The sequence below is a fragment of the Coregonus lavaretus genome, assembly GCF_964263955.1.
Source record: "Coregonus lavaretus genome assembly, chromosome: 5".
Classification (NCBI taxonomy): domain Eukaryota; kingdom Metazoa; phylum Chordata; class Actinopteri; order Salmoniformes; family Salmonidae; genus Coregonus; species Coregonus lavaretus.
The window spans coordinates 41,954,631-42,022,703 of NC_139992.1; the positions used below are offsets into that span (position 1 = coordinate 41,954,631).

The following is a 68,073-nucleotide window of genomic DNA, read 5'->3' on the forward strand; positions in this document are numbered from 1 at the left end:
GACTTCAAGTTCTTTAACTGGGAAACGGGCTATGGTGACCAGAACAATCATTACATTTACATTTTAGTCATTTAGCAGACGCTCTTATCCAGAGCGACTTACAGTTAGTGAATACATATTTTTTTTATACTGGCCCCCCGTGGGAATCGAACCCACAACCCTGGCGTTGCAAACGCCATGCTCGATCAACTGAGCTACATCCCTGCCGGCCATTCCCTCCCCTACCCTGGACGACGCTGGGCCAATTGTGCGCCGCCCATGAGTCTCCCGGTCGCGGCCGGCGGCGACAGAGCCTGAATCATGCCTGCACCATTTCTGATGCATCTCAATGGACAACAGTGGAGTGTAAAGCGCAATATAAATATATGTGTCAGAACCGCGACAGTGAAATGCGGTAGGCGAAGTCACAAGCAGGACACAGAGCTACTGGAAACCGTACTTTAATGAAAGTAGCCAGTGAAAAGAAACTGTCTCCAACATCGGAGAAAACAAACAACCCGCACACTGCCGATGACGCAAACAATAACACACAACACACAATGCACGACAGAGGGTTAAATAGGGAATACAATACAACATAATGGGGAACAGGTGTACACAATCAGGACACAACAAGTCAAACACCGAAACATAGATCGGTGGCAGCTAGTACTCCGGGGACGACGAACGCCGAAGCCTGCCCGAGCAGGGAGGAGGAGCAGCCTCGGCTGATTCCGTGACAGTACCCCCCCCTTGACGCGTGGCTCCAGCCGTGCGCCGACCCCGGCCTCGGGGACGGCCAGGAGGACGCGGAGCAGGGCGAGTCGGATGACTCCAGTGGAAGTCCCTCAACATGGAGGGATCTAGAATGTCCCTCCTGGGGACCCAGCACCGTTCCTCCGGACCGTACCCCTCCCACTCCACGAGATACTGCAGGCCCCCCGTCCGAAGCCTCGAATCCAAGATGGACCGGACTGAGTACGCCGGAGCCCCCTCGATGTCCAACGGGGGCGGAGGAGCCTCTCGTACCTCATTCTCCTGGAGTGGACCAGCCACCACCGGCCTGAGGAGAGACACATGAAACGAGGGGTTAATGCGATAATACCTGGGCAGTTGTAACCTATAACATACCTCGTTCAATCTCCTCAGGACTTTAAAGGGCCCCACAAACCGCCGACCCAGCTTCCGGCAGGGCAGGCGAAGGGACAGGTTTCGGGTCGAGAGCCAGACCTGGTCTCCTGGTGCATACACCGGAGCCTCACTGCGGTGGCGATCGGCGCTCGCCTTTTGCCGCCTGATGGCACGCTGCAGATGGACATGCACAGCATTCCAAGTTTCCTCCGAGCGCGTAAACCACTCGTCCACCGCAGGGGCTTCGATCTGGCTCTGATGCCAAGGTGCCAGAACCGGCTGGTAACCTAACACACACTGGAAAGGCGTCAGGTTAGTAGACGAATGGCGGAGGGAGTTTTGGGCTATCTCTGCCCAGGGAATATATCCCGACCACTCCCCCTGCCGGTCCTGGCAATATGACCTCAGAAACCTACCCACATCCTGGTTAACTCTCTCCACCTGCCCATTACTTTCGGGGTGAAAACCTGAGGTAAGGCTAATCGAGACCCCCAGACGTTCCATAAATGCCCTCCAGACCCTAGAGGTGAACTGGGGACCCCGATCAGACACTATATCCTCAGGCACCCCTTAGTGCCGGAAGACGTGCGTAAACAGGGCCTCAGCAGTTTGTAGGGCAGTAGGGAGACCTGGCAGGGGAATGAGATGGCAGGCTTTAGAAAACCGATCCACAACGACCAATATCGTAGTGTTCCCCTGGGAGGGGGGAAGGTCCGTAACAAAATCCACCGATAGGTGAGACCACGGCCGTTGTGGAACGGGTAGAGGTTGTAACCACCCCCCTGGGCAGGTGTCTAGGTGCCTTACACTGGGCGCACACCGAGCAGGAGGAAACATAAACCCTCACGTCCTTGGCTAAGGTTGGCCACCAGTACTTCTCACTAAGGCAGTGCACTGTCCGACCAATACCCGGATGACCAGAGGAGGGTGACGTGTGAGCCCAGTATATCAACCGGTCGCGAACCTCGAGTGGCACGTACCTCCGACCCTCTGGACACTGTGGAGGAGTAGGGTCGGAACGTAACGCCCGCTCGATTTCCGCATCCACCTCCCACACTACCGGTGCCACTAAACAAGACTCCGGGAGTATGGGAGTGGGCTCAATGGACCTCTCCTCTGTGTCATATAGTCGGGACAGGGCGTCTGCCTTAGCGTTCTGGGACCCTGGTATATATGTGAGCTTAAATACAAAGCGGGAAAGAAACATTGACCACCTTGCCTGGCGAGGATTCAACCTCCTCGCTGCCCGGATGTACTCCAGGTTACCATGGTCAGTCAGAATGAGAAAAGGTTGTTTAGCCCCCTCAAGCCAATGTCTCCACACCTTCAGGGCTTGAACCACCGCCAGCAGCTCCCTATCCCCCACGTCATAATTGCGCTCCGCCGGACTGAGCTTCTTCGAATAGAAAGCACAGGGGCGGAGTTTAGGTGGCGTACCCGAGCGCTGAGACAGCACAGCGCCGATCCCAGCCTCGGAAGCGTCCACCTCCACCTGGAATGCCAAAGAGGGATCCGGATGCGCCAGCACCGGAGCCGAGGTAAACAGGTCCTTCAAGCGTTTAAACGCCATGTCAGCCTCAGCTGACCACTGCAGGCGCACCGGACCCCCCTTTAGCAGAGAGGTAATGGGAGCTGCTACCTGTCCAAAGCCCCGGATAAACCTCCGGTAGTAATTGGCAAAACCCAAGAAGCGCTGCACCTCCTTTACCGTGGTCGGAGTCTGCCAATTACGCACGGCCGAAACGCGGTCAATCTCCATCTCTACCCCTGACGCGGACAACCAATGTCCCAGGAAGGAGATGTACTCCTGGAAGAACAGACATTTCTCCGCCTTCGCATACAAGTCATGCTCCAACAGTCTACCAAGCACTCGACGCACCAGGGACACATGCTCGGCTCGTGTAGCGGAATATATTAGGATGTCATCAATATACAGTGGGGAAAAAAAGTATTTAGTCAGCCACCAATTGTGCAAGTTATCCCACTTAAAAAGATGAGAGAGGCCTGTAATTTTCATCATAGGTACACGTCAACTATGACAGACAAATTGAGAAAAAAAAATCCAGAAAATCACATTGTAGGATTTTTAATGAATTTATTGGCAAATTATGGTGGAAAATAAGTATTTGGTCACCTACAAACAAGCAAGATTTCTGGCTCTCACAGACCTGTAACTTCTTCTTTAAGAGGCTCCTCTGTCCTTCACTCGTTACCTGTATGAATGGCACCTGTTTGAACTTGTTATCAGTATAAAAGACACCTGTCCACAACCTCAAACAGTCACACTCCAAACTCCACTATGGCCAAGACCAAAGAGCTGTCAAAGGACACCAGAAACAAAATTGTAGACCTGCACCAGGCTGGGAAGACTGAATCTGCAATAGGTAAGCAGCTTGGTTTGAAGAAATCAACTGTGGGAGCAATTATTAGGAAATGGAAGACATACAAGACCACTGATAATCTCCCTCGATCTGGGGCTCCACGCAAGATCTCACCCCGTGGGGTCAAAATGATCACAAGAACGGTGAGCAAAAATCCCAGAACCACACGGGGGGACCTAGTGAATGACCTGCAGAGAGCTGGGACCAAAGTAACAAAGCCTACCATCAGTAACACACTACGCCGCCAGGGACTCAAATCCTGCAGTGCCAGACGTGTCCCCCTGCTTAAGCCAGTACATGTCCAGGCCCGTCTGAAGTTTGCTAGAGTGCATTTGGATGATCCAGAAGAGGATTGGGAGAATGTCATATGGTCAGATGAAACCAAAATATAACTTTTTGGTAAAAACTCAACTCGTCGTGTTTGGAGGACAAAGAATGCTGAGTTGCATCCAAAGAACACCATACCTACTGTGAAGCATGGGGGTGGAAACATAATGCTTTGGGGCTGTTTTTCTGCAAAGGGACCAGGACGACTGATCCGTGTAAAGGAAAGAATGAATGGGGCCATGTATCGTGAGATTTTGAGTGAAAACCTCCTTCCATCAGCAAGGGCATTGAAGATGAAACGTGGCTGGGTCTTTCAGCATGACAATGATCCCAAACACACCGCCCGGGCAACGAAGGAGTGGCTTCGTAAGAAGCATTTCAAGGTCCTGGAGTGGCCTAGCCAGTCTCCAGATCTCAACCCCATAGAAAATCTTTGGTGGGAGTTGAAAGTCTGTGTTGCCCAGCGACAGCCCCAAAACATCACTGCTCTAGAGGAGATCTGCATGGAGGAATGGGCCAAAATACCAGCAACAGTGTGTGATAACCTTGTGAAGACTTACAGAAAACGTTTGACCTGTGTCATTGCCAACAAAGGGTATATAACAAAGTATTGAGAAACTTTTGTTATTGACCAAATACTTATTTTCCACCATAATTTGCAAATAAATTCATTAAAAATCCTACAATGTGATTTTCTGGATTTTTTTTCCTCAATTTGTCTGTCATAGTTGACGTGTACCTATGATGAAAATTACAGGCCTCTCTCATCTTTTTAAGTGGGAGAACATGCACAATTGGTGGCTGACTAAATACTTTTTTCCCCCACTGTATACCACAACACCCTGTCCATGCAAGTCCCGAAAAATCTCGTCCACAAATGATTGGAAGACTGAAGGAGCATTCATTAACCCGTATGGCATGACGAGGTATTCATAGTGACCCGAGGTGGTACTGAATGCTGTCTTCCACTCATCTCCCTCCCTAATGCACACCAGGTTGTACGCGCTCCTGAGATCTAATTTTGTGAAGAATCGCGCCCCGTGTAATGACTCCGTCATACTAGCAATCAGAGGGAGAGGATAGCTGTATTTGATGGTGATCTGATTTAGACCACGGTAATCAATACACGGGCGTAAACCCCCATCCTTCTTCTTCACAAAAAAGAAACTTGAGGAAGCAGGGGAAGTAGACGGCCGTATGTAACCCTGTCTCAAAGATTCGGTGACGTAGGTTTCCATAGCGGCCGTCTCCTCCTGAGATAGAGGATACACGTGACTACGTGGAAGCGCAGCGCCTACCTGGAGGTCTATCGCACAATCCCCCTGTCGATGAGGTGGTAATTGAGTCGCCTTCCTCTTACTGAAGGCGAGAGCCAAATCGGCATACTCAGGTGGAATATGCAAGGCGGGAACTTGGTTCGGGCTTTCCACCGTCGTTGCCCCTACGGAAACGCCTAAACACCGCCCAGTACACTGATCAGACCATCCCTGGAGAGCTCTCTGCTGCCATGAAATGTTGGGGTCATGAGCTGTTAACCAGGGAAGCCCCAACACCACGGGAAACGCAGGAGAATCAATCAAATACAACCGTACTATATCCTCATGACCCTCCTGCGTTTTCATTCGGAGAGGCGCCGTGACCTCCCTAATCAACCCAGACCCCAACGGGCGGCTATCTAGGGCATGAATGGGGAAGGGCACATCAACAGGCACGATAGGAATCCCTAACTGATAAGTGAACTGGCGATCAATGAAATTCCCAGCTGCGCCTGAATCTACTAGCGCCTTATGCTGGGAGTGAGGAGAAACCTCGGGAAACACCACTTCAATACACATATGATCAGCAGAGAGCTCTGGGTGAGTTGGGTGCCTACTCACCTGGAATGACTCATCAGTGCGGTCGCCCACTGCCTCGATTCCTAGGAGACCTACCCCAGCACCGACCAGCAGTGTGCCCTCTGCGGCCACAGTTGGTGCAGGGGACGGCCTCCCTCCTGGTCTCCCTTCTGGTCTCCCTAGCACCAGCACCCCCGAGCTCCATAGGGGTCGGCTCAGAAGTGCTGGGGGATGGAATGGACGGCCCCGAATCCGGACATCCGCGGGTAGCCAACAGGGTATCCAGGCGAATCGACATGTCCACCAGTTGGTCAAAGCTGAGGTTGGTGTCCCTGCAGGCTAATTCCCGACGCACGTCCTCCCTCAGGCTGCATCTGTAGTGGTCGATGAGGGCCCTCTCATTCCATCCCGTATTGGCGGCTAGCGTCCGGAAGTCCAGCGCGAACTCCTGCGCGCTCCTCCTCCCCTGTCTAAGGTGGAATAGACGCTCACCCGCCGCTTTACCCTCTGGAGGATGATCGAATACTGCCCGGAAGCGGCGGGTGAACTCCGCATAGCTGACCGTAGCGGCGTCTATCCCACCCCATTCGGCGTTGGCCCACTCCAGCGCCTTGCCGGACAGACAGGAGATGAGGGCGGACACGCTCTCGTATCCCGAGGGCGCCGGGTGAATGGTTGCTAGGTAGAGTTCAACCTGGAGTAGGAAACCCTGACACCCGGCCGCGGTGCCATCATAAGCCCTCGGGAGCGATAGCCGAATCCCACTGGACTCCGGAGATGGACCGATGGGTATGGCTGATGGTGGTGGCATCGTAGGAGGAGGTGTGGGCAAACCTCCCCTCTCCCATCGCATCAAAGTGTCCATCACTTCTTGCATGGTGGTGCCCAGGTGCTGGATCCTGGCCTCTTGGAGGATTACGCGCTCCTCCAGTGATCCCCTAGGCACAACCGATCCTGCTGACTCCATGGTGGTGTGTTATTCTGTCAGAACGGCGACAGTGAAATGCGGTAGGCGAAGTCACAAGCAGGACACAGAGCTACTGGAAACCGTACTTTAATGAAAGTAGCCAGTGAAAAGAAACTGTCTCCAACATCGGAGAAAACAAACAACCCGCACACTGCCGATGACGCAAACAATAACACACAACACACAATGCACGACAGAGGGTTAAATAGGGAATACAATACAACATAATGGGGAACAGGTGTACACAATCAGGACACAACAAGTCAAACACCGAAACATAGATCGGTGGCAGCTAGTACTCCGGGGACGACGAACGCCGAAGCCTGCCCGAGCAGGGAGGAGGAGCAGCCTCGGCTGATTCCGTGACAATATGTGTCAACAAGGTAAGGACTGACTCACTGACTAACCCATTGTCTTTCTTTAACTCACTCACTCCCTCTTTCATCAATGGAAAATCTAAATTGTCATTGAACAAATGGGATTGATTGATTGATTGATTGATTGCACAACACCTACTCAAATGCTGTTTTCATCATCTAATCAGATATCAAAGCACTTTATTATTTAGGTTATCACCTGTAACTTCCAAGTTTATTTCTTATTGTGCGAAGTCATTAACTGTCTCATGAAATCTGATGTGTCAGTTTTCATCTTCCTTCCTATAAATTCATCATGGTAATGGAACAACAGAGAAGGTCTATGAGCTGATGCCTGGGCCAAAGAACCAGAATAATGCTGTGACAGACTGCAGGACAATACAAGGCAGAGAACTAGCGAGTATCTGTAACCAGAAAGAACAGGAAGCCTTTGATGAGGTGGCTAAGCAGGAACACACCTGGATTGGACTAAAGCATGAGAACAACATATGGAATTGGTCCAGTGGTGAACCATTTCAGGAATGGGACAATCCCATGGGAGGTGGAAACTGTGTAAAGCTGAACTCAGAAAATGGCAGAAAATGGAAACTAGAAAATTGTTCTACTCAAAGAGCTTTCCTGTGCTGAACCCGGTGATAATGTTATCAAACTAGTGTTGACAGTCAGTCATCATCTATGACAAAGTTGTGTGGAATCTACACAAAGAAACTCCAAGTTTTAATATGAGGAAATATTTTATATAAGTACTTTGTTTTTGTTTCATTGATCAACATGATAGGAAACAGGCACTTATATGTGTGTATTCTACTTCATTCTGACACAGATGAACATCCTTTTAACACCACTGGGGATTTGTCCACACCTGCTACCACCAGCCCTACTTCAACTGGACCTCCCTCTAGCAAGACGTCCACCACACCACTACTAATGGACAGTCCACCACTTCACCACCTACCACTACTAATGGACAGTCCACCACCTACCACTACTAATGGACAGTCCACCACCTCACCACTACTAATGGACAGTCCACCACCTCACCACCTACCACTACTAATGGACAGTCCACCACATCCCACTACTAATGGACAGTCCACCACACCAACACTACTAATGGACAGTCCACCACCTCACCACCTACCACTACTAATGGACAGTCCACCACCTCACCACCTACCACTACTAATGGACAGTCCACCACCTCACCACCTACCACTACTAATGGACAGTCCACCACACCACCACCTACCACTACTAATGGACAGTCCACCACCTCACCACCTACCACTACTAATGGACAGTCCACCACTTCACCACCTACCACTACTAATGGACAGTCCACCACCTCACCACTACTAATGGACAGTCCACCACACCACCACCTACCACTACTAATGGACAGTCCACCACCTCACCACCTACCACTACTAATGAACAGTCCACCACCTCACACTACTAATGGACAGTCCACCACACCACCAACCTCAACTTCCAGTGGACAACTGACCTCATCAGGTCCCACCTCCCCAGACAGGAAGCCCACATCCTCCCCCAGTAGTACAACTTCTCCACTCCATCCTGGTGAGTGTCATTTTTACACTTTAGTCATTTAGCAGACGCTCTTATCCAGAGGGACTTACAGTTAGTGAGTGCATACATTTTCATTCTGGCCCCCCGTGGGAAACGAACCCACAACCCTGGCGTTGCAAACGCCATGATCTACCAACTGAGCTACTGGGGACTACAGACATGGAGCTACATTCTGTACCAATCTGCACAAAGGTGTACAAGTGGCAATTGTTGGGCTTTTAATGGCAGATAAGACCGTAAGTGTATGTGTACTTGTGGTTTTGTGTTTATGAACTTGCATTTACATGTGTGCAATTTCATGTTTGTGTTTTGTCCATGCAGATTACCTGCACTACTTCAACGAGTCCAAGAGCTGGATCAATGCCCTGCAGTTCTGTAAAAGTCGTGGCTCCATGTCCAACCTGGTGCACATCACCAACCAGACCGTACAGGCTGACGTGACCCAGCTCCTGGCCAACGTGGAGCTGCCATGTAGGGGAGTGTGGATTGGTCTGGAGCGGTCCATCTTTGAGTGGAGTGCCCCCTGGCTGTGGACCAGTAGTGATGTTGATAAGGTGGTGAAGTACAGAGAATGGCACAGCTGCTTCCCCCTCAACCCCATCAATTACCACTGTGGTAAGATGGTCCGGGTTGGTAACGGAGAACTGACGTGGCTGGATGCTTCCTGTCATCAGTAATTACCATTCATCTGTGAAGGTGCGTTGCTCAACTTTTGAGCTCCTATTTTAGGGCTTGTTAATAAGTGGGATGGAACATTCAGAACATTGCAGATAGACAAATATTACATAGAACTGTCATGGTTTACTGCAGAATAGAGATTGACTGTCTTGACGTACCATCATGTCAGCTCTATGCAATGTATTACTTTATGCAATGTTCTGATTATACCTCCCTATTGAATAAGGCTCAACCCACATCCCAGACATCCACCCCTCTACAGTTGGCTACTATCTGCACTGCTCTTTTCTCCCTTTAACTGCCTCCCTTTTACAGAGTCTAGACTCACTCTACTAGTAATAGTCTTTTGAATCAGCCCAAACATAATGGCAAGCCCTGGTCATATAAGATAAATCCATGTTCTCTTATCCTGTATATGATGTTTCAACAGATCTCCACTAGAGGGCTCTCCATGGCAGCCTGGAAAGTCTGCAGATAGACACAACACTGATCTACCAGAGAGACTATCACTAATGTTCTGGAAGGAATTTGCATTTCAATTCATTATATTATTACACCACTATTACTATTATTAATATTATTACTACTTTAACTTATTATTATCATCTCTATTACATGATATTACTTAATGACAACCCCGTCCAAGATGGCGTAGTAGTGCAGTTCTGTTTTTGTCGTGTGTCTGTAAATAGCCTGTAAATACCCTGTTTTTTTTGTATTTTTCGTACATATTTCCCTATCAGACTTTTCATCCTTCTACAAAATATACTTTCCTGCAACCCGCCTCACTCAATGTGGAACGGATTCTATTATTGACTTACCTTTTATCTAGAATCTCCAGTTGAAACTAGCTAGCCAGCTAACTAGCTACTTGCTATTAGCCACAGTTAGCGGTATTTCACCCAGAACATTGGATTTTTTTTCTGCGGGATTAATTTAATCACTGGATATTAATCACCGGATATTCGGCCAGTCTGCACAGCGCGTTATCGACCCTGAACATATCAGTTTTTCTGCCGGAATCACTGAATCACTGGACCTTTAACTCCGGATTCATCGCTACCAGCTAGCTGCAACAAAATGGACGCTGTGGTCTGTGGCCACCTAGTGTTGACACGGAGCCCCGCCGATCCTACACGACTGGTCTGCTGACGAAATCATCTGATGTGGTTACGACGTCGACCACGAAGATTCCATCTGCTAGCCCCGGCCCGCTAGCACACGCTAGCCATGGCCTCTTACTCGCTAGTGCTTTAGCAGCCTCCGAACTATCCTATTGCTGTTCACCGGACCTTATGATAACTCAGCTATACAGCTGATGTCTGCTGGACTGTTCCTTTTTACGGTACTACATCCTGTTTATGTTTAGCCTCAGCCCAAACATGGTTAGCTTATTGTTGTTTCGGTTATTTCTAATTGTACTATTTCACTGTAGATCCCCCAGCCCAGCTAAACCTGCCTTAGATAGCTCCTTTGTCCCACCCCCCATACACGCCGAGACCGACTCAATTGGTGCCTCCAGAGATGCTATCTCTTTCATTGTTACCCAACGCTTAGGTTTACCTCCACTTTACTCATATCCTTCCATATCCTTGTCTGTACATAATGCCCTGAATCTTTTCTACAACACCCGGAAATCTGACCCCTTTATTCTATGTACCCAACGCACTAGAAGACCAGTTCTTAAAGCCTTTAGCCGTATCCTTATTCTAGTCCTCCTCTGTTCCTCTGGTGATGTAGAGGCTAACCCAGGCCCTGCAGCCCTCAGTATCACTCCTACTCCCCAGGCACTATCATTTGCTGACTTCTGTAATCGCAAAAGTCTTGGTTTCTTGCACGTAAATATCAGAAGTCTACTTCCTAAGTTTGAGTTATTCACTGCGTTAGCACACTCCGCCAACCCTGATGTTCTAGCAGTGTCTGAATCCTGGCTCAGGAAGGCCACCAAAAATTCTGAAATTTCCATCCCCAACTATAACATTTTCCGTCTAGATAGAACTGCCAAAGGGGGTGGAGTTGCAATCTACTGTAGAGATAGCCTGCAGAGCTCTATCATACTATCCAGGTCTGTGCCCAAACAGTTTGAGCTTCTACTTCTAAAAATCCACCTTTCCAGAAATAAGTCTCTCACTGTTGCCGCTTGCTACAGACCCCCCTCAGCCCCCAGCTGTGCCCTGGACACCATATGTGAATTGATTGCCCCCCATTTATCCTCAGAGTTCGTACTGCTTGGTGACCTAAATTGGGATATGCTTAATACCCCGGCCATCCTACAATCCAAACTAGATGCCCTCAACCTCACGCAAATTATCAACGAACCTACCAGGTACAACCCTAAATCCGTAAACATGGGTACCCTCATAGATATCATCCTGACTAACATACCCTCTAAATACACCTCAGCTGTCTTCAACCAGGATCTCAGCGATCACTGCCTTATTGCCTGCGTCCGTAACGGGTCCGCGGTCAAACGACCACCCCTCATCACTGTCAAACGCTCCCTAAAACACTTTAGCGAGCAGGCCTTCCTAATTGACCTGGCCCAGGTATCCTGGATGGATATAGATCTCATTCCGTCAGTAGAGGATGCCTGGTTGTTCCTTAAAAGTAATTTCTTCTCAATCTTAAATAAACATGCCCCATTCAAAAAATACAGAACTAAGAACCGAAATAGCCCCTGGTTCTCCTCAGACTTGACTGCCCTTGACCAGCACAAAAACATCCTGTGGCGTACTGCATTAGCATCAAATAGCCCCCGCGATATGCAACTTTTCAGGGAAGTTAGGAACCAATATACACAAGCAGTCAGGAAAGCAAAGGCTAACTTTTTCAAACAGAAATTTGCATCCTGTAGCACTAACTCCAAAAAGTTTTGGGACACTGTAAAGTCCATGGAGAATAAGAGCACTTCCTCCCAGTTGCCCACTGCACTGAGGCTAGGAAACACTATCACCACCGATAAATCTACAATAATCGAGAATTTCAACAAGCATTTTGCTACAGCTGGCCATGCTTTCCATCTGGCTACCACTACCCCGGCCACCAACTCTGCACCCTCCGCTGCAACTTGCCCATGCCCCCCCCCGCTTCTCCTTCACACAAATTCAGACAGCTGACGTTTTGAAAGAGCTGCAAAATCTGGACCCCTACAAATCAGCTGGGCTAGACAATCTCGACCCTTTCTTTCTAAAACTAGCCGCCGAAATTGTCGCAACCCCTATTACTAGTCTGTTCAACCTCTCTTTCATAACGTCTGAGATCCCCAGAGATTGGAAAGTTGCCGAGGTCATCCCCCTCTTCAAAGGGGGTGACACTCTAGATCCAAACTGCTACAGACCTATATCCATCCTGCCCTGCCTTTCGAAAGTATTTGAAAGCCAAGTTAACAAACAGATCACCGACCATTTCGAATACCACCGTACCTTCTCCGCTATGCAATCCGGTTTCCGAGCTGGTCATGGGTGCACTTCAGCCACGCTCAAGGTCCTAAATGATATTATAACCGCGATTGATAATAGACAGTACTGTGCAGCCGTCTTCATCGACCTGGCCAAGGCTTTCGACTCTGTCAACCACCGCATTCTTATTGGCAGACTAAATAGCCTTGGTTTCTCAAATGACTGCCTCGCCTGGTTCACCAACTACTTCTCAGATAGAGTTCAATGTGTCAAATCGGAGGGCCTGTTGTCTGGACCTATGGCAGTCTCTATGGGGGTGCCACAGGGTTCAATTCTTGGGCCGACACTTTTCTCCGTGTATATCGATGATGTCGCTCTTGCTGCTGGTGACTCTCAGATCCACCTCTACGCAGACGACACCATTTTGTATACATCTGGCCCTTCATTGGACACTGTGTTAACAAACCTCCAAACGAGCTTCAATGCCATACAACACTCCTTCAGTAGCCTCCAACTGCTCTTAAACACTAGTAAAACTAAATGCATGCTTTTCAATCGAACGCTGCTGGCACCCGCCCACCCGACTAGAATCACCACTCTCGACGGGTCTGACCTAGAGTATGTGGACAACTACAAATACCTAGGTGTCTGGTTAGACTGTAAACTCTCCTTCCAGACTCACATAAAGAATCTCCAATCCAAAGTTAAATCTAGAATCGGCTTCCTATTTCGCAACAAAGCCTCCTTCACTCATGCTGCCAAACATGCCCTCGTAAAACTGACTATCCTACCGATCCTTGACTTCGGCGATGTCATTTACAAAATAGCCTCCAACACTCTACTCAGCAAATTGGATGTAGTCTATCACAGTGCCATCCGTTTTGTCTCCAAAGCCCCATACACTACCCACCACTGTGACCTGTACGCTCTTGTTGGCTGGTCCTCACTATATGTTCGTCGTCAAACCCACTGGCTCCAGGCCATCAATAAATCACTGCTAGGCAAATCCCCGCCTTATCTTAGCTCATTGGTCACCATAGCAGCACCCACCCGTAGTCTGCGCTCCAGCAGGTATATCTCACTGGTCATTCCCAAAGCCAACACCTCCTTTGGCCGCCATTCCTTCCAGTTCTCTGCTGCCAATGACTGGAACGAATTGCAAAAATCTCTGAAGCTGGAGACTCTTATCTCCCTCACTAACTTTAAGCATCAGTTGTCAGAGCACCTTACCGATCACTGCACCTGTACACAGCCCATCTGAAATTAGCCCACCCAACTACCTCATCCCTATATTGTTATTTATTTTGCTCTTTTGCACCCCAGTATCTCTATTTGCACATAATCTCTTGCACATCTAGCATTCCAGTGTTAATACTATTGTAATTATTTTGCACTATAGCCTATTTATTGCCTTACCTCCATAACTTGCTACATTTGCACACACTGTATATATATTTTCTGTTGTATTTTTGACTTGATGTTTTTTTACCCCATATGTAACTCTGTGTTGTTTTTATCGCACTGCTTTGCTTTATCTTGGCCAGGTCACAGTTGTAAATGAGAACTTGTTCTCAACTGGCTTACCTGGTTAAATAAAGGTGAAATAAAATAAAAAATAAAAATGATACTGTACTTACATATACTGACTCATAAACATTGTAATTTGACCTATAATTTACTGTAATACTTTGATTATTTAAAAATAGAGTAAAGAAAGGTCAAGTAAAATGTATTAACTGAAAATGTAGTATTTAACTCCTGTGTGATCTGTACTGTTTGAGAACGCTATTTAGTTAGAATGCAATTATTGTTCTGAATAAACATCCATTTAGTGTTTGATTAGTGTGGAATTTCATTATTCATAGAAAGTGCATTGAGTGATGAATCAAAAGCAATTAAAATGGTCATAATCTAACCCTAAGATTTGAGAGGTATTTAGTGATGTCTAGCCTAAAGCGACTTTATGAATATTTTCAGCAGGAAAAGGAGTCCATCTCAACTGTCAGCAACAATGAACCTGGTATCTCAGACAACACTTTTTGGCCTAATACAGCCATTAGATTTTCAGGGGGGGCGAGATGTCTGTGACATCTGTAATGTTGACACATAATGGGCTATATTTATGTAAAACTGCTCTCCAAACCATACACTCAAACTTTCCCAGGTGCAGCCCCTGACCTCTTCTTTAGCCAGCAGTCCTTGGATGAGACCTTCACCAACACCTGAGCAGTAGACCCATGTGAGTATTTATGCTTATATACAAGTGGCGGTCGGTGCCGTTTATGATGAGGGAGGACAATTCTTTTTTTTCATGAGCATGGTTTATTCATATTCCATTAACCCAGTTCAATGTAACATCGATTGGTTTAGGCTACTACATGATACTCAAATTTTCCCTATACCCATCATGAGGTTGCTACAACCTAGCCTATGAATGAGAGTTTACGACGTAGGTGCACACAGGTCGAGAGAAAATGTTGAGATGACAGACAGTGACTCATGGACAGACAGTGACACTTTCAATACCGCCTTGCACACTCTTGCCTGCATCTAGCTTATCTAGGGTGTAATCATTAGTCCAACAGTTGCAAACGAGAGTTTCTGTTGGACAAATTCAGGTATTTTTATCCCTGTTTCATTTGCTTCCGTTTAAGAAACATTTTTCAATGGAATCGGCGGAATGAATACACCCCTGATAACGCATAAACACAGTTCACTTTCATAGAAGGCACGTTGTATTCATTCTAGCCTCTATGCACTCTCCTCCTCTAACCTTTTCCCTTCGTTTGTGGACTTCAATGAACAACACATCAGCTGTAAGTGACCAGGCAAAAATAACGTTCTAAGCCAAACCATGTCATAACCGCTACACACAGCCTATGTCATTGTCCCCATATTAGCTAAAGTAACGTCCTAGTCAACATAGCTAATAGAACTAATGTGTTAGTAAATCTGCTACAATCATGCAGTAACATTACAGTGTACAGTCACAGTTACGCCGGATGGCCCCGGTGGCAATAAATAAAACCAAAAGCTTACCTTGACTTGGAAGAGTTCCAGTGTTGTGTTGGATAGTCATAGCCAACTAGCTAACATAGCATCCCTCTTTTTGAGCCGGGTGTTTGAGTAACTAAACTAGCCAGCTGCATTTGCTAGCTAAGTAAGTGAAACTGAAACTGAAAAAGAATGACGAAATCTCTCTCTCTCTCTCTCTCTCTCTCTCTCTCTCTCTCTCTCTCTCTCTCTCTCTCTCTCTCTCTCTCTCTCTCTCTCTCTCTCTCTCTCTCTCTCTCTCTCTCTCTTGCTTCTCCTTCATTTTTGAAGAAATTAATTTGTTGAAAACTGTTCAACTATTGTCTTTCTCTCTCTTTGAGTCAACTACTCACCACTACAGTGCTAGCTAGCTGTAGCGTATGCTTTCAGTACCAGATTCATTCTCTGATCCTTTGATTGTGTGGACAACATGTCAGCTCATACTGCAAGAGCTCTGCTAGGTTGGAGGACGTCCTCCGGAAGTTGACATAATTATTGTGTGAGTCTATGGAAGGGGGTGAGAACCAACAGCCTCCTAGGTTTTGTATTGAAGTCAATGTACCAAGAGGAGGACGGAAGCTAGCTGTCCTCCGGCTACACCATTGTGCTACCCTACAGAGTGCTGTTGAGGCTAGATGTATATCTTCATTGCAAAACAGTGTGTTTTAATTAATTATTTGGTGACATGTGAATATATTTAGTATAGTTTTATCTTAAAAGGAAAACTTTTTCAATGTTTTACCATAAAAAAATATATAATGAAATTCACTGAGGAGGATGGTCCTCCCCTTCCTCCTCTGAGGAGCCCACTGTTATATAGTATATCCTTAATGCTTTAGTGTAAATCAATCTAATATTGTAATATTGAGCACACACAATCAGCCTCATCTTGGTGGTAGTAACTGTTGCTCTCTGACCCTTAAGGGCCATTGACAGACTGAACTCGCCTCTCTGGACAATGGAGACTGCTCTCTGAAGAGATCGTTCCTTTGCACTGGAAGTAAGACTATCATCTTTTTTTATTTCACGTATATATTTTTATAAACAGATAGAAAGAGAGGATGACAGTAGGGAAAGTTAGACAGAGGTTGCATCAAAGGGCACGAGGCCAGATTCAAACCCACGCTGACACCATAGACATGTGTTCCAGAGGCTGTGGCATTACCGCTAGACCAGCCAGGCCACAAGACTGCCATCTTATTGGGGTTTCTATCTGTAAGACAGGTGCAGGTGTGGCATTTAAGCCCCAATAGGGTCCCACTTTAACAAGCAGTGTCAGATGCCGGACACAGCAATGCTTCATGTTGTCTACACTACTGTCAGATGCCATCTCTCTCTCCCCACTCTTACCAGGGATTAATGCAAAGATATGTGCTCATGTGGTTTCTAATATCAGATAATATTTCCATAATGTTGAACATAGAATACAGAGGCTAGCTACTGCACACTTCCAAAGTAATTTATAGCCTTTAAATGGAAGTGGAAGAAAAGTTATATTTATTGTAAATAAGCTGAATCTCATTTGAGTGGCTGCTACCATTCTAGAAGCAAGCAGACCATTGTCAGGATGTCTCTGAAATCTAACTCAGGAGCTGACCTCAATGACCCAGTGGTTAAGGAACAGATGTTGGAGCAGGTAGAGTAGGCCACATCCAAAGTCAATGTCATGCTCACTCATTTCTCAATTTTCACATGATCTCCATTTTATATTCCTATTGATCATATTAATAAACTCAAATGCTCGATTAAAATAGGAGGGCTGATGGTTTTATCTGGTTTGATCATGTCTCATAGATCAGAAAGGAGTTTGCGAAGAACGGGAACTTCATCCTAGGCATATGCTGGAGAGAACTGCCGAATGGAGACGTTTTTCGCAAAACAGTTGAACTTGGAAGCCCTGAAGAATGTATACACATTGTTGTGTCACAGTTACGAAAAAGACCCTCCTCATGTTTAGAAATGAAGAAAGGTGTTCATGAACTAATTCCAGTGAGAGTCTTTGTACTGTTGTGTTTGTTTTCTAAAGTCAGTGTGGGTCTGGATGAAGACGACCAGCCATGATGATGCAGCTGGAGAGGGATGGGAGGTCCAAGAAAACTAAAATAGTCCATTATAAATAATATATTAAATAAGATTATTAAATAATTTTTTGTTTACGTTATTCAAGTTATGAAAGTTAGATTTCGAATATGAAAGAAAAATATGAAGTATATTTATATTAATCTAGATTTAGACTTTACAATGTTTTACTAATATAACATCAAATTATAATATTTTGTATTGTATTGTGATAATAAAGCTTGTTGTACGTAAGGGCAATTTGATTAGTGAAGAGAAGAGGATTTTCAAGTTTGTAGTTATAACGTATGGTGACAACTTTCAGTGAGAGATTGTCCGAGGGTAAAAATGTTCATAATGACAAAAAAATTTTTACACACTCACTTATGTAACTGTCCACATTCTTAAATAAAATATGTTTGATTAGTGACAACAGTATTACCATTTTCACCCTCCACCAAGAATGTAGAATTATGTACACATGTCATGGTGCTATGGTTCAGAGTACTGTAAAGATGGAGACAGACAGACAGACATTTGTGGGTGTGACAGAATGACAGACTCCATGTTATGAAGCTAAGCAACATTTGGATATCATTTTAATTTCCCCTGATGTCATGGTTTGTTGACTTTGGCAGCTATTACAGTCATATACACAGGCTCATGGATAGCAGGGGAGCCGTGTGGGGTTCTGTCGTGTACTGCCTTATTAAGCTTGCTGACAACACGGGGGCCCCTCAGGAGTGTGTGCTCAGTCCCCTCCTGTACTCCCTGTTCACCCATGACTGCACGGCCAGGCACGACTCCAACACCATCATTAAGTTTGCCGACGACACAACAGTGGTAGGCCTGATCACGACAACGATGAGACAGCCTATAGGGAGGAGGTCAGAGACCTGGCCGTGTGGTGCCAGGATAACAACCTCTCCCTCAATGTGTTCAAGACAAAGGAGATGATTGTGGACTACACGAAAAAGAGGACCGAGCACGCCCCATTTTCAACGACGGGACTGTAGTGGAGCAGGTTGAGAGCTTCAAGTTCCTTGGTGTCCACATCACCAAAAAACGATCATGGTCCAAACACACCAAGACAGTCGTGAAGAGGGCACGACAAAGCTTATTCCCCCTTTAGGAGTCTGAAAAGATTTGGCATGGGTCCTCAGATCCTCAAAAAGTTATACAGCTGCACCATCGAGAGCATCCTGACTGGTTGCATCACTGCCTGGTATGGCAACTAGTCTGCCTCTGACCGCAAGGCACTACAGAGGGTAGTGCGTATGGCCCAGTACATCACTGGGGCCAAGCTTCCTGCCATCCAGGACCTCTACACCAGGCGGTGTCAGAGGAAGGCCCTCAAAATTGTCAAAGACTCCAGCCACCCTAGTCATAGACTGTTCTCTCTGCTACCGCACAGCAAGCTGCAGGAGTTCATTAGAGTTACCAGCCTCAGAAATTCAAGTAACAGAAACATCTCAACATCAACTGTTCAGAGGAGACTGTGTGAATCAGGCCATGGTCGAATTGCTGCAAAGAAACCACTACTAAAGGACACCAATAAGAGGAAGAGACTTGCTTGGGCCAAGAAACACGAGCAATGGACATTAGACCGGTGGAGATCTGTCCTTTGGTCTGATGAGTCCAAATGAGAGATTTTTGGTTCCAACCGCCGTGTCTTTGTGAGACTCAGAGTAGGTGAACGGATGATCTCCGCATGTGTGGTTCCCACCGTGAAGCATGGAGGAGGAGGTGTTATGGTGTGGGGGTGCTTGGCTGGTGACACTGTCTGTGATTTATTTAGAATTCAAGGCACAATTAACCAGCATGGTTACCACAGCATTCTGCAGCGATATGCCATCCCTACTGGTTTGCGCTATAGTGGGACAATCATTTATTTCCCAACAGGATAATGACCCAGCACACCTCCAGGCTGTGTAAGGGCTATTTGACCAAGGAGAGTGATGGAGTGCTGCTTCAGATTACCTGGCATCCACAATCACCCGACCTCAACCCAATTGAGATGGTTTGGGATGAGTTGGACCGCAGAGTGAAGGAAAAGCAGCAAACAAGTCCTCAGCATATGTGGGAACTCCTTCAAAACAGTTAGAAAAGCATTCCTCATGAAGCTGGTTCAGAGAATGCCAAGAGTGTGCAAAGCTGTCATCAAGGCAAAGGGTGGCAACTTTGAAGAATCTAAAATCTAAAATATATTTTGATTTGTTTAACACTTTTTTGGTTACTACATGATTCCATATGTGTTATTTCATAGATTTGATGTCTTCACTATTATTCTACAATGTAGAACATTTTACAAATAAAGAGAAGCCCTTGAATGAGTAGGTGTGTCCAAACTTTTGACTGGTACCGTACATATTACCTCGACTAACCTGTGCCTCCGCACATTGACTCTGTACCTGTACCTCCTGTATATAGCCTCGCTACTGTTATTTTACTTTTTACTCATCTATTTTTTACTTAACACTTATCTTTCTTAAAACTGCATTGTTGGTTGAGTAAGCATTTCACTGTAAGGTCTACACTTGTTGTATTCGGCGCATGTGACAAATACAATTTGATTTGATACATTAGACTGCCAGTCTTAGGGATATGCAAGAAAAACATGCATGTTGGGAAACACATTTCCATTACATACTCGTACAAGTGTGTAACAGGACAAATATAAGCACCCCCAAATTATTATTATACAGCCATGCGGTACCACATACAAGCAGCCTCTAAAAATGTAGTTGTTTTTTACTTTGCATTGGGTTGTTGGAAGGCGGCCTGCTTTGCATGGCGCTGGGAGAACTCACTGACACAGGTTACAATGATATCTTTGGTGGTTTTCTTATTTTAATTACAACATATCTCATTAATCAGAGCTCAGTGGATATGGTACTGTAGAATTTTGTTTTTGTGAAGCCTATGTCCAGTGCATGTTATGTGGGCAGCTTGTCTCTCCCTTTTCTGTTTCCCTTCCTCCTTGTTTTGTCCCCTCTTTGTCTGTTGTATCTGTATGTGTGTTTGTCCCCTTTATGTGGGTGTGTCTGGAGTGGATCAGGGGGCGTGCTCAGGATCTGCCTCTCCTGTGCAGCTGCGGGTTGTTTCCAGTGATTCCTGCCTACGCAGCTGCATCCTATTCTCTCATCAACCTGCACTACTAATTCCTGGGCATGGCTCTCCACCGGCGCCAGATCGTTGTTCTTACTAGAGCGGTAACTTGGCTCACCAGTAAAGTTATATTATCTTAGTCTTCAGCCTGGCTTTTTACTCTCCTTAACCTGTCGTTTGTTTTGTCTTCAGTTCAGACATACCTCCCTGCCTGCCTGCCTTCGTGCCTGCCTGCCTGCCTGCCTGCCTGCCTCAGCCTCTCCTTCCTCCGGAGCCGACTAGCCCACTCTGTTCCTTTTCTTCAGTTGTTTTTTGGACTAAGACAAATTGAACTTTTATTAAAAGAATTTTTGTTTCCTGTTTCCTTAGTCGTGTTTGTTTCTCTGAGTGCTGGGTTGAACCATAGCGTAACAGTGCAAATACAATGAATTGATTGGGGGTTACCAAATGTACTGCACATTATGATGACAAATGTAAACTTGATACACTAACAGAAATGTACATTAGATCAGGCAATTTAGATGTACTGTATTTAAAAAAGAAAAACATGTACAAAGTTATGCCTATTAGTCAGTGTTTTTTTACATGGAGGGAGGGGCTAGGGCAGAACATTCAGCATCCCCTGGGGTCATTCAGAATTATAGAACGGTATGCAACGTTCAATTCAACGGAAACGGTACTGTACTGAACGACCAGTTGAAAAACGGTGAGATTACTGTGGCCCAGAGGGCGAGTGAATGAGCTTTGGGATTTCAAATGGTCACACCCATATTGATCAGGCCACATCTTACCACACCCACCAAACGTGAGAAAACATACCTCAAAGGCTGTTGAAGAACGGTGCACACCGTTTTGGGAAAACATGTCGATCAGTACAAACCGTCACGCAATGTAGCAAACGTTGAATAAAACTGAACACAACCCTGGTTCCCTGGTCAGCAGAGAGGGAGGAGAGAAAGACACCTCTATAAACTCATCTCTCTTTCCCCTGTCTCCACATGCATCTCACAACCAAACTCTGGGGAGGGAAGAGGACAGCTAACTGGGTAGGTGTGCCATCATTCCAAGCCACATTATACATTTTTGATGAATTGAAAACATCAAATGATTTTGCATCAAAGTTTGTGAGTTTTATATATATATATATATATATATATATATATATATATATATATATATATATATATATATATATATATGTCTATTATCTATAACATAGACAATATGGGAATCAATAGATTTATAGATGAAGACATGTTGAAATTAAATTTCCATCACATCTTTTACCTCGACTTAGATTATACATTTATTTGCTACTTTCAAAGTGCATGTTTAGTTAATCAAAGTGTATGCCATGTAGCGTTTCCATAGAGTAACTGCAATGCTACTTTGGTAGTCAAATCACCTCATCATCCCTTCCCTGTTGTTTTATTGTCCCTTGAAAGGTACAGAACTGCCTGTGTATTCTCAGAAGCAAATTGTGCACATTATTTCAGACTCATTGAAATTAACCCATCTACCAAAAGGTGCCTTTCTTTGCGAGGCATTAGAAAACCTCCCAGGTCTTTGTGGTTGAATCTGTGTTTGAAATTCACTGCTCGAATGAGGGACCTTACAGATAATTGTATGTGTGGGGTACAGAGATGAGGTAGTCATTCAAAAATCATGTTAAACACTATTATTGCACACAGTCCATGCAACGTATTATGTGACTTGTTAAGCACATTTCTACTCCTGAACTTATTTAGGCTTGCCATAACAATGGGGTTGAATACTTATTGACTAAAGACATTTCAGCTTTTCATGTTTTATTAATTTGTAAAAGTTACGAAAAACATAATTCCACTTTGACATTATGGGGTATTGTGTGTAGGACAGTGACAGAAAAAATCTACATTTAATCAATTTTAAATTCAGGCTGTAACACAACAAAATGTGGGAAAAGTCAAGGGGTGTGAATACTTTCTGAAGGCAGTGTATACCCACTGATTCTTGAAGAATATAACTTATTAATACTTCATGAGTTTAGTACAACTGTTGTACCCTATTAGAACCCATAATATAAGCATGTTTTACTTAAATGTTCGTAAACAATGTGAACGTAAACAAACACTGTATAGCCTTAAAACATGGTTTAAAATATAATTTTGATATCATGGATGGTCAGTTGGTGCATCCATAGCTCTGTCTATGAATTTGAGATTGGTTGCATTTCTTCAGGCCCATCCCTCAGCTGTTAACCACAACAGAGGCGGGGTCGATACTTTGTTGTTGTTTCAATTAAGGATTCTATCTTTAAACCATGTAATCTCTTCACAGTGGCCATGATACAGCCAGTACTTCTACTCCTGCTATTGGGTAAGAGATTAGATGGGATGAATATTCCTCTCTTGGTATTATCAACCAACCTGCTATGACTGTTATCTAGTTGACCATGTAGTTGGGTAGTGGTTCAGAACCTGTCAACATCCAGTTACACACAATGAGTCTCAGTTTAACCAACATTTGACATACAATCTACAGAAATCTATCCTATAGTGGACACAGTTATAATTTAGTACAGTGATTATGAAGTTGAAATACAAGTCCTAAGGTTGGTGTTGGTGTCACAATCTGAACAGAAAAAGAGATTGACCATCCCAAAAATAAAATAAAATAATGTATCCCCACAGCAGCCATGTCTTCACCAGTGTTTGGGACTGAGATATCAGTACTGGAGGGAACCTCTGTGACCCTTGTCTGCAGTTACAATCGGAATCAGATACGTCATACAACCTGGAGTGAAACCTGTTGTATCAAAGGGTGGTTTTATTGTAATCACATAGCTGACACAACAGAAACATCTACCATCAAAGATCAAAACAAATACAGAGTTAAAGCTGGAGTTGGGATGGTGAACTTCACCATTATAAACATTCAGCCTGCAGACAGTGGGAGCTACTGCTGCAGAGTCGAGATCCCTGGATGGTTCAATGATCTTAAACAATTCTACCGCCTGAGGGTAGTCAAAGGTAAGTGTTGCTCACTTCATACTACAGGATATCAATGGGTTTTGCTCAGTGCAGATGTCACCTTACAGTAGGAAGGAACATGAAGGTTTAAAGTCTTCTTCTCCATGTATGAATGTTGTATTTCTGCATTACTAGTGTGTTTCAGTGTGTTCTCTCACTAAGTCTGTACTGCTGGTAATGTCCTCTTGCTGCCTAGTTGTGCTTTATCCTGTCCCTTTCTGATGGTCTGTATGGTGAAATACAGTATGTCTTGGTTACAGGTTGTGAGAGGGACCTACTGGATGGAGTGGATTTTCTGGGGAACAATATTACGGATCAGCCATCTACAACCAAAAATGCAAGTCAGTGCAGACAGGAATGCACCAACAATGACAAGTGCCAGTACTTCACATTTGTTGGGGAAAAGGCAGACATAAAAGAACACAGGTACATGCTCAAAAAAATATAAATATTTTGTGCTTGGGCAAATAAAGGCAGCAATATAAGTTTTAGATCAGCACCATTCTGATAACTACTACCACATTCTTTGTGATATTTATTCCACAGAAACAAGTGTTTCCTGAAGGCCTCAACTGGTGATACACCCGAAATTACAATACAGGACCTCCAACATGCAACCTCAGGCTACTCTCTGAGAAACTGCAGTGGTAAAGGTGAGTACATACAGTTAATGTATATTTGAGTCATCATTTGTTTTGGCCATTGAATATCTAGTCAATATCTAATGATCAGAGAGGTAGACTTTATTAATAGGCCCTATTAAACAGGATAGCACAGACATGGATATCAAACTCTGTCATGTTGTGTTTCTGTTTATTCCATCATCTCTGTTGAAGGTGTAACTTATTGAATATCATCAAGCATCAGAGCTCTTTAAACAGAGCCTTTACAGACCAATGATGTGTGAAGTTCATATTCTGTAGTCTATAGAATACTATACAGTACTACCACTACTATGTATCAATTTGCCTCTGTCACATGCTCTATATTACTCTGCTATCAAATAGTATGTGTTGCCTATATTTTAGAATAGATAGTGGAAGCTAAAGATGGTCATGTTTGTCACTCAACACAACAAGCAGTCTGATAAGCATTTTCCTCTGTATTTCAAACAGTCACCTACTCAGCCAAAAAGTACAGCCTTGTCCCTAAGAAGAAAAACTGGACCGAAGCACAAGAGTACTGCAGACAGCGCTTCACAAACCTTTCCATCATACATACAGAAGAGGATTGGAAGGCAATTCAATCCTCTTTGGGTAATTTCAGTGGTGATGTGTGGATTGGGCTCCATAGGCCTGGTCCAACTGAAAAGTGGAGGTGGTCTGATGGAGAGGACTTCATGTTCTTTACTGGAAAACGAGCTATGGTGACCAGAACAATCATGCCTGCACCATTTCTGATGCATCTCAATGGACAACAGTGGAGTGTAAAGCTCAATATAAATATATGTGTCAACGAGGTAAGGACTGACTCACTGACTAACCCATTGTCTTTCTTTAACTCACTCACTCCTTCTTTCATCAATGGAAAATCCAACTTGTCATTGAACAAATGGGATTGATTGATTGATTGATTGATTGATTGATTGATTGCACAACACCTACTCTAATGCTGTTTTCATCATCTAATCAGATCTCAAAGCATTTATTATTTAGGTTATCACCTGTAACTTCCAAGTTGATTTCTTATTGTGCGAAGTCATTAACTGTCTCATGAAATCTGATGTGTCAGTTTTCATCTTCCCTCCTATAAGTTCATCATGGTAATGGAACAACAGAGAATGTCTATGAGCTGATGACTGGGCCAAAGAACCAGAAGGATGCTGTGACAGATTGCAGGACAATACAAGGCAGAACACTGGCGAGCATCTGTAACCAGAAAGAACAGGAAACCTTTGCTGAGGTGGCTACAGGGAACACCTGGATTGGACTAAATCATGAGAACAACATATGGAATTGGTCCAGTGGTGAACCATTTCAGGAATGGGACAATTTCATGGGAGGTGGAAACTGTGTAAAGCTGAACTCAAAAAATGACAGAAAATTTAAACCAGAAAATTGTTCTACTCAAAGAGCTTTCCTGTGCTATGGGGGTAAGTTGAACCCTGTGAGAATGTTATCAAACTAGTGTTGACAGTCAGTCATCATCTATGACTAAGTTGTATAGAATCTACACAAAGATACTCCATGTTTTAAAATGAGGAAATATTTTATAAAAGTACTTTGTTTCATTGATCAACATGATAGGAAACAGGCACTAATATGTGTGTATTCTACTTCATTCTGACACAGATGAACATCCACTTAACACCACTGGGGATTTGTCCACTCCTGCTACCCCTGAATCCACCAGCCCTACTTCAACTGGACCTCGCTCTACCAAAACGTCCACCACACCACCTACCACTACTAATGGACAGTCCACCACCTCACCACCTACCACTACTAATGGACAGTCCACCACCTCACCACCTACCACTACTAATGGACAGTCCACCACCTCACCACCTACCACTACTAATGGACAGTCCACCACCTCACCACCTACCACTACTAATGGACAGTCCACCACCTCACCACCTACCACTACTAATGGACAGTCCACCACCTCACCACCTACCACTACTAACGGACAGTCCACCACCTCACCACCTACCACTTCTAATGGACAGTCCACCACCTCACCACCTACCACTACTAATGGACAGTCCACCACCTCACCACCTACCACTACTAATGGACAGTCCACCACCTCACCACCTACCACTTCTAATGGACAGTCCACCACCTCACCACCTACCACTACTAATGGACAGTCCACCACACCACCAACCTCAACTTCCAGTGGACAACTGTCCTCATCAGGTCCCACCTCCCCAGACAGGAAGCCCACATCCTCCCCCAGTAGTACAACTTCTCCACTCCATCCTGGTGAGTTTCAGACATGGAGCTACATTCTGTACCAATCTGCACAAAGGTGTACAAGTGACAATTGTTGGGCTTTTAATGTCAGATAACACCGTAAGTGTATGTGTATTTGTGGTATTGTGTTTATGAACTTTTTTACATGTGTGCAATTTCATGTTTGTGTTTTGTAAAAGTCGTGTCTCCAAGTCCAACCTGGTGCACATCACCAACCAGACCGTGAAGGCTGACGTGACCCAGCTCCTGGCCAACGTGGAGCTGCCATGTGGGGGAGTGTGGATTGGTCTGGAGTGGTCCATCTTTGAGTTGAGTGCCCCCTGGCTGTGGACCAGTAGTGATGTTGATAAGGTTGTGGAGCACAGAGAGTGGCACAGCTGCTTCCCCCTCAACCCCATCAATTACCACTGTGGTAAGATGGTCCGGGTTGGTAACGGAGAACTGAAGTGGCTGGATGCTTCCTGTCATCAGGAATTACCCTTCATCTGTGAAGGTGCGTTGCTCAACTTTTGAGCTCCTTTTTTAGAGCTTGTTCAGTGGGGTGGAACATTCAAAACGATGCAGATAGACAAATATTGCACAGAACTGTCATGGTTTACTGCAGAATAGAGATTGACTGTCTTGACTCTCATGTCAGCTCTATGCAATGTATTACTTTATGCAATGCTCTGATTATACCTCCCTATTGAATAAGGCTCAACCCACATCCCAGACATCCACCCCTCTACAGTTGGCTACTATCTGCACTGCTCTTTTCTCCCTTTAACTGCCTCCCTTTTACAGAGTCTAGACTCACTCTACTAGTAATAGTCTTTTGAATGAGCCCAAACCTAATGGCTCCCGAGTGGCGCAGCGGTCTAAGGCACTGCATCTCCGTGCTTGAGGTGTCACTACAGACCCCCTGGTTCAATTCCAGGCTGTATTACAACCGGCCGTGATTGGGAGTCCATAGGGCAGCGCACAATTGGCCGAGCTTTGTCTGGGTTTGGCTGATGTAGGCTGTCATTGTAAATAAGAATTTGTTCTTAATTGGTTAAATAAAAAAATGTCAAGGCCTGGTCATATAAGATACATCCATGTTCTCTTATCCTGTATATGATGTTTCAACAGATCTCCACTAGAGGGCTCTCCATGGCAGCCTGGACAGTCTGCAGATAGTCTCTCTGGCAGATCAGTGTGGTGTCTATCGCACTCATGGTCTGGAAGGAACCTGCACTTCAATTCATTATATTGTTTTAATATTATTATTAATAATTTTATTACTTTTACTTATCGTTTCCACTATGACATTATATTAATTAATGATACTGTATGTTCACTCATAACCATTGCTATTTGACTGTTACTTACTCTACTAATTTGATTGTTTAAAAATAAAGTAAAGTAAGGTTAAGAAAATATTATTAAACTGAAAATGTAGTATTGAACTATTGTGTGAACTCTGTAGCCTACTGTAGGAGATGGCTAGTTAGTTATAATGACAATATTGGTATTTTGTTATGATGTATGGATTTCCTTTCATCTTTGTTCTGAATACTGAATAAACATCCATTTAACTTTGATCACTGTGGAATTTCATTCTTCATAGAAAATGTATTGAGTGGTTGAGCAATAGCAATCAAAATGTCGCAATCCAACCCTAAGATTTGAGAGGGGTTGTCTACTCTAAATAGACTTCATGAATATTTAAAGCAGGACGGAAGGAGTCTGTCTCAACCAATCCTTTTAAAACGAGTAAGTTAAGTAAGAGATCCATGGGGTGAGAGCACCATGGACAGCGACAGTGAATTTGACATCTCATAAACCAATAGGCTACTGCAATTTGAAATATTTCAATTTGGCGGGGGGGCGACAACTGTGACTTCTGTGAAATTCACACGGCTGCACTGATGGGCTATATTGATGCAACAATGTGCCATAAACTCTAATCAATTGAACCGCTGAGCTTTGAAAAAACATGCATTTTGAGGGAAATGATAAGGTTTACATAGGCTATGGGTAACTATATTATTTACAGTAGCCTATCCTAATAGATTAATGAGAGGAATCGCTCCCCTATCTCATCCCACCTTTCCACTAAGCACCCCCCCCCCATGTCTGAGAGTCGTGCTCAGAATCTATTACCAGCTCTATCTCTACTTACACTATCCCCTTCTCAGAAATATCGAGAAAGAGAGAGAGCGAGAGAGAGCGAAAGAGAGCGAGAGAGAGCGAGAGAGAGAGAGCGAGAGCGAGAGAGACGGCCAGCAGCTCCCCTCTGTGCACTCAGTCGGAGACAATTACAGCGGATAGTGCAGACAGAGCTATCAGTCCAGTCCTGAAAGCTCATTTTATTTACGGTAAAAATGTCGGCCAGACCAGGCTACTATCGGCAGGAGCTGAACAAGACTGTATGGGAGGTTCCCGAGCGGTACCAGAACCTGACTCCCGTGGGCTCGGGGGCCTACGGTTCGGTATGGTGAGTAGGCTATATGAAAGAGGGAGGGGCGAGGCTGCAAAGCATACACACCATACAATACAGAGGGAAAACATAATTTAGCCTTATGATTTGTATTATGAATATGCATTATTGGATCATATTGTAAAAACATTAGGCCTATTCATAGCCTATTCTCATTATTATTGTGCAATTGCCAGCCTATTGTTATTATTAATGAGGTTGTTTTTATTGTTATTAGGCCGATTTAAATTAAAATAGCGTAATATAATTCATGTTCATGTAGTCTAGATATTTTAGTTGTTATGCACGAGAAAATCATCAATGTTATTTTCATGTTTGTTCAATGTGGATTTACTAGACTACTCTATTTGTATCAATATGATGCTGTCATATAGGCTACGTTTCCAATTTGATTGATTTATCTGTCGTTGACACCATTCCCAAATACTCGGCGTCAACAGTCCAACCGCAGACTGACTGCAGTTGTTGCCTCTCGGTGCCGAGGCTTTAAACACCTTATGCTTCGCATGTACAGTAGCTGATTCAGTCCGCCCTATACGATTCCCATACCGAAAGGAAACAACAAGGAGTTATCGGCACATCGCGCCTGCAACCACGCGCTACGGGAGATCCTCTGAATCGTGACAGTTCTCAATAGGATAAATTGAGTTTCTGTAAGGCTTTTTGGGCTACTAATAACAGGGAGAGCACTTCGGGGGGATCGGCACTGAACAACTGGAGGATGCATAACATCTGGATAGCCATGGGCATGTGCAGGGGCCACCTCAGTGTTGCTGACTGCAAATATATATATATAAAAAAAAATTTTCAGACATTTGTCCTGTTATGCACTTACAGACTTTCATTGTTTGGATATATGCGCATGTTCACTTCAGACAGTGAAGAGGGACCTAGGGAAGATATCTCAACATTTTATTCATGACCACCAGTTAGTTTACTGGAAAAACAGACTTCAATTTCACAACCTGATCTCCTCCACTCCTCCACACACCACACACACACACACACACACACACACACACACACACACACACACACACACACACACACACACACACACACACACACACACACACACACACACACACACACACACACACACACACATACACACACACACACACACACACACACACACACACACACACACACACACACACACACACACACACACACAGAGAGCTGTCTAGCCCATTGAGGTGGTTTTTATAGGCTAGATTTCCACATGAACAAGTCCCTCTTTTCTCATAAGTGGGTTGGGCAATATTTCCTTGTTTTTGTCTGTTGTGGGAGAAGAGACACCGTTGCCATGACGAGGTGTCATGGTGATGTGTGCACCTCGGCTTGAGTGTCATACACGCAATTCATATTGATCCATGCATGGGAAGGGATATGAAGTGCTTGGCGGTTTCAATATCTGCTTTTACTGTAACAGCACTGGTAGATAGATTAGATTTACATTGTGGCCACAGCTCTCTTTCTGGTTTATATGCTGGTAAAACAGCTAACCATGGCCTGTCAATCCAATGCTTTTGCATCTTCTAGGGCAGAGGGAAGCGAGGATGTGATCTTCTGAGGATCAGCCCAGGGAGACAGACAACAGACATCTGTGATGCAGCAGACATGGAAGAGAAGGGAGGCACAGAAACTGCATGTTAGCTCAAGCAATAGCTAAGGCCTTAATTGGTCAATTATATTTAATGGAAGCTTAGCCTAGCTGATTGATGGGAAGTACTGCAGTGTTTTACTACTCCACTGAGAAATCATGGTGAAATCGGTGCAGTTATGTCTGTTTGGTTTGATGAACACCTTGGAAGCTGAGTAGATAGACATGATAGCGTTGCTCTAGCAACAACTCAGACAAAGAATATCCTTTGTCTGCTTCTTTTGACCAATACGATTCTCTACAGTTAAAAACAAAAACACATTATTTGTGTGGATTCACAAACACATGTAATACACCATCAACCAAGATGCAGAGCAATGCAGTCATGTGATCTGCTACACCTACAAAATGGCACCACTGCTCATAGTACCAGTCTAGCCAGCAAGGACACTGACATTCCTGCACACCATCTCCCTCTCTCTTTCTCTTTCTCTCTCTCTCTGTCTCTGAGCCCTGCATTGTTCAGGCTGAGCTCCAGCCATTGTCACCGTCTTCTCCATGGCAGAGCTGATTGATGAGTAGAGGGGTGGGGTGAGGGGTGATGATGGGGGTTTGGGAATTGGGGAGATATTTTATAGGGGGTTGGGACTGGGAGAGCCTTGGGGATCCAGGGACATTACTTCTGAGGATACAGAGGAGAATTGGAGTCATTATATTAATCCGTGGTACTCCTCAATCTCCCTGCAAAGCCTCCTGAGTTTGTTTGCCTGAGGTCAAGGATCTGATCAGAAAGGCTCATTTAATGCATATCAGATCAAATCAAATCAAAATCAAATATTTGTCACATGCGCCTAATACAACAGATGTAGACTTTACCGTGAAATGCTTACTTACGAGCCCTTTCCCAACAATGCAGAGTTAAAAAGTAAGAACAATTAGCTAAATAAAAAAAGGAAATAGTAACACAATGAAATAACAATAATGAGGCTATATACAAGGAGCACCGGTACAGAGTCAACGTGCAGGGGTACGAGGTAGTTGAGGTAATACAGCATGTACATGTAGGTAGGGGTAAAAGTGACTAGGCAATCAGGATAGATGATAAACAGAGTAGCAGCAGCGTATGTGAAGAGTGTGAAAGAGTGTGAAAGTGTGTCTATCTCTGTGTGTGTGTGTGTGTGTGTGTGTGTGTGTGTGTGTGTGTGTGTGTGTGTGTGTTTGGCGTCAATATGCATGTGTGCGTGTGTTTTGTGTGTGTGAGCATATGCAGTGTGTGTGTGTGTGTGTGTGTGTTGGAGTGTCAGTGTAGTATGTGTGAGTGTGTGGGTAGTCCAGTGAGTGTGCATAGAGCCAGTGCAAGAGAGTCAGTGCAAATAAAAAGGGGGTCAATGCAAATAGCAGTTGTGGTAAAAGTACCCAATTATCATACTTTAGTAAAAGTAAAGATACCTTAATAGAAAATGACTAAAGTAAAAGTGAAAGTCAACCAGTAAAATACTACTTGAGTAAAAGTCTAAAAGTATTTGGTTTTAAATATACTTAAGTATCAAAAGTAAATGTAGTTGCTAAAATATACTTAAGTATCAAAAGTAAAAGTACAAGTATAAATAATGTAAAATTCATTATTTACGGATAGCCAGGGTCACACTCCAACACTCAGACATCATTTACAAACAAAGCATTTGTGCTTAGTGAGTCTGCCAGATCAGAGGCTGTAGGGATGACCAGGGATGTTCTCTTGATAAGTGTGTGAATTTTACCATTTTCTGTCCTGCTAAGCATTCAAAATGTAACGAGTACCTTTGGGTGTCAGGGGAAATGTATGGAGTAAAAATTACATAATTTTCTTTAGGAATGTAGTGAAGTAAAAGTAAAAGTAGTCAAAAATATAAATAGTAAAGTAAAGTACAGATACCCCAAAAAACGACTTAAGTAGTACTTTAAAGTATTTATACTTAAGTACTTTACACCACTGGCAAATAGTCAGTGTAGCCATTTGATTAACTGTTCAGCAATCTTATGGCTTGGGGGTAGAAGCTGTTCAGGAGCCTTTTGGTCCTAGACTTGGTGCTCCAGTACTGCTTGCCCTGCGGTAGCAGATAGAACAGTCTATGACTTGGGTGGCTGGAGTCTTTGACAATTTTTAGGGCCTTCCTCTGATACCGCCTGGTATAGAGGTCCTGGATGGCATGGAGCTTGGCCCCAGTGATGTACTGGGCCATACGCACTACCCTATGTAGCGCCTTATGGTCGGATGCCAAGCAGCTGCCATACCAAGCGGTGATGCAGCCAGCCAAGCTGCTCTCAATGGTGTAGCCATCAGACAGAGGTATTATCATACATGCACTAAAGCAGACTCATATCACACATTGACTGCATACCATGCAGAACATCACATAGACACATGTATTAGTTTTCCATCATTATACCAGTAGACATCAAAAATCATATCTGAATGAATATGCACATTTAAAATGCATTGGAATGTCTGAGATTTTCACAAATGTGGTTGCTACTTCAAATAGACTTTATTCCAATAACTGGAAAGCTTTTCATAGACTGCAAAACATCAGTCACACGTAATGACAATAGTTGTCATTCTTGAGACATCGTTCTGGCACTTCCCTTAGCTTTCCCAAGTCCTATCATTTCTCATTTCCCTCTCAGCTTGCAGACTGCAAACCCCTAATTCAATCTCAATGGTTACTTTTCCTTCCATCTGTCTTCTGCAATGAAGTTGGAACGTCTTGGCCAGTAATATAACTCTAAATCGTTCTGACTGATGGGTTTAGAACTTGTCCATGATGCAGATCATATTCTTCACAATGGAACTGGGAAACAGTTTGTTGGTGTAACGTTATGTAACAGTAATATAGCGTTGTGCAAATGTTTGCGCTTGTTTCATTTAGTCAAAATAACTCATTTCCATGTGCCCATTTAAACTGTTGCAGCAACACTATGCAAATCATGGCTACTGTGAGTGTATGGTATTTGTCAGCACATTGTGTAACATTGGAGATGGCATATCTATATGCATTTGTTTGTAGGGGCTTGGCTGCTTAAAGAGCTATTATCATGTCACTTTGGTGCCATTTAGCCGACGTTGTTATGCAGAGTTTGTTTACAACGTGAGAGGACAAGCGATGGCCGCCGAAGCGCTCGGATGAAAGCACACATGAAATAGAATCTCAAGTACATGGGACTGTCTAACAGTATTAACATGCAAGCTGCTTTGGGGAGCAAGATGCTGGAGAATAAAAGCAAGCGTCCTTCATTTTGAATTCTAGGTGCAAACAGATGCTTTCATGTATGCCCCACTTTTTCCTTTGAATTATTTTATATGCAGAAGACTGAAGTCAATATAGATAGCTAGATGAAGAGAGAGAGAGAGTGAGATAGAGAAAAAGCAGAATCACTTTGCATCAGATATTGCGCTGCCTTTTACGCCACCCTTCCCCCTCACCCACTCATTCTGTTTTTGAAACCGGAGGTGCATTACTGTAACAGCTGATAAAACATTCTGAGATGGAAGACAGAGTCAGTGGCGGAAATCGATGCATAGCCTGCCTGTGGAGTTGTGGGCAGCGAGGTGGACAGCCATGTATGGAAGATGAGATGGCAGAGGACTGGTGTGTGTGTGTGTGTGTGTGTGGGTGTGTGTGTGTGTGTGTGTGTGTGCGTGTGTGTGTGTGTGTGCGTGTGCATGTGCGTGAGGGACGGAGTGGTCTGGCTTGTGTCATGGAGAGATGATGGTATGCTAGCTGCCTGTTTGGCTAACATTTAACAGGGGCATCTGGGGTGGCAGCAGGTGCTTCTGTGGCTGTAAATGAAATGAATGCACTTGGCCTTTTCTGAAGGCGATGCGGTCTGGTTACGGTGTGTGCATGGCCTTGTGTTGTACACATGGCAGGCAGCAGGTAACGACATAGTAATGGTGTAGTACTCCTCGCAGTCTGGTTAAAGGGGTTAGAGGTCAGGTTGATAATGAAAGTGATTTACATGAATGTTGTTTTAGCTTCTCGTGGCGTTGTGCGCACTGTGCTGCCTCGCCTTCCTCTTTTCTTCACATTCACATTTCCTCTTTATCATCTCCTTCTTCTTTCCTTTCGATTTCTCAAACATTTTTATTTCCTGTCTGGTACTTCCTGTCCCCTCCCTCATCTCTTACTCTCCCTCAATCTCTCTCTGATCTTCTCGACTCTTTCTACACTCCTTTGTCTCTCCATCTCTCTATAATGTTTTTGCCTAGTCTCTTTTTCATTTCCCCTAACACTCCTTCTCTCTGTGCAACATCTGAATTGAGTAAGATGTTGCTCCAAATGCTGCCAAAGTAGAAATAACACAGTCAACAACAGAGACGGCAGCGCAACACCAATACACTATTCAGACATACATTTGCACTTCAAAGGAGACAATAATTAATGTAATAATTTAATGAGCAACATGTTTAGAAGCAATTCATTTCATTTTGTAATCTGCTGTCGCTCATCTTTCTCTCCATCTCTACCTTCTCTCTCCCCATCACCCATTTCTCCTGCCATCTCTCTCTCTCTCTCTCTCTCTCTCTCTCTCTCTCTCTCTCTCTCTCTCTCTCTCTCTCTCTCTCTCTCTCTCTCTCTCTCTCTCTCTCTCTCTCTCTCTCTCTCTCTCTCTCTCTCTCTCTCTCTCTCTCTCTCTCTCTCTCTCTCTCTCTCCTTTGCTCCCCACAGCTCAGCATATGATGTACGGCTACGACAGAAGGTTGCGGTGAAGAAGCTGTCTCGGCCTTTCCAGTCCCTTATCCACAGCAGGCGCTCGTACCGGGAGCTCCGGCTACTCAAGCACATGAAACATGAGAATGTGAGTAAGGAGTGTATGAAGCCCTCCTGTGTTGGCAAGCTGACCTAAATTACCTTGATAATGCACAATAGAGTTGTAACACTTTGGCGTCAACCCCCTCCCTCAACAGGTAATAGGACTACTGGATGTATTCTCCCCTGCTGCATCGCTAGAGGACTTCCATGAAGTGTGAGTGACTACTGAAAGATGTCCAACATACCGCATACAGTAATTAGACTGTCATGATTATTCTGATGATGACATATTGCATTTAAATAGAGCTTTTCACCATGATTGCACTGTTCTAAAAGTCCCCTCCTCCTCCTCTTCCCAGATACCTGGTAACTAATCTGATGGGGGCAGACCTGAACAACATAGTCAAATTCCAACGTCTCTCTGATGAGCATGTGCAGTTCCTTATTTACCAGCTGCTCAGAGGCCTCAAGGTAAAACAATTTTTTTTACATACTATCCCATACACTGACAGTACACAGCAACCTTCCCTGATTATAATTGTTTTTACTCACAAAGACAGCTGTTAAGTATTTCAAGATGCCACAATTGAACCTCAAACACCATCAAGATCCTTATTTTACTATAAAACTATTGGCTATAATTTACTAGAACATGCCTTAACATCCTCTGAAATGGTATACAGTGGGGGGAAAAAGTATTTTGTCAGCCACCAATTGTGCAAGTTCTCCCACTTAAAAAGATGAGAGAGGCCTGTAATTTTCATCATAGGTACAAAATGAGAAAAAAAATTCCAGAAAATCACATTGTAGGATTTTTTATGAATTTATTTGCAAATTATGGTGGAGAATAAGTATTTGGTCAATAACAAAAGTTTCTCAATACTTTGTTATATACCCTTTGTTGGCAATGACACAGGTCAAACGTTTTCTGTAAGTCTTCACAAGGTTTTCATACACTGTTGCTGGTATTTTGGCCCATTCCTCCATGCAGATCTCCTCTAGAGCAGTGATGTTTTGGGGCTGTCGCTGGGCAACACGGACTTTCAACTCCCTCCAAAGATTTTCTATGGGGTTGAGATCTGGAGACTGGCTAGGCCACTCCAGGACCTTGAAATGCTTCTTACGAAGCCACTCCTTCGTTGCCCGGGCGGTGTGTTTGGGATCATTGTCATGCTGAAAGACCCAGCCACGTTTCATCTTCAATGCCCTTGCTGATGGAAGGAGGTTTTCACTCAAAATCTCACGATACATGGCCCCATTCATTCTTTCCTTTACACAGATCAGTCGTCCTGGTCCCTTTGCAGAAAAACAGCCCCAAAGCATGATGTTTCCACCCCCATGCTTCACAGTAGGTATGGTGTTCTTTGGATGCAACTCAGCATTCTTTGTCCTCCAAACACGACGAGTTGAGTTTTTACCAAAAAGTTATATTTTGGTTTCATCTGACCATATGACATTCTCCCAATCCTCTTCTGGATCATCCAAATGCACTCTAGCAAACTTCAGACGGGCCTGGACATGTACTGGCTTAAGCAGGGGGACACGTCTGCCACTGCAGGATTTGAGTCCCTGGCGGCGTAGTGTGTTACTGATGGTAGGCTTTGTTACTTTGGTCCCAGCTCTCTGCAGGTCATTCACTAGGTCCCCCCGTGTGGTTCTGGGATTTTTGCTCACCGTTCTTGTGATCATTTTGACCCCACGGGGTGAGATCTTGCGTGGAGCCCCAGATCGAGGGAGATTATCAGTGGTCTTGTATGTCTTCCATTTCCTAATAATTGCTCCCACAGTTGATTTCTTCAAACCAAGCTGCTTACCTATTGCAGATTCAGTCTTCCCAGCCTGGTGCAGGTCTACAATTTTGTTTCTGGTGTCCTTTGACAGCTCTTTGGTCTTGGCCATAGTGGAGTTTGGAGTGTGACTGTTTGAGGTTGTGGACAGGTGTCTTTTATACTGATAACAAGTTCAAACAGGTGCCATTAATACAGGTAACGAGTGGAGGACAGAGGAGCCTCTTAAAGAAGAAGTTACAGGTCTGTGAGAGCCAGATATCTTGCTTGTTTGTAGGTGACCAAATACTTATTTTCCACCATAATTTGCAAATAAATTCATTAAAAATCCTACAATGTGATTTTCTGGACTCTTTTTTCTCAATTTGTCTGTCATAGTTGACGTGTACCTATGATGAAAACTACAGGCCTCTCTCATCTTTTTAAGTGGGAGAACTTGCACAATTGGTGGCTGACTAAATACTTTTTCCCCCCACTGTATATACTGTACTTTAACATTTGATTACAAACTCAGATATACTGCTAAGTTTGAAAGCTACATTATGCCTGCCTCACTAGGCAACACAGTTAACAGGGGACTGACCAGCCAGCCTAGTAACTAGCCAACCTAGTTACCAAGGAATTAACAAAAAATGTAGACCCTTTAATACAGGGGCCAATGCTGGAACGCGCTGTTGACCTCTCTCTCTCTCTCCTTTCTTTCCTCTCTCCTCCCCCCATCCCGCTGCCCTGTCCCTTTTCCGTCTCCCCCTGAACAGTACATCCATTCAGCAGGACTGATCCACAGAGTGAGTGGTGGCTTTCCTTTCCTCTTCTCTTCTCTTCTCTTCTCTTCTTGCCCACTCTTTTCATTTTTCCTCCTCCCCTCTTTTGATAAAGGCTGTCTCCTGGAGAGCAATTGCCTCTCCTGAGCGCTTTGTTGTCTTTAAAGGCAATTCTGTATTTAGAATGTACCGGTATGTGTGTAAGTAGATAATATCATATTGTGTGAGTGTGTTAGAGAGAGATTGTGTGTTGAGAGATTCTCGGTGCATGTGCTTGTAGGCCTTACACCCAGCTTGTAAAACCCATTATATGTTTCAACCTGTCTGTCTATCTGTCTGCCCTATCCATACATCACTTTGTCTGTCTCTCTATCTGCCTTTCGGTATGTCTGTGTACATGGCTTTCTCCCTCTCATTTCCCTGCCCTTCAGACAGTCTTTGTGTTGACCTGTCTGACTTTTCATCTGTCTGTCTCACAGGACCTGAAACCAAGTAACGTGGCAGTGAACGAGGACTGTGAGCTGAGGGTAAGACCAGTGACCCAGCCGCCCGACTCCCCAACGCCTCAGACAATCACAACACAACCTTCCCCCACTCGGAAATGGCTATCACCATGACAACCTGTGTCTCTCCCCCAGATCCTTGACTTTGGATTGGCCAGACAGACGGATGATGAGATGACGGGGTACGTGGCGACTCGCTGGTACCGAGCGCCAGAGATCATGCTTAACTGGATGCACTACAATCAGACAGGTACAGATCCACACTCATACAACCCTTAAAATTAACATAAAACCAAGATCCTAATTTCACACCACATATTACCAGACACCTTCTAACATTACAACCAAACACATACTCTATCATCATACAGTTCTATCCAGAAAGAAAAACTAGCTAGATATATCTGTGCCATTATGGCTAATCATAAAATCCTGTTGTTATGACGACTGAATGTTAACGCCTCTGTTACAGTGGATATCTGGTCAGTGGGATGCATCATGGGAGAGCTGCTGAAGGGGAAGGTCCTGTTTCCCGGCAACGACTGTATCCTTCACTAACACAGACATGGCTTGAGACTGAGTGCACTACACTCCACAACCACTATTGAGCACTGTTACCACCAATACTGCTCTATGGACACAAATCAGCTCCCCCCAGATTTGCATCACAATCCCATCTAGAGATATAGCTTTTCTGTCTGAGGGGGAGGTGCATTGAGAGTGACTGAAAGGAAAGGAAGTTCACAATGGACTGAATTGTATTGGCTGTCACTATACGGAGTCTAAAGACTGAAACAAATAGGAATGTGATTTACTACTTTGTATGTATGTATTGGGTCCTCAAATGTAGGAGTATGCTGTCTGCATAAAACTAACACTAGAACCCTGTTCTAGCAAAGACAAGTATGGCTAACCTCAGTCAGTTGTTCTACCTAAAGAGTTGGTCCTGCCAACCAAATGACTTTTTCCCTGTCATGATGGCCCTTAATGAACCCCTCCTGATCTAAGATATCGACCAGCTGAAGAGGATTATGGAGGTGGTGGGCACGCCGACCCCTGACCTTCTACAGAAGATCTCCTCTGAACATGTGAGAAGATGGAGAAATAGAGGGAGAGATGGGAAAGTGGAATGGATCATTAGTTTTGAATGAGGAAGCTATAGCAATGCAAATTGCTTTAATGATACTGATGATCCCCTGACATCCATTGATCGGTGTAATTGATTGACTAATTTGATGATCGATTATTCAATATTTTGCTTGTAGCATGATTGATTTCCCAATTGATGGATCAATCGGCCCTGTAATGTCTACATTGTCACGTGTTGTTGTACATTGATTCCTATTCACAGGCTCAGAAATATATCCAGTCTCTACCCTTCATGCCCCAGCAGGACTTAGAGAAGATATTCAGAGGAGCCAACCCAATGGGTGAGACTGAGTCATACCCGATAACTGAATTTGCTGGAGGCTAATTTTAACCCAAGGCTATAGTCACCCCAAGGCTATGGATTACATAAGGCAGCTTTGTTAGGCTTTTTCTCTTTGCGTCTGCATCTTAATCTCGGTCTCCATCTTTCTCTCTGTGTCTCCATTCTTCTGTCTCCCTCCCTCTCTCTCTCTCTCTCTCTCTCTCCCTCTCCCTCAGCTGTGGAGCTACTGAAGCGCATGCTGGTTCTGGACTGTGACGGGCGTATCTCTGCCAGTGAGGCTCTCTCCCACCCTTATTTCTCCCAGTACCACGACCCGGACGACGAACCAGAGGCCCTGCCTTACGACCAGACACTGGAGAGCAAGGACCGCACGCTAGAGGAGTGGAAAGGTGAGAGAGAGATGGAGGGTGGATGGAGTGGAGGAGGTTAAGAGGGATTTTCCTTTTTAAAGATTTAACAGTTATTTTCCGCTGTGTTCTTGACCATACCTAAATGCTCTTCCTCCTCACTTTTGTTCATCCCTCTTTCTTCACCTCATCTTCTTTCTCTCGCTCTCTCTCTCTCTCTCTCTCTCTCTCTCTCTCTCTCCATCACCCTATACAGAGTTGGTGTTCGAGGAGATGAATGGAATCAAAGCGCCTGTCTCTGAGACGAGCAGTCTACAGGTGGAACAGTGAAAGACAAAACCTGCCTCCTTCTGCTTGGTCTGTCCCGTCAGCTGAGGAAGAACCGCCGTCTTGTCTCCATCTGTCTGTCGGCGTTGGGGAGGCGGGAGGGTCTGAGAGAAAGAGAGACTGCGGGCCAATCAGAGACGACGCTGTGTCCCCTAGAGGCATGACACCCCTTCCCTTGCTCACTGTGACTGTCTATTTGACTGCCTGTCATGAGTTTTGTAAAAGGGGAGCAGGGAGAGGGGAGGTCTGGTTGAACTGAAAGGGATGACAATACGCACATTACGATTACAGGGAGAATGTTTTGATATGTATATGTTTACAGTGTGTTGAAGGGAGGTAGGAGAGAGAGACAGAGAAGGAAAGTAGCACTAGGGTTTTCAAACCTACGTAAGGGTCCAACTGATAAATGGGGATTGGCTACAGGTTACTTGAAATCTTCGTCATAAAGGCATGTTATAAGCAGTCAAAATGGATGTCAGTTTAGGTCTGCTTATAACACCTGTTATGTCATGGTAATGACTGTTTTATGACAGAGGGTTCTAGTGTATTGTTGTCAAGAATTTTCCACCCATTTTATCATATTTCTATTTTAGTTGTAGCAAATATCTGTTATTTCTCAGAAACTGACATAAGATGGTTTCTCTCTCCATATAGACCAATGAATGCCCTTTGTGCTGTTACTGCACAACATCCCCCAACACCCACTAAAGCTGCCAATATGCCACTGAATGACCAATGACTGAGAGGTATACTGTACACGGACAGGATTAGTGGCTGTAGAGCTTAAGATTTGTATCATGTACAACTATTGGCCAGATTCCCTAAGCATTTACACCCGTTTTTACAGAACAACACCGGTGGTAGTGTTTTGTTTACGGAAGTCATAACTGCATTGCTGCAAATGCTATGTAGATATGTCCCAATGTACAACTGCCAACATAAAGAAAACATCAACATAAAGTGTTTCAATAGGGCATTGGGCCAACACGAGCCAGAGCGGCTTCAATGCACCTTGGCATAGATTCTACAAGTTTCTGGAACTCTTTTGGAGGGATGCGACACCATTTGTCCATGAGAAATTACATCAGTTGGTGTTCTGTTGATGGTGGTGGAAAACACTCTCAGGCGCCGCTCCAGAATCTCCCATAAGTGTTCAATTGGGATGAGATCTGGTGACTGAGACGGCCATGGCATATGGTTTACATCGTTTTCATGCACATCAAGCCATTCAGTGACCACTTGTGCCCTGTCGATGGGGGCATTGTCATCCTATGGGGGCATAGCCATGGTGGCCAAGATAATAGCCAAAATAATGGCCTGCCCAGCATTTTTATACATGATCCTAAGCATGATGGGATGTTAATTGATTAATTAACTCAGAAACCACACCTGTGTGGAAGCACCTGCTTTCAATATGCGTTGTATCTCTTATTAACTCAAGTGTTTCCATTATTTTGGCAGTTACCTGTATGTAGGCTATGCATTTGTTGCTGGTATCACCCATTTCAGATTCTACTTGGCTCCAGTCCAACAGATTTTGCTAGACCCTGGCTCTGTTGAGCAACCCAAACCTATAGCTGGAGTTTACATCTGAATTCAGCAGAGACCAATACCCACAGTGACTCCCACAGATACCATTACCCACAGCAACAAGAAAATATGTACTCATTATCATAAGCACCTCAACTGAGTAGCTTCTGCCTGTTTACATTGGATTTACAATAGGTCTGGATGTTGTAGTTTCAGAGGTCTAATATTCAGCATGTTTTAAAGGGGCGTACTGAGGTGAACACATTACAGGGGAGTAAAATCATTCAATTTCCAATAAAAAAACATGTTCTGGAATTGAGACATATACTACCCCAAGAACTACAACAACAATCATATACACAATGCCTCGGTTACAGTACAGATCATCCAAAATACTCTTTCTTGGTTGATGTTTGACTATTTACGGTCCTGTAATTGTCATGTACAAATGTTGATATTGGAAACTTGGTGGATTTAAATAGAACTGCAACAAGATGAATGTATACAAAACTGTATGTTTAAAAAACAAGTGTCTTTTCATTCCAAGGTGGCATGGATTTTAACCGTAAAATTTCTGCCATTGCATTTCCAATCAATAACCGAATGTCAACTCTGTGTCATAATGCCATGACAACTCATGACAGTTGATGTCAACCAACTCAACTCTATTACAACAGTTATAACACCATTATGCAGCATGAACAAGTAAACATTTGGTTACACATATTCAGACTAAATAAAATCAATCTATTCCCTGTCTTGTTAACATCATGAATAGGATGCGTGCATTAATCCAGTCTTGTTTTCTCCCAAAATAATTAAGTCTGTTAATTTTTATGCATAAATTAATTTATGTTTTCCAAGTATCACGCAGCAGCCTACCAGCAGGTCTGCAGCACTATGTCAGTGGTGAGAATCTGTCCTGGGCATAGCATGTTGTGGCATTATGAAAGACTTTACTCCAGAGTTACAGCCTACTCATTCCTCCTCCACATGGCCAAAGTTCCATCAATACTCCCAGCACACACACACAGTAGCTTTCCAGTGCTTTCTAGGTTCTATGTCTGAGTATACATGGCCTTTTGTGTGTGTGTTTGTATGTGTCAATTTGCCTTCAAGGTCCATTCTTGCATGTTTCCAACAAACATGCCTGCAGACATTGAACTATGTCATAATCTCTCAGCCACAGAATGGATACAGTATTATGAGAGACCACTCTTCTGATCATCATGACGACGCATGTATCCTCTTCTTCCTCTTGTCATCAATAAAAACTAAATTCCTCACCAGTTCTCTTACTGTGTGTGTCATAGACATATAATAATTGTGTATGTATGTATGTATGTGTGTGTGTGTGTGTGTGTGTGTGTGTGTGTGTGTGTGTGTGTGTGTGTGTGTGTGTGTATCCTACATGTACATTTTTACTTCTGAGCCTGCATAGAAACAGCAACAACACTATCAGCAAAGCAGAAAGGAAGTGTGACCAAGGGAGGCCAGGAAAACAGTCAAATACCTTTCATCCCTATCTTTAGGCTAGGCTAGCTCTCTTTGCTATCTCATGGCAACAGACAGCCTTTTGGCAACATTCCTTGTGACTTGATGTAAGACAATAAAGAACCAGGGCGGCAGGTAGCCTAGTTGTTAAGATTGTAGCTGGTTCGAATCCCCGAGTCGACTAGGTGAAAACTCTACCGATGTGCCCTTGAGCAAGGCGCTTAACCTTCATCTGGATAAGAGCCTCTGCTAAATTACTTAAATTAAAATAAATAAAAAAATGGCTGGACACAGACACACCCATCAATAGCACAGGGCGACTCTCGTGTTGACCTTTTTATGACAAAAGCCAGAGAGGTCAGGCGATGGTGTGTTCACCAGTGATACCATTGAGGTATAAAAAACGACTGAGACCAGTGAGACCAGCCACTGGTTAGAGTTGTTTAGTCGTATCACTGGAGACCACTCTAGCAACCGAACGCATTGCGCATTTGCCGAGTGCCAGAGAGTGTGTAGGTGGTGGTGGCTACATGAGAGCGAGCGAACGAAGTGTCTCATGCACAACAACGGGTTATTATCCATGAATTAAGAGTTAGCTGGGGATACATTGACCCTCATATTGATTTTGATATGTCGGTCCGCACGCGGATAGGATTTTACGGTCAGGAGGTAAACAAAACGGCATGGGAGGTTCCAGAGCGATACCGCGAGCTAAAGCAGGTTGGGACTGGCGCCTATGGGACAGTATGGTGAGTTGGGACAGAATGGGTAGGCTACTCTTCGTAAGTGTCGAATTTGGAGTTAACAATAGCCTATTTGAAGGCAATACGAACCAAGCCACAAGAAGACGTGACTCGTTCCCAAAATATGCATCGCGTTTTTTTGAGGAACTGTTCATCTCGTGCATTCTTCATGTGGTTATTATCAAAAGGAAGTTTTTGTGCAGTGAAGTGCTGGATTGTGTCCGAATTAAGTCATCAACAAACATCGGTGCTATTTGATGAATAGTGAAGACATAACTTTTACATTATGCGGTTTCTGTTTCATTCCTAAACATAGCTTACACGGCAGGGACTTTTTAGGCTTTGTTTAGACGGGAAAAGCATAACAAAGAACCCCCATTGTCCTCATTGTTTGTTGGATTTTAGTGAGCAGAAGATGTAGAATGAAGTGCATCGGCCCTCCTAGGCTACATCTGTTCAGGGTCTTCGGATCTGTGCGCAATGCTACAATGTTTCTTGGGATATGCCTACCAAATGATTGTACTTGAATTCCAGAAATACCCTACTCATTGAAGTAGGCCTAACCACTTGATAACAAAACATGATATTTGGATGTAAATGATTGTAAATAATTAATCAAGCATTCAATAATTAAAAAAAAAGAGTTGGGTCCTTCTTCAGTAGGCTACCACCAATGATCAACATTGCTAAAGTGTTTTCTTCCCTGTACCTACATGTCTTGCTGCAGCTCCGCCCAGGACCGCAGGACTGGGGTGAGGGTGGCCATCAAGAAGCTCCACAGACCCTTCCAGTCAAAGCTCTTCGCCAAGAGGGCCTACAGAGAGCTCCGGCTTCTCAAGCACATGAAGCACGAAAATGTGAGGGCCTTTCCTGAAATACACACCTCATGATTAATGCACATAAACAGAAAAGGTGTCTGTTTCACACCACTAATTAGGCCTAGTCTAAAAATGAAAGGGTACAACTCTACAGTACTGCATTTAAAACACACTTTTATCGATAGCACCAACTGTTTAAATCCTTATGGCCTAGGCTGCAGTGACAGTTAATTTTTTGCACACAGTGAGACAAACACCGCTGTTCCTTACGATTTACAATTAGTCAGTAGCAGAGTAGTCAGAAAGTTCACACTGGTAATATTCACATCACAACCCATAATACTGCACAGAAACACATAATATCAAGATTATAGAGATGTTCATTTGAGGCAGGCACAGGTTCTGAGTCTTGATTTGAGAAGGTGAATCAGGCATTTTAAACATGTACATGTTGTAGGTCTCCTGGGCCAGGGTTGAACTTGGTGACCACTGCTTTAAGAGGTCTACTGGGAGTAGGTAGAGTTTAATAGAGGTACACAAGGAACGTCTGAGAAGGAAACCAATCCATTTTCTTTCCAGTTAAGCTATTATTTATTTTCTGTTATTCTTTGATTGTCTTGGATTAGGTGATTGGATTGCTGGATGTGTTCACTTCTGAGATCTCATTGGACAGGTTTCATGACTTGTAAGTACCTCTTTGTCCCTCCCTGTTCATATATTGAATTGTATTTAACTGAATGTTTTTATTCACAATGAAGTATTCTTCTGTCATTCTCAGTTACCTGGTAATGCCATTCATGGGTACTGACCTGGGGAAACTGATGAAGATGGAGAGATTGTCACAGGACAGGGTGCAATTCCTGGTCTATCAAATGCTGAAAGGACTCAAGGTTAGAGTTGCATACATTTTAATTTATTTTATTTAACTAGGCAAGTCAGTTAAGAACAAATTCATATTTACAATGACGGCCTACCCCGGCCAAACCCAGACGACGCTGGGCCAATTGTGCACCACCCTATGGGACTCCCAATCACGGCCGGATTGTGATACAGCCTGGAATTGAACGCCTCTAGCAATGAGATGCAGACCGCTGCCCCACTCGGGAACTGAAAGAGATCATGAAGATCACTGTTGCATACATTTTCACTGTTGCATACACCCACTGCAGACTTTGTTTTATGAAGCTACAAAGCCAAGATGCAAGTCACGTGGGCACTAAAACATACACATGCACTCACAAGAACAATATATACAATTCTAAGCAGTTTAAAATATTTTCCAAAAAAGATATACTTTCAACTGCTCATTTTATCTCCAACATTCAAATATGAAACAAAATAAAGACAGTTTATACAGAAGGTTAAAATGTTTCACAGAATACACTCTTTTTCTAATTTTATGACTTTCTCTTTTCCTGGTCTTTCTTGTCTCCCCACAGTATATCCACTCTGCAGGGATCATCCACAGGGTGCGTAACCTCTGACCTTTCAACTATGTGCATTGGGGGTGGGGCCCTTGCTCTTTTTCACGCCCACTACTATTCAAACCCTGTTTTCCATATCAGAAGCTCTTTGTGTATGTGCGTGTGTGTTTGCATCAGTCTGGCAGAATGATAATTTTTCTACATACCAACAGGATCTCAAACCTGGAAATTTGTCTGTCAACGAAGACTGTGAGCTGAAGGTACTACATATACATAAAACTACCAGACCTGTGATGAGCACTGTGCTCTCCCTGTTCAGTCTCACTGTCCCTCGATTTAACTGAAATACACTTGATTGCAGTGGAGGCTGCTGAGGAGAGGACGGCTCATACGAAGGGCTGGAACGGAGCAAATGGAATGGCATCAAACACCTGGAAACCATGTATTTGATACTATTCCAATATTCCGCTCCAGCCATTACCACGAGCCCTTCCTCAGCAATTAAGGTGACGCCAACCTCCTGTGCTTTATTGTCATGAAAGGGACAATCCAATGTAGCCAAAGTAATTATCTCTCTATCTCAGATCCTTGACTTCGGGCTGGCTCGGCAGACGGACACAGAGATGACGGGGTACGTCGTCACTCGCTGGTACAGAGCCCCCGAGGTAATCCTCAATTGGATGCACTATACCCAGACTGGTGAGTCTCTCTCATACATTCATTCATGGCTGCCTTCTTTGTCCACAAGATGGCAGTACTTGCTAATGTCAACAAACAGTGTTATCGCTATGATTAGTCATGCTATTGTAAACAGAAAAATATCCTACAGTATGAGGTCCTGTGGAGATCTATCTCTTTGTACAATTTGTGTACAATATCTTTGTAACTTTGTTAAACAACTGGTTTGGTAGAAACGTGGTACTGAAAGACAATGCAATCCTATGTATGTTTTTGTCCTCCTCTATCGTCAGTGGATATCTGGTCGGTGGGCTGCATCATGGCAGAGATGCTGCTGGGGAAGCCGCTGTTCAAAGGAAATGACCGTATCCTTTTTCACTGTTTACTACTCTCCGTCTTCACCCCACACACCTACTGCACAGAGAGACACTCTTTGTACTAATAATGATCCTGTCAGGCAAATCAGCGGGTGCATTAGGCATAATTATATGTTATCGACCAGTCAAAGACTAGTTCTATAAGCTTATTATGGCTAAGAATATATTTAGTATGAGCAGCATGTGAATGTGACTTCCTGTACCACATGAGCTATGACCCTTGACCCCTGGGTGAGCACAGACCTGGACCAACTGAAAGAGATCATGAAGATCACTGGTACACCCACTGCAGACTTTGTGACGAAGCTACAAAGCCAAGATGTAAGTCATGTGGGCACTCAAAATACATTCAGATAGTACACATTCAAAGCTAGCATAGCCTACTAGTGCACATGCAAACAGAATACCACATACACTCCCATGTAAATCTGCTCCTCTTCTAACAGGCCAAAAACTACATACGGAGCCTTCCCAAAGTACCGAAGAAAGATTTACACTTTCTTTTTTCCAAAGCTAGCTCAGACGGTGAGCAGACATTCAATACTATGATGTGAAGACACAGTTAGTTGAATTTGACAGTCTATTACTAAAGGATCAAAAACAGTGGTTTATAAACAGCAACTGTTTCTAACTATTGTTAGGAGTGTTTTTCTGGCCATAACACCACTAAAGACACTGTATACCTCTGTGTGTGGCAGCGGTGTGTGTGCTGGAGCGCATGCTGTTGCTGGACCCTGAGCAGAGGGTGAGTGCCTCGGAAGCGCTGGCCATGCCCTTCTTCAGTGAGTTCAGAGAACCAGAGGAGGAGACTGAGGCCCAGCCCTACGATCACTCCATGGACAACACAGACCTGCCCCTGGAACAGTGGAAACGTGAGAGATGGATGGAGGGGGAGGGCGGAGGAAGAGATGGGGGAGGGAGGGGGAGTGGGAAGAGATACAGGCAGGGGAAAAAAGGGGAGAGATGGAGGATTGGGTGACAGGTGTTCTAGCGGTTAAGAGCGTTGGGCCAGTTACCCGAAAGGTCGCTAGTTTGAATCCCCAAGCCAGCAAGGTGGAAAATTATGCCGTTCTGCCCTTGTGCAAGGCATTTAACCCCCAACAACAACTGCTCCCCGGGCGCCGATGACGTGGACGTCGATTAAGGCAGACCCCTGAACCGCTCTGATTAAGAGGAGTTGGGATAAATGCGGAAAACGCATTTCGGTTGAATGCATTCAGTTGTGCAACTGACTGTCCCCTTTCCCTAGGAAGAGGGTTTAAGGAAAAGCATTCCTTTGATCATTCCACATGATAAAGGGAGAGGAAGAAGACAAGGAAGAGATGAGGGAGATGGATGGGTGATAACACATTCAGCTTGAGAGAAAGAAAGAGGAAGAAAAAGTTATAGAGTCTACAGAGTAACTAATTAGTCATTTCTTGTGATAATATATTCTACAGGTCACACATTCACAGAGATTCTGTCCTTCAGGCCTGCAGCAACAGAGACCAAGGACCCCAAAGAGACATCACTCTGAGAGTACACACAAAATACCTGTCAATTATTATTATAAGGCATTGTTGTACAGATGTAATGCGAATGCAATGTACAGAATGTAGTTTATTGATTATAAATTGATTTTCTGTCAAATAAACATTTTCAAAGATATTGTCAGTCTAATTGTGGAACTACTGTAACAGCCAACCAATGAGCCCCTGGGAAAGAAATTCTTACTTGCTTCCCCGCAAACCATGAGAATGACTGTAAACTGAGGGTTTAGAGGGATAGTTAATCAAAATGTCATCAACTGTTCATCAAAAACGAAAACCCTTTCTTTGTGAGATGATGTTGCAAACTATACTGAACAAAAATATAAAGCAACATATAAAGTGTTGGTCCCATGTTTCATGAGCTGAAGTAAAAGATCCCAGAAATGTTCCATATTCACAAAAAGCTTATTTCTCTCAAATTGTGTGCGCACATTTTTTTACATCCCTGTTAGTGAGCATTTCTCCATCCATATGACAGGTGTGGCACATCAAGAAGCTGATTAAACAGCATGATCATAACACAAGTGCACCTTGTGCTGGGGACTCCTCCAACGTCGTTTTGGAGAATTTAGCATTACGTCCAACCGGCCTCACAACCATGTAACCACGCCAGCCCAGGACCAAATCTGGCTTCTTCACCTGCCAGATAGTCTGAGTCCAGCCACCAGGACAGCTGATGAAATTGAAGATTATTTCTGTCTGTAATAAAGCCCATTTGTGTGGAAAAACGAATTATGATTGGCTGGGCCTATGCCCTCCCAAGCCCACCCATGGCTGCACCCCCGGCCAATCATGTGAAATCCATAGATTAGGGCCTAATGAATTTATTTCAATTGACTTATCTCCTTATATGAACTGTAACTCAGTAAAATCGTTGAACTTGTTGCATGTTGCGTTTATATGTTTGTTCAGTATAACATTAATTGACTGCAATATGTTTAGCCTGCAATACACCTGCTCAAACACTGAGATTACCCACGTACTTGTGTCTGTCTATAAATGGAGCATCAACCTTGCTGATTTTAGTTTGGGCCCTTCACAAGCCTCTGAGAAGCCATGAAGAGAGCCAACGTCTTTATTCTGCTTTTTGCTGGTGTTTTGGTCAACGGAAAAGGTATGCTTTATGTCATGTGTGAGGTTGATGTTGAGGATTAAAGCCTGAGCATATGTGTAGTAGAGTAACTCAAAATGTGGACTTAATATTTGTCACGCCCTGACCTTGAGAGCCCTGTTTTTCTCTAGTTGGTTTGGTCAGGGTGTGAATTCTAGATGTTCTATTTCTATGTTGGCCAGGTGCGGTACCCAATCAGAGGCAGCTGTCTATCGTTGTCTCTGATTGGGGATCATACTTAGGCAGCCATTTTGCCTACCTTAGGTGTGGGATCTTGTTTCGGTTTTGGCTTGTGTAGCCTGTTGAACCTCACGGTCGTTTGTATTTTGTTGTTTTGATCTGTATTCAGTTAATAAAGGAATATGTACGCATACCACGCTGCACCTTGGTCTGATCCGTCTATTAACGAGCGTGCCAATATTTTACCAAAAAGTAATGTGTGAGGTCAAATCTTTTTAGAAAAGGAGGTGCTGATTACTATGGTAATCAATTCCGTTTTTATTGTACCCTTGTTTGTGTGTTGCAGACCTCAGCTGGCAGAACAGCTATGACCAGCCGTTAGATTTTAATTGCCCCTCAGGGCAATCCATCTCTCGCATAGTGAGGTGATTCCTTACAACCAATCTTCTGCAAAACCTCATCTTTTTACATCTGAATTCTTCGCTGACTCACAAGCGCAGATTTCCAAATCAAAGTGTGCTTTTTACTGCTGCAGTGCTGAGTTAACCCTAATTCAAACTCTAGCAAGCTGTTGCATATCAGAGTTGCTGTTGATTCAGAGTTGTAATTTTCCATTTTGTGAAATTAAACTCTGGTTATCTCTGTATTTTGGATGTAGTTAATTGCAATTGAATTCTGGTCTAAATTTGCTGGGCAACAATAAACATTCAAACTGCATACATGTTTGTTTTCGTATAAATTCAACTATTAATTTGTGCATTGTAATGTATTTATCAAATTTTAGTGAGCATCACAACAAACATGAAGACCATCTGTGGGACTTTGGGTGCAAAACGATTAGTTACCGGAGTGTAACTCCAGTTCTATGAGTGGAGCGGAGCCCCATAGGGGAGCTCTGCTCCTAGTGGTTTACCCTCTGCCCTAAGGCAGCAACAGCCTGAAGCAATATTATGCACACACCTGCAGCCAATGGGAGCACAGGTGTCCCTATAAGAGGGGACACATCCCCTCAATCAGCCTCCCGAGACATTATCTTCAGCGAGACTAGAGAGGGTCGGCAGGGCCTTAAGTCCTATGGGGCTCCGCTCCACTCATAGAACTGGAGTTACACTCCGGTAACTAATCGTTCTATATCGTGGAGCTCCGCCCCATAGGGGAGCTCTGCTCCTAGTGGTTTAAGGCGGAGCGTAGCGCTCCAAAATGTACTCCCTGCCGAGCCTAACACTTCCCATTAGAAAATGAAAAGGTCAAGCCTAGCAATGGCCGCAACCAATTCCCGCAATACTGCAACTAAAAACCCCTCCGGGCGTCACAATATACCGCGTCATCGGTTAAAGACCCGCCCCACCTAGTTCAATGGCAATGCCAATAACTAGTGTGCAGATCACCAGAATAGAAGCTACACTAATCTGTACTAGCAGATAGATGTGCCTCAATATCCTGTGAAAACACTACCGACCACTAATGGAATGACACCAAGTGTCCCTCTACATTATGTGCACAGTAGACCACCTCACTCACTCAATGGAATCCCAGAGATTAGTAGGCAGGAACAAAATATAAGTAATACTAAACTGAACAATCAGATAGATGACCTCACATTCTGTCAATTCATTACATGTCTCTACTATACTGACCCTGTCAGTCAAAAGACATGCCACAAGATATGCTTTCCATCCAAAGCGGACCTGATAGAAACCTGTGTCCATCATCCTGCTTTTCTCTCTTCTAGCTCAAGATTCCCCTTCAGCTATGCTGAGTACAATCGAGCCATAGAGATAGAAAGCCTATCTATCAAAAAACATGTTTTCCTAACCAAAGCGGACCTGATGGGAACCTGCCCATAGTCCTGCTTTATCCTCTCTTCCTGGCTCAAAATCTCCTTTCAGCTTTGCTGAGTACAGACCGAGCCAAAGAGTTAGAAAACATATCTGTCCAGAATATGTCTTCCTAACCAAAGCGGACCTGATGAACACCAATGTCCACAGTCCTGCTTTTCTCCTCTCTTTCTTGCTCAAGATCTCCTTTCAGCCACGCTGAGTACAGATCGAGTCAAAGAGTTAGAAGGCATATCTAATAGATAGAAAACAGAATATGTCTTCCTAACCAAAGCGGACCTGATGGACACCCATGTCCACAGTCCTGCTTTTTCCCTCTCTTTCTTGCTCAAGATCTCCCTTCAGCCACGCTGAGTACAGATCGAGCCAAAGAGTTAGAAGACATATCTAATAGATAGAAACTGATAAATGGAGACGGTGTCGACCATGACGCTGCTCTACAAATATCCTCTACCCCTGTTCCTCTAAAGAGGGCAGTAGAAGCTGCTACTCCACGAGTGGAGTGAGCTCTGATACCCTGAGGCAGTTGTCGCCCCGCTGCCTCGTAAGCTGTCTCAATACCTTCACAAAGCCAATGAGACAATCGCTGTTTTGAAAGTGGTCTACCTAATGCAGCCGCACCGTGACACACAAACAGCTGAGGCGATGACCTAATCGCTGCTGTGCGCTCAACGTAACACGCCAACGCGCGCACTGGGCACAGATAATGAAGCTTTTCCTCACTCCTCTCCCCATGAGGAGGGGGAGAAAAAGCCCACAACTCCACGGTCTGTGATCTATATGCACTGTTAATAACCTTCGGCACAAACGCCGGGTTAGGACGTAACACCGCTCTGCTCAGATCGCCATTAATGGCAAGGCAGTCGGGTCTCGTCGACAGGGCACACAAATCACTGACACGCTTAGCGGTAGTCAAGGCGAGCAACAGTGCCGTCTTGATAGACAGCATCTTGAGGGGTATTTGATTCAACGGCTCGAACGGCGACTTACATAGCGCTTCGAGTACCAAGGCCAAATCCCACTGGGGCAGCGTGGCTCTAGGCATTGGCCAATAAGAAACGTTTCACTAAAGGATGGCTGAACACGTTCATTCCGCCAAACCCCTCATGACCAGCTGAAATTGCCGCTGCAAACACTTTAATGGTGGAGGGCGATTTCTGCTTATCAAACATAAACTGCAGAAAAGAGAGCACACTCTCAACCTGACAGTTCATGGGGTCCACACCTTGTGTGTCACACCATCGTGAAAAAGCGTTCCATCTGCTGGTATACATCCTAGAAGTGGAACCGGCTCGTGCACCTTGTATGGTTCTGATCACTGCATCAGATAACCCACGGCGCCTCAACCTGTCCCATTCAGGAACCAAGCCTTCAGTGGTTGGCCGATTATGGGCCACTGCCCTATCGAGCCTCCCGCCTGGGTCAACGCGTCCCGTCGATGTGGAATTGGCCAAGGTGGCGCAATCAACATCTGACTCATCTCCGCAAACCACGGAGCCCCCGGGCGATCGGGCGCTATCAGTATCACTGACAGCCCCTCTGACCTCACCCTGGCTAGCAGTGGGAGAATGCAAGACAGCGGAGGGAATGCATACAGGAGCACTTTCGGCCATGGGTAGTGCGCGAATGCGTCTCTTCCCAGTGGTGGCTCGTCCTGTTCCCTCAGAGAGAACCATAGGGGACATTGCGCGTTCACGCGTGACGCGAACAGATCCACCTCGGCTCTCCCGAACTGTTCCCAAATTCGGAGACACCACTCGTCGTCTCGAGGACCCCCTCTTGACATGAGGTCTGCTCCTACGTTCAAGTAGCCCGGAATGTGTGCTGCTCTCAACGAGCGAAGGTGCTTGTGAGCCCACAGCCACAATTCCTCTGCCGCCCGGTGGAGGGCAGGTGACCTGACCCCTCCCTGGCGATTTATGTGAGCTACTGTGGTCCGGTTGTCTGACCAGACCAGCACATCGCGACCCCGAAGGGTAGGCGCGAAGTGGGTCAGAACCAGTCGAACCGTTTCCAACTCCAAGAGGTTTATGTGACGACCTGATTGAGACCATGCACCTCCTATCGCTTGAGTCTGACATGTCCCTCCCCATCCAGTCAGAGAAGCATCTGTAAATACTGGAATGTAGGATGACACCTTGCCCATCGGGACTCCGTGCGTGAGAACGCTCGGATTCCTCCAATAGTCCAGGTCTGCTCTTAGCGAGAGAGGAACCACCACTAACTGATGACGTTGACGCACTGGGTCTAGTCTTAGTTGGGCGAACCATCGCTGTATTCTGCGCATGTGCAGAAGTCCCCGCGGGACCACAGAGTGGGCTGACGACATGAGACCCAAAAGTGACATGATCGACAGCGCCGTCACTGTGTGATTCGGACGACACTTCCTCAGGGCTAGCAACAATGCTACCCTTCGAGGGTCCGAAATCCGAGCCCTCATCATTACAGTGTCTAGCTGTAGCCCCAGGTAGACAATCTGATGACTGGGCCAGGGTGCGCTCTTTTTCCAATTCACAGCGAACCCCAGACGCGTGAGATGAATCACTGTCTGTGCCAGCTCTGCTGACGGGGCGAGAACCAGCAGGTCGTCTAGGTAGGCTAATAGCCTTATCCCTTGACGACGCAGCGGCTCCAATGCCGCCTCCACACATTTGGAAAACGTTTGAGGTGCCAGGGCGTACCCGAATGGCATCCTCGTGAACTCGTACGCCACCCCTTGAAAGGCGAACCGCAGAAACTTCCTGTGACGCGATTGTATCGGCACATGGAAGTACGCGTCCTTTAGGTCTATGCTTGTACAAAAGTCTCCCTTCTGGACACATTCCAGTAGACGTTTTGTCGTCAGCATTCGGAAGGGTCGTTTGGTTATGCTCTCGTTGAGAGTGCGTAAATCCAAAATCGGCCTCACTCCCCCCGTCTTTTTGGGCACTAGGAAATAAGGCGAATATAGCCCTTTGTTCCTTTGCTCCCGGGGAACTACTGTGACCGCCTCCTTCGCCAAAAGTTCCGTAATCTCTGACATCAGAGTGGCCACTTTGTCCGGCGTTTTCATCACCGTCTCCACCACTCCCCTGAACGGGGGTGGGGTTCGATGGAATTGGAGGGCATAACCCTTCTGCAACGTCTGTTCTAGCCAGCGTGAGAGGGTACAGCTTCGTTGCCACTGCCAGCAATGCAGAGAAAGCGGGCGCGCACGAAGCTGTGGTGCATCCAGTAGGAAGGACCTGTATTCCTCTATGGCCCTCGCCGCCGCTATTCCCCAGCACTGGGTTGGTGGAATAGCCCAAGGCGGGCCCCCCTCGAAAGGGAGAGGAAACATCAGCTCGTTCTGAGAGAATCGGAGGCCTTGATACGTCAGTTACGTCTGTAACTCTAGTATTCCGGCCCTCCGTGAACGCAGCACGGTTTTGAGCTGCACTGACTGAGGTATTAACCTGAGCCAGAGCGCCCTCCCCGGATAGCAATTGCGTCATCATGTCATTGTCTGACTGAGACTGCTGCTTGTCATGAGATCCGTCCACTGCAGTACTCAACAGAGTCTGGAGAGTGTGGTCTCTAACTGGTACCACAAGGTGGCGCCACAATACCTATTTTTTACTGGTCTCATGAGGCCGCTCAACAGCACACTCTAGGTGTGGTGAGCTGCACTCAGAGTAGTGGGCATTGTTACGTTCTGAATTAACCGGGGGCACCCATACATTGGTTACAACTGTAACTCTAGTATTCCGGCCCTCCGTGAACGTCGCACGGGTCTGAACTGCGCTGGCTGAGGCGTTAGCCTGAAGCAAGGCGTCATTCTCAGCTAGCGGCTGCGTCTTCATGTCATATTTAGACTGAGACAGCTGCCTGCTATGTGAGACCTTTACTACAGAGCTCCTAGAAGTCTGTAGTAAAATATCTTTATTAGGTGAGCTAAGGCTACGCCTTGCTACCTTTTTCTCTTTCCTCTCCTGAGTGTGTTCAACTACGCACTCTTGGTGGGTTGAGCTACACTCAGGATGGTGAGAGAAATTCATAGGACGTGAAGTACTCTGCAATGTGTCATGGAAGAAAGGCTCTTTTGTGACAATGTCAGTGAGAGCCAGCTCTTTATTCACACAACAACAATAAACATTTCCCTCCATGCCCTGAACAGTAGGGTGGGGGGGAACAGTGGGCTCTGTCGCGTACAGCGCCGAGCCGTCATCCGTCCTCTCCCCCTCGTCCCGTCATTGATGCCGTCGTTTCTGGCTGACCTTCCGGTGTTGCCAGGACGGTTTTGTGACGACCTCTCTCGCCGGCGGAATCGTCGCCACCACCGTCGTCGCTGGAGGGGCCGAGCCCGCTCGCCTGCTGTCGGTGGTAGGCGCCTGTCGCCTGGCCCGTCGCCTCCCTGTAGTTCTACTGGGGGCGTTGGAGGTTGACGGGTTAGTTGAGGCCCTGCTAAACTTGCCTGCCAATGGCAGGTGTTTAGCCAGGTGCTTTCTCTCCTCGTCCAGCTTACCAAAGCGTTCCGTCGCCTCCTTAACAGCGACCCCAAAGAGGCCCTCGCTAGAGACGGGAGCGTTTAGTAGCGAGGCTCTGTCCGTCTCCTTCATGGCTGTCATTGACAGCCAGAGGTGACGTTCCATGACCACCGAAGTGGCCATGGACCGGCCTGCGCATATAGCTGACGCCTGTGTCAAATGAAGAATAGCGCCCGAAATCCTGGACGCCTCTTCAATCTCCTCGCTGGTCAACTCAGACCTACCCGTTGTTAGACGGGATAGGGACGCCGCTAGGAGGGCAATGTTGTTAGCCACTGACACAGCCTGGGCTCCCAGCGAAAAAGACTTCTCAGCCAGCTGTGCTGTGAGTCTGTCTTTTTGTGCTGGCAAGGTGGCTTTCTTGGAGGCCGCCCAGGGACTCGAACCCGGCACTAGATACGCCGCCATGGCGCTCTCGAGCCTAGGGATTCCCTTAGCCGCCCACTCACGTCCAGCCACTCTCGTGAATGGGGTGTACACCTTGGCCGGCGAACGCGCCGCCAGGGGTGTGTCCCACGAGCCCTTGACATATTTCCCGAGGGAAGGCATAGCAGGAGCCATCGGCTCAGCTGCCTTCCTTGGTCTAGAGTAGGGGCCGCCCTCCATCATGTCGACCTCCACAGGGGGGGGGAGCAGGGGGCAGCGCTATCTCTAGTCGGTTGGCGGCTCTCTCAATGAGTTCGGGAAAGTCCAAACGCAGAGAGGCCGCTGCGAAGGACAGGGCTGCTGACGTAACAGAGCCCGTGTCGTCATCGCACAAGGAGCCCTCAGATCTCACACTCCCCATAGGGAAGGGGGTCTTGAAGGTTGGCGCCAGAGGGTCGGATTGTTCCATTGGAACATCCATCTCTGCGTCTCTCTCCTTGTCATCCCCTGAGCCAGCACTGTCCGACGACGCCTCTGAAGCAGAGGCGAGAAGAGACAGTAGATCCTCTAGGGGGATATCCTCCCTAAAAAACGCCCAACGCTGCTTCCTCTCCTTCATAGGAAGGAGGGCGCAGGAGGCGCAATTAGGGGGATTGCCGGCCCCTTCCTTGGCATGCTGCGGCCCCAAACACACGAAACAAAGGTCGTGGGGGTCCGCAGATGCCATGGAGGAGCATCGGCACTGAGCCCTGAAAAGGGCTTTTGGGGGTGGAAAATTTCCTGGCGTGCTCATTTTAGAAGACGTCGATGGCTGGCTCATCGACTGCGATTTCTTCCTGAGTCTTCTTACTTCTTGGCTTCTTCAGTCTAGTCGTCCAGTCGCTGAAGATAATGGGAGGCTGATTGAGGGGATGTGTCCCCTCTTATAGGGACACCTGTGCTCCCATTGGCTGCAGGTGTGTGCATAATTTTGCTTCAGGCTGTTGCTGCCTTAGGGCAGAGGGTAAACCACTAGGAGCAGAGCTCCCCAATGGGGCGGAGCTCCACGATATAGAACCACATTTGACTCGGCGACTAACTGCTTCACGTCTTCCTACGTAAATGACTTCGACGAACCTTTCAGCTACCAATGCCCAAGCCACCAGGTCATCACAGGGATGCACAGCTATCATGACGACAAACATGAGGACAGAAGGTGAGATAAAGCCATTGCCTTTGAAGGTGACTGACATTCCTTTTTCTGTCAATGGCAGCTGAGCTGTGGGAGAGACCTGGGCTGGTTATTACATGGGTTGGTGTTATTACATGGGTTGGTTGAAACAGTGCTCATAACGCAACATGTGATTTGATTTGTATATTGAAATGTATGACCTCATCATAGATGGGGTTTTTTTATGATGATGAAACTTGGAGAAATGTGGGGATTTAGTGGTATAAAATCTTCCTAGAAGTGACACAGGGTTGATGGAGGGACATGTCAAAATGCTGAATTTTTGCACTTTAGCAAGCCTTATAAAAATGGATTTATTGAATTCTAACTGTAGTCTCCATTAAAGGGAACTTCATTTAATATAACAGGCTTTTAAAATTCAATATTGGTGCATCATTTCTACTTAAAAGCAACACAAAAGGCACTCTATAATGCGAATTGCAAGGTCAATACAAAAAATATCATAATTCAAACCCTCATTTCCACCATTGTACAGATGGAAGTTCACCTGCTCTTGAGCCAGCAACTTCTGTACCGATAGCTGCCAGTGGACCAACTACGTAAACTGGTTTGATGAGGCCTTCACTTTTGATGTCCCACCAAATTCCTACCTGATTGCAGTTGAAAGCTTCCATGAAAACAAGCATGAGTGAGTACCATTATTCATTGGTACTGTATTCTAATGTAGCTGATTCCAAGTATTTTCTCTCTGTGTGTGTGTGTGTCATATTTTTGCTTTTGGAAATAAACAAGCTTCAGCAAAGGATGAATTGACAACAAAACTAACAAGAACAAAATGTCTGTTTGTCTTGTGTACTTTCAGAGATCGTCATTGGAAATACCAATACTGTAACATAAGGTCATGCTGATTCTATAACTGATTCTACCTACAATCAGATTATTTTATCGATTGTTGCCTCTTGATAATCTTGAAAGAATTTCATGATTAAAGATACTGCATCAGATTTTTGTGTTTCATTTCACTGCTCTAAAATGTAAATAATTGATTATGCTTGGTTTTTGGTCAATATATAAACTCTATACAGTACTTTAATGGAGGGCAAATGCTTATCTCAGACAATAATTACTAAAACATTGGGTCACACCTTATTTGGATAGTCCCCTATAGATGATCTACAGATGCTCAAACCATCAACAGACTATCAACTGCAACTCTGTTGATATGCAACAACTTGCTATGGTTAGGTTTAGGGTTAGTTAGTATTGGGGTTAAAGGGGAAGTTCAGTATTTTACAACTTCATTTTAGATGGTTCCTGTCCCTGAAAGTAGTCTATGGATCAGGAGAAACTGTAATACATGGTTTGGTTTTCTTCTAACAGCCACTACAAACTTCAGCTAACTTTAGCCACCGTTAGCTTAAAATCAATGTGAGTGATGTGGGCATGCAGTGGGCGTAAAAAATTCCATAGCCAAATTAACTGAATTATTTCGTTTGAAGTTACTTTAAGTAATTTGGCTTCTTCAATTCTTCAAAATCTTAACCATGGATTACAGTTTCTCCTGGCCCATAGACAACCTTCAGGGGGAGGAACCATCTAACATTAAGGTGTAAAATACTGAACTTCCCCTTTAAGGCATTTACTGAGCTACTGCAGTCCTACACTGACCCATTGAGAAACGTGTACGCTGTTCTAGTCTGCCGAAGTGGCCGTGTCCTCTCGAGCCTGCCTAACGGTCCTACACTGACCTGATATAATGTTGATTTACCCCCAGTTTGGTAATATAAAAATGTATATCTGGGCAGCTGGGCTTAAATTGCTCTGAACCCTTTCAGCTTGTTAGGAAAACATCAAATTCTGTTGATTGTTTTCACACATGAATCATATTTGGACAGATCTTGTGGGACTCTCATTCACATCACTGGAAAGAATGTGAATGTGATGTACATAATGTAATTTATTGGTTTATTGGTTATGAATATAACCCATTTAAACCTTTTCATTTTCAAAGATCTTCCCAATGGTATCTGTTTTTTTCTCTCCAAACTAGCATCCAAGTAACCCCTGACCCATCTACACTTGACCCATGATTCTCACTGTAACACAGCACAGAGGTTCATAAAAAATAGTTAGGCAACATTTCTAGCACACAAAAACAAAAACCATCCATTATTTAGTGTATTTATGTTAAACTTTTCCCTTGCAGCACACCTGTTCAAACACTGAGATTACCCATGTACGTTGCTGAAAGACCACCAAGGTCTTTAGTTCAGTCACCCTATCTGTTTCTATGAATAGATCTTTAGCCCTGCTGGTTGTGCTTTGGTCAGATCACACACCTCTGAGAAGCTACAATGCCTGCAGAAAATAATTCACACCCCTTGACTTTTTCCACAATTTGTTGTGTTACAACCTGAATTTAAAATTGAGATTGAGATTTTGTGTCACGTGCCTACACACAATACCCCATAATTTCAAAGTGGAACTATGTTTTTATAAATTTTTACAAATTAATTAAAAATGAAAAGCTGAAATGTCTTGAGTCAATAAGTATTCAACCCCTTTGTTATGGCAAGCCTAAATAAGTTCAGGAGTAAAAATGTGCTTAACAAGTCACATAATAAGTTGCATGGACTCACTATGTCTGAAATAATAGTGTTTAACATAAATCTCTGTACCCCACACATACAATTATCTGTAAGGTCCCTCAGTCGAGCAGTGAATTTCAGACACAGATTCAACCACAAAGACCAGGGAGGTGTTCCAATGCCTCGCAAAGAAGGGCACCTATTGGTAGATAGGTAAAGATAATGTAAAGCAGACATTGAATATCCCTTTGAGCATGGTAAAGTTATTAATAACACTTTGGATGGTGTATCAATACACCCAGTCACCACAAAGATACAAGTGTCCTTCCTAACTCAGTTGCCGGAGAGGAAGGAAACCGCTTAGGGATTTCACCATGAAGCCAATGGTGACTTTAAACATTTACAGAGTTGAATGGCTGTGATAGGAGAAAACTGAGGATGGATCAACAACATTGTAGTTACTCCACAATACTAACCTAATTGAGTGAAAAGAAGGAAGCCTGTACAGAATAAAAATATTCCAAAAACATGCATCCTGTTTGCAACAAGGCACTAAAGTAATACTGCAAAAAATGTGGCAAAGAAATTAACTTTTTGTCCTGAATACAGTGTTATGTTTGGAGCAAATCCAATACAACACATTACTGAGTCACACTCTCCATATTTTCAAGCATAATGGTGGTTGCATCATGTTATGTGTACACTTGTAATCGTTAAGGACTGGGGAGTTTTTCAGGATAAAAAAGAAATGACTCATACCTGTAATCGCTGCCAAAGGTGATTCTAACATGTATTGACTTAGGGGGTTGAATACTTATGTAATCAAGATATATTAGTGTTTTATTTTTCATTAATTATTTACAAATGTTAGAAATTTTCTTTCACTTTGACATTACAGATTATTTTGTGTCGATTGTTGAAAAAAAAATACTATTACATCTATTTCAATCCCACCTTGTAACACAACAAAATGGGGAAAAGGTCAAGGGGTGTGAACACTTTCTGAAGGCACTATAGCTATTTATCAGTCTTATGGATTGGTGATAGAAGCTTTTCATGAGCCTGTTGGTGTCAGACTTGATGCACCGGTACCACTTACCGTGCGTAAGCAGAGCGAACAATCTTTCTGGGCCTTCCTTTCACACGCCTGATGTAGAGGTCCTGGATGGCAGGGAGCTCGGCCCCAGTGATGTATTGGGCTGTCCACACCACCCTCTGTAGCGCCATGTGATCGAGGGCAGTGCTGTTGCCATACCAAGCTGTGACACAACCAGTCAAGATGCTCTCAATGGTGCAGCTGTAGAACTTTTGGGGGATTTGAGGGCCCTTTCCAAACCTTTTCAACTTCCTGAGGGGGAAGAGGAACTGTCAAACCTTCTTTATCACTGTGCGCATGTGAGTGGACCATTTAAAATCCTTAGTGATTTAGAGACCAAGAAACTTGAAGCTCTTGACCTGCTCGACTGCAGCTCTGTTGATGTGGATGGGGGCGTGCTCAGACCCCGTTTCCTGTAGTCCACGATCAGCTCCTTGGTCTTACTGACATTGAGGGAGAGGTTGTTGTCCCGGCACCACACTGCCAGGTCTCTGACCTTCTCCCTATAGTCTGTCTCATCGTTGCCAGTGATCAGGCCTACCACTGTCGTGTCATCAGCAAACTTAATGATGGTGTTGGAGTCGTGCGTGGCAACGCATTCGTGGTTGAACAGGGAACACAGGGGGGACTAAGCACATACCCCTGTGGGGCTCGCGTGTTGAGGGTCAGCGTGGCGGAGGTGATGTTGCCTACCCTCACCAACTGGGGTCGACCCGTTAGGAAGTCCAGGATGCAGTTGCAGAGGGAGGTGTTCAGTCCAAGGGTCCTAAGCCTGGTGCAGAGTTTAGAGGGGACAATGGTGTTGAACGCTGAGCTGTAGTCAATGAACAGCATTCTCACATAGGTATTCCTCTTATCTAGGTGGGTGAGGGCAGTGTGGAGTTCAATTGAGATTGCGTCGTCTATGGATTTATTGGGGCGGTATGCAAATTAGAGTGGGTCTAGGGTGTCTCGGATGATGGAGTTGATGTGTGCCATAATCCCGTGGTCCTCTGTAGCTCAATTGGTAGAGCACGGCACTTGTAATGCCAGGGTAGTGGGTTCGATCCCCGGGACCACCCATACAGTGGGGAAAAAAAGTATTTAGTCAGCCACCAATTGTGCAAATTCTCCCACTTAAAAAGATGAGAGAGGCCTGTAATTTTCATCATAGGTACACGTCAACTATGACAGACAAATTGAGAAGAAAAAAAATCCAGAAAATCACATTGTAGGATTTTTTATGATTTTATTTGCAAATTATGGTGGAAAATAAGTATTTGGTCACCTACAAACAAGCAAGATTTCTGGCTCTCACAGACCTGTAACTTCTTCTTTAAGAGGCTCCTCTGTCCTCCACTCGTTACCTGTATTAATGGCACCTGTTTGAACTTGTTATCAGTATAAAAGACACCTGTCCACAACCTCAAACAGTCACACTCCAAACTCCACTATGGCCAAGACCAAAGAGCTGTCAAAGGACACCAGAAACAAAATCACAAGAACGGTGAGCAAAAATCCCAGAACCACACGGGGGGACCTAGTGAATGACCTGCAGAGAGCTGGGACCAAAGTAACAAAGCCTACCATCAGTAACACACTACGCCGCCAGGGACTCAAATCCTGCAGTGCCAGACGTGTCCCCCTCCTTAAGCCAGTACATGTCCAGGCCCGTCTGAAGTTTGCTAGAGTGCATTTGGATGATCCAGAAGAGGATTGGGAGAATGTCATATGGTCAGATGAAACCAAAATAGAACTTTTTGGTAAAAACTCAACTCGTCGTGTTTGGAGGACAAAGAATGCTGAGTTGCATCCAAAGAACACCATACCTACTGTGAAGCATGGGGGTGGAAACATCATGCTTTGGGGCTGTTTTTCTGCAAAGGGACCAGGACGACTGATCCGTGTAAAGGAAAGAATGAATGGGGCCATGTATTGTGAGATTTTGAGTGAAAACCTCCTTCCATCAGCAAGGGCATTGAAGATGAAACGTGGCTGGGTCTTTCAGCATGACAATGATCCCAAACACACCGCCCGGGCAACGAAGGAGTGGCTTCGTAAGACGCATTTCAAGGTCCTGGAGTGGCCTAGCCAGTCTCCAGATCTCAACCCCATAGAAAATCTATGGAGGGAGTTGAAAGTCCGTGTTGCCCAGCGACAGCCCCAAAACATCACTGCTCTAGAGGAGATCTGCATGGAGGAATGGGCCAAAATACCAGCAACAGTGTGTGAAAACCTTGTGAAGACTTACAGAAAACGTTTGACCTGTGTCATTGCCAACAAAGGGTATATAACAAAGTATTGAGAAACCCGCATTTTGTCTGTCATAGTTGACGTGTACCTATGATAAAAATGACAGGCCTCTCTCATCATTTTAAGTGGGAGAACTTGCACAATTGGTGGCTGACTAAATACTTGTTTTCCCCACTGTATGTAAAAATGTATGCGCACATGACTGTAAGTCGCTTTGGATAAAAGCGTCTGCTAAATGGCATATTATTATTAATATTATTATCAGCCTTTCAAAGTACTTCATGATTACTGTCACGACTTCCTCCGAAGCTGCCTCCTCTCCTTGTTCGGGCAGGCTTCGGCGTTCGTCGTAACCGGCCTTCTAGCCACTGCCGCTCCTCATCTCATCATTCCATTTGTTTTGTCTTGTTTTTACAGGAATTATGGTAGTCATCTTAAAAGGATTACAGAATGGGACAAGGAGAGGTTGAACATTATGTGAATATGCCTGCCAGCTGATCTGCGCATGTTCTGAGAACGCACCCTGGAATATCTCTCAAGGGCACAGGCTAGCAGCTTCTCTCTGAGTGATTCTCCGCATGATCCTAAAGCCAGCCGATCAATACGCTAAACAGCCGTTGCATTTTAATCCGGACTGGAATTATTGTTTTGTTAGACACAAACAATATAGCTTCACGTGATATTTAACATGTCATGTTTATCTCATGGAATGTAATTAATTGACCACTAAATATATTATCTTACATTAAAGGGTTATTTGTATATGCAGATCTTATAGAATACACCCTGAAATATTGTTCCATTGTTTTTGAGCCAATTCTGACAAAAAACATTATATTTCATAGTTCATATTTTCAATTAACAATAAAGCTACTGTATGTGCACTGGGTAGATTTTTTAAATCATTGTACATTTAATCTTATTACAGTCATGTTGTATGGCTTAATCTTCAGAAAGATGTTTGTATAGATGGAATCAACAACAAAAAATGTGTGCCGTTTTGTGGGGTAAATTACTGGCTTGATAAAATGGCTCATGCAATGTTTATTATGCAACAGATCCAACTTCACATTCTTCCAAATGTTGTCACAGGTATGTAGCTATGCCTTCTTGCCTTTTATCAGCTAATCTGATCTGTCAGATGATTGGGTAAGTAGATTTAATCACATATGTGATTATTACCTAATGTAAGGGTATAAAATACCATCCCTTGTCTGAGGAGACAACATTCCCAGCAGAGGGCCAAACATGGAGAATCCCTTCATCATGCTTCACCTCTCTCTGCTTTTCATCCTTATGACAGGTAAGACCAGTCATCTCGATCCAACTGATACCATTTACTGTAGTGTATGGATAACATTGCCAATGGTTACGTTCCGATGTCCATACTAGCATACCACTTAGAATGAACTAATGAATTTGGCATGCATTCTAAGTAGTATGATGGTGTGGATATTGGAACAGAGCTCTGGTGCCAACAAATTGGTCTTTCTCAGCAGGAAATAGAGTTGCAGGGTGGGATAATGACTTTGATGCACCATTTATGTCCTGTCAAATATATGTAGTTATCAAGCTAAGAGGGGTGACTGGTAGGAAATATTTGTGTTTCATGTGTAATGGAAAACATATTATTTTGCACCAATTGTAACTGTTGTGCTGAATTGATGCTTAATCAATATCGGCCATACAGTGGGGAAAAAAAGTATTTAGTCAGCCACCAATTGTGCAAGTTCTCCCACTTAAAAAGATGAGAGAGGCCTGTAATTTTCATCATAGGTACACGTCAACTATGACAGACAAAATGAGAAAATAAAATCCAGAAAATCACATTGTAGGATTTTTAATGAATTTATTTGCAAATTATGGTGGAAAATAAGTATTTGGTCAATAACAAAAGTTTCTCAATACTTTGTTATATGCCCTTTGTTGGCAATGACACAGGTCAAACGTTTTCTGTAAGTCTTCACAAGGTTTTCACACACTGTTGCTGGTATTTTGGCCCATTCCTCCATGCAGATCTCCTCTAGAGCAGTGATGTTTTGGGGCTGTCGCTGGGCAACACGGACTTTCAACTCCCTCCAAAGATTTTCTATGGGGTTGGGATCTGGAGACTGGCTAGGCCACTCCAGGACCTTGAAATGCTTCTTACGAAGCCACTCCTTCGTTGTCTGGGCGGTGTGTTTGGGATCATTGTCATGCTGAAAGACCCAGCCACGTTTCATCTTCAATGCCCTTGCTGATGAAAGGAGGTTTTCACTCAAAATCTCACGATACATGGCCCCATTCATTCTTTCCTTTACACGGATCAGTCGTCCTGGTCCCTTTTCAGAATTACAGCCCCAAAGCATGATGTTTCCACCCCCATGCTTCACAGTAGGTATGGTGTTCTTTGGATGCAACTCAGCATTCTTTGTCCTCCAAACACGACGAGTTGAGTTTTTACCAAAAAGTTATGTTTTGGTTTCATCTGACCATATGACATTCTCCCAATCCTCTTCTGGATCATCCAAATGCACTCTAGCAAACTTCAGACGGGCCTGGACATGTACTGGCTTAAGGAGGGGGACACGTCTGGCACTGCAGGATTTGAGTCCCTGGCGGCGTAGTGTATTACTGATGGTAGGCTTTGTTACTTTGGTCCCAGCTCTCTGCAGGTCATTCACTAGGTCCCCCCGTGTGGTTCTGGGATTTTTGCTCACCGTTCTTGTGATCATTTTGACCCCACGGGGTGAGATCTTGCGTGGAGCCCCAGATCGAGGGAGATTATCAGTGGTCTTGTATGTCTTCCATTTCCTAATAATTGCTCCCACAGTTGATTTCTTCAAACCAAGCTGCTTACCTAGTGCAGATTCAGTCTTCCCAGCCTGGTGCAGGTCTACAATTTTGTTTCTGGTGTCCTTTGACAGCTCTTTGGTCTTGGCCATAGTGGAGTTTGGAGTGTGACTGTTTGAGGTTGTGGACAGGTGTCTTTTATACTGATAACAAGTTCAAACAGGTGCCAGTAATACAGGTATCGAGTGGAGGACAGAAGAGCCTCTTAAAGAAGAAGTTACAGGTCTGTGAGAGCCAGAAATCTTGCTTGTTTGTAGGTGACCAAATACTTATTTTCCACCATAATTTGCAAATAAATTCATAAAAAATCCTACAATGTGATTTTCTGGATTTTTTTTCCTCAATTTGTCTGTCATAGTTGACGTGTACCTATGATGAAAATTACAGGCCTCTCTCATCTTTTTAAGTGGGAGAACTTGCACAATTGGTGGCTGACTAAATACTTTTTTTCCCCACTGTACCTTTTGTTTAATAGGTGAGGCATTCACCTAAAAAAACCACCGGTGCCAACTATCTCATTATTCCACATTTTGTTGTGTTACAGCCATTTCAAAATTGATTAAATTGATTTTTTTTCTCTCACCAATCTACACACAATATCCCATAATGACAAAGTGGAATTATGTTTTAAAAAGTACAAAGATTTATAAAAAATGAAAAACAGAAATATCTCATTTACATAAGTATTCCCATCCCTGAGTCAATACTTTGTAGATTTGAATATACCATTGAGCATGATGAAGTTAT

The 68,073-nt window shown here is 44.6% G+C and overlaps 2 protein-coding genes and 1 pseudogene across 3 annotated transcripts; all 3 read left to right on the plus strand.

Moving 5' to 3' along the window:
* Positions 1 to 29,139: 29,139 nt before the first annotated feature.
* Positions 29,140 to 40,817, plus strand: LOC311129037 (mitogen-activated protein kinase 11-like; the record flags this gene model as incomplete). Its single annotated transcript, XM_084161293.1, has 12 exons — positions 29,140 to 29,252; positions 35,571 to 35,700; positions 35,810 to 35,868; positions 36,014 to 36,125; positions 38,200 to 38,229; positions 38,685 to 38,732; positions 38,844 to 38,958; positions 39,181 to 39,252; positions 39,717 to 39,796; positions 40,060 to 40,138; positions 40,356 to 40,529; positions 40,744 to 40,817. The coding sequence occupies 12 exons, from the start codon at positions 29,140 to 29,142 to the stop codon at positions 40,815 to 40,817; spliced, it is 1,086 nt and encodes a 361-aa protein (XP_084017419.1).
* A 3,651-nt stretch (positions 40,818 to 44,468) lies between these two features.
* LOC311129039 (mitogen-activated protein kinase 12-like) lies at positions 44,469 to 49,518 on the plus strand (the record flags this gene model as incomplete). Its single annotated transcript, XM_084161295.1, has 12 exons — positions 44,469 to 44,587; positions 45,309 to 45,438; positions 46,026 to 46,084; positions 46,178 to 46,289; positions 46,839 to 46,868; positions 47,036 to 47,083; positions 47,408 to 47,522; positions 47,795 to 47,866; positions 48,120 to 48,199; positions 48,325 to 48,403; positions 48,577 to 48,750; positions 49,318 to 49,518. 12 exons carry the CDS (start codon positions 44,469 to 44,471, stop codon positions 49,392 to 49,394), a joined length of 1,095 nt encoding a protein of 364 aa, XP_084017421.1. The 3' UTR covers positions 49,395 to 49,518.
* Positions 49,519 to 50,463: 945 nt separating this feature from the next.
* On the plus strand, positions 50,464 to 59,270 carry LOC311129257 (hemagglutinin/amebocyte aggregation factor-like; annotated as a pseudogene). The gene is made up of 5 exons: positions 50,464 to 50,521; positions 51,045 to 51,123; positions 51,483 to 51,524; positions 58,462 to 58,602; positions 59,114 to 59,270. The product of its transcript is annotated as a hemagglutinin/amebocyte aggregation factor-like (transcript).
* Positions 59,271 to 68,073: the final 8,803 nt, after the last annotated feature.